Source organism: Musa acuminata, chromosome BXJ2-8 (assembly GCF_036884655.1).
Source record: "Musa acuminata AAA Group cultivar baxijiao chromosome BXJ2-8, Cavendish_Baxijiao_AAA, whole genome shotgun sequence".
Taxonomy (NCBI): Eukaryota; Viridiplantae; Streptophyta; class Magnoliopsida; order Zingiberales; family Musaceae; genus Musa; species Musa acuminata.
In genome coordinates this window covers 32,452,264-32,524,352 of record NC_088345.1, presented here as the reverse complement: position 1 = coordinate 32,524,352, position 72,089 = coordinate 32,452,264, and the positions used below count along the sequence as shown (strand labels likewise).

The 72,089-nt window shown below is 37.7% G+C and overlaps 1 protein-coding gene across 3 annotated transcripts; it reads right to left on the bottom strand.

The window, feature by feature from the left end:
• Positions 1-39,525: 39,525 nt before the first annotated feature.
• LOC135619377 (serine/threonine-protein phosphatase PP2A-1 catalytic subunit) lies at positions 39,526-48,429 on the bottom strand. Of its 3 annotated transcripts, XM_065121327.1 has the most exons (7): positions 47,870-48,425; positions 44,877-44,991; positions 43,164-43,272; positions 43,001-43,078; positions 41,134-41,325; positions 40,145-40,363; positions 39,526-40,061 (listed from the first exon to the last, which is right to left on the bottom strand). In XM_065121327.1, exons 1-6 carry the CDS (start codon positions 48,120-48,122, stop codon positions 40,190-40,192), a joined length of 921 nt encoding a protein of 306 aa, XP_064977399.1. In that variant the 5' UTR covers positions 48,123-48,425; the 3' UTR covers positions 39,526-40,061; positions 40,145-40,189. The 3 variants fall into 3 exon arrangements, with proteins under 3 accessions (XP_064977399.1, XP_064977398.1, XP_064977400.1); XM_065121326.1 differs by having other exon boundaries at positions 39,526-40,363; XM_065121328.1 differs by lacking the exon at positions 43,001-43,078 and having other exon boundaries at positions 39,526-40,363; positions 47,870-48,429.
• Between the last annotated feature and the right edge of the window lie 23,660 nt (positions 48,430-72,089).

Below are 72,089 nucleotides of genomic sequence, written 5' to 3'. Positions count from 1 at the left end.
TCTTAGGAGATCAAATAATAAAAGATATTCAAATAAAATTGTAAGTCATGAATTTCGAAAAAGATATTCTCTTTAGTAAATCACAAAAGGAAACATAGGAGAAAAAGATTTCAATCTTATGATTCATATAGAAAATCTCCTCTTTAGTAAAATGCCAAGAAAAATCATAGGAGTACAAAGAAGAGATCTTGATTAAAAAAAATCTGAAGTAATTCCAAGAAATCAAGATAAAACTCATTCAAATTCAAATCGTCAAATCAAAATCATTTTCAAGAGATTAAAAAAAAAAGATAGCTTCATTAGTCTCTCCTTTCTGAAAAGTCGATAAAGTAGAGAAATTTTGCAAGAAGAAAGCTTTCTTCTTTTGGTATTTCAATTCATAAGATTGATTTCGTAGAAGCATGCCCTTTTCAAAAAAAATCATGTATCTTTTTTTTTTAAACCAAAAAGCCACTTTCATTATAGTAAAAATCGATAATTCATAAATCGCAAGAATCATCATACATAATTTCGAAAGATAAACTCATTAAGCATGATATTGCTTCAAATCAAACATGATTTCATTAATCATAGAGCATCTTCAATCAAAATTGAGAAACAATATGATTAATCTTGTTAAGTGTACAAGCATTAGATTTATATTTAACATTTTATTGCATTATTGCATCATTAAAACATCAAGCATGATTTTATAAGACATTTTTAATCAAAATCATTTTGTTTGTTTATCATAAAATAAATAATTTTCATGATCATTTTCAAAATTACTAGAAAGATAAGCATAATCCTAATTTTTTAGCATTTTCATTATATTATTGAACATATAATTTTTAAGAAAAATAATCATACTAAATTAAAAATAATTCATGAAAAGCATTATGTAATTTCGAAATAAGGCAAAGGGGTTTTAGTTACCTCATTGTCGAAAGTCGTTAAGGCGTAGTTTTCCACCTTGCCTTTGTTGGTTGGCTCCTTGTCTTCGGATGCACTCGTTTCATCCTGAGGTACTTCCCTCTTCTTGCATTCATAGCAAATAGTTACGTTCTTTTTGTTCTTTAATTTTTATTTTATGAACTTTTTAAATTTCATAGTGATGAGTTCAAGTTTACCATCACTTGAGCTTATGCTCGAGTGGTTTTCAATTGTTCTAAGTCTAAAATCCTTCCTATTCTTTGGAAGGTGGTTCTCAAGTTCGTTTTGTGTATTGTGCGCTATTTCATATGTCATTAATGAACCAAAAAGTTCTTCAAGTGAAAAATTATTAAGATCTTTTGCCTCTTGTATTACAGTTACTTCTGGATCCCAACTCTTATTAAGATAACGTAAAATTTTGTTTATAAGTTCAAAATCCAAAATACTTCTACCAAGTGCTTTTAAACCATTGATGACATCCATAAAATGGTTGTACATGTCTCCAATGGTTTCACTTGGTTTCATATAAAATAATTCGAAGTCATGCATTAAAAGATTAATCTTCGAAACTTTTACTCTACTAGTGCATTCATGTGTGGTTTCAAGAATGTGCCAAATATCGAAAGTCGTTTCGCAAACATAGAAATCCGATTAAACTTGTTTTTGTCTAAGGTGCAAAATAGAGCGTTCATAGCCCTAGCATTTAAGGAAAACATTTTTCTTCTCCAAATCATTTCATTCTTTTATTAGAGTAGAAGACCTTCAAAAACCATTTTCAATAATATTCCATAAATTTAAATCCAACGAAAGTAGGAAAACTCTCATTCGAGTTTTCCAATATATGTAGTCCGTCCCATTGAACAAGGGAGGACGAATGAGAGAGTGACCCTCTTGAAAGCTGAAAAGAGTCATTTCTCTTGGGTGTTAAACCAAATGAGAAATCATAAAACTCTGATACCAACTGTTAGGAACGAGTCGACACTAAGAGGGGGGGGGGGAATTAGTATAGTAGTAAAAACGTCAGTTCTAAAAAATTCTTTGTACGTTGAAAACCAATTACGGAAGATGTTACTATTAGGATCAAGAGCGCACTAAGAGGGGGGGGGGGGGGGAGTGGAGGTGAATTAGTATAGTGGAAAACTTTTGCTATTTCAAAAAACCTTGTTTTGATTAAAGCTGATTCAATGAGAATGATCTCAACTCAATTCGTTTCGGAAGAAATTTGAGCTTGAAGTCTTAAGCGAAAATGCAAATGAAGACTAAGTGATTTATAGCAATGTAAATCACATAAATGAAAAGACATAGATTTCGTAAAGTCTTCGTAGAAAACCAATCTCGGAAGATGTTTCACGTCAAAGTGAATGTAGATGTATTTAAAGCATAGTAAGGAGGAGAGGCAGTTTGCTATAAAGGAAAGATGCTCAAAATAAATGCAAACCGAGATTTTAGAGTGGTTTGGTCAACGTGACCTACATCCACTATCGGCTTCCTCCTCCGACGATATCATTGGCGTCTACTAGAGGCCTTCCTTCAATAGGCGAAGGCTAACTACACTTTTACAGCTTTTCTCCTTTTGACAGGCTTAGGAAACAACCCTTACAAGTTTTCACTCATCTCTTGGATGATCTCAACACTTAGAAAGAAGGAGAAGAACTCTAGCTTTTACAATAATTTAAGGCCTCAAAGACTCAAGATAATGTTAAGATTTCGGTGCCCTTGCATACAGGAAAGGGTGGGGTATTTATAAACCCCAATGAGTTCAAAAATGGAGCATAAAAGTATCTATTCCTGGATTTCCGAGGTCTTGGTAGTACCGTCGCCATTACTAGGTGGTACTGCCACCTATCATCGGGCACTGGGCAGTACTACCGCTCAGTCTGGGTGGTACTACTGCCTGACAGTGCTCGAAGACCGAGCTCAAGCAGTACCATCGCCTAAAAGGGGCGGTACCACTATTGGTAACAAAAACTACAAGCGGTACCACCGCCTGATAGGGGCGGTACTATCGCCCAGAAATCTTGGGAGACTGAGTCTCCCAGGCGGTGCCATTGCCGGCCCTAGCGTTGCCACCGTCGACCAAGATTTCAAGGATCGAATGGGCTGTTCCATTCGACCCAATTTGGGTCTATTAAGGGTCCAATTGGCTCCTGATTAAGTTAGTGGGATCACCTTCCAATCCTAACTTAATCTACACTCTAACTACGACAATTAAGACATCATTACTACAATTCGTGTTCCGGTGCATCAATCGCTTCTTCCGGCGAGCTTCCGACGAACTTCCGGCAAACATCCAATGAACCCTCGGCGATACTCCGGTGGACTCTCGGCAAGCTCCTGGACTTCACGATGATCTTCTTGGCGAGTTTCGACGAGCTTCTATGACAAGCTCTTGGACTTCCGACGAACGCCCGGACTTCCGACGAACTCTCGGACTCCCAACGTGATCTTGATCTTGACTTCGGTATAACACCTGCTGCATGTCTTACTGTCATCGTAGTTAATCATGCATACTTTTCCCAATATATAGATTAGATAAACAAATGACAATTGACTTCATCATCAAAATATGAGATTCAACAATCTCCCCTTTTTTGATGATGACAATCAATTGATGACGGAGTTAACCTTAACTCCCTATATCTATATGCCATACTTGAGAAAAGTCACCCATCATGATTCCTATCATGAAGTAATTTTCTGAAATCAATACACCCATCATGATTCCTATCATGATGTAACTTTCTGAAAATGATGTCAAGGCATGATATCCATTTTCAAGTCTTATTTTTCAAATATAAAGGATAGCAATCATAGCAATTCATTCTATGACAAGATATCAATTTGTAATATTTCAAATTAAGCTCTAGATATCTTATCATAATACAAACATTTCAAGTGTAAAATTGCATACATTTATCATCAATTTACCACATATTTCTCCCCCTTTATCATCAACAAAAAGGAGAACGATTCAATAATATATGCAAGTGTGGTAAAAATTCATGTCATTTTTCAACTTGTAAATAAATTCATACAAATTATTTTTCAAGTATTCATGACATGATATCATTCATTAACTTCTTTCCTTTTACTTATCATCAAAACTTTGCATGAAAAAGGAAAGAAGGAAGGTAAAAACCATTGAGAACCAACTTTAAATGATGTTAAAACTGAATGAAAGAGTTTCATTAACTCATGCTCATTTTTCACGGGATCAAGATATACATGTGAAATTAAATCCTTGCAAGTGTTCATCTAAAAAAAAATCTTCCTTCATCAAGAAGGAATTCATGTGAAAGAGTCATTACATCAAATCCATTTCTCAATAAAAAATTTACAAGAGATAAATTTATTAGAGATATATTTGTCAATTAATTTCATGTATAAAAAATGATTAAGTGATGGAGCATGGATATAAAATAGCTTTAATATGGCATAGGCTTATAAAAGCTCCATTCAAGAAATACATTAAGTCCGAAAGAGAAATACAACAAAATCATGCATTCGGACATGTTTTGTCATAGCTTTTCAATCACAATCATGAAGATAAACATGATATTGCATGATCATAGAAACTTTTTACAAACTTTCTAATGTGAACATGTTATTGAAGCACACAATCAAGTAAAATTCTCATCATAAAATTATAAGCACAGAATTTAAATGAGTGATCAAAGAATCAAGAAAGTCCGAAAATGAAATTAAACAAATTCATGCACTTGGACAAATCAACATTCCTAATTCTCTTCTAATAAAATCAAATTATTCTTCACTTAAAGGCTTTGTAAAAATATCAGCTAATTGATGTTTAGTATCAATAAACTCTAGGATTACATCATGATTAGTGACATAATCTCATATAAAGTGATGCCTAATATCAATATGTTTCGTTCTAGAGTGTTGAATGAGATTCTTTGTTAAACATATTACACTTGTGTTATCACATTTTATGGGGATATTTTTAAGATGAATCTTATAATCCTATAAAATATTTTTCATCCACATAACTTGTGCACAGCATACAATAGTTGCAATGTACTTGTTAGGACCCTTTTTCTGAGCTTTTGAATGATGTTTATTGAGTCTGTTTAGTCCAGTTGTTTATTGAGTCGGTTTGGTTCGGTTAGAGTCAAGTAGAGGTTTATTTAATATTTATTTATTATTAGAGTTCAAGTCCTGATTGACTCTGGGTGGAACTCTATAAATAGGGATATAACTGCTTCTTTTCAGTAATCTATGAAAAATACTATTCTGTCTTTTGACAAGCCCTAGGAGGCCGATCCCCTCGAAGCGATCAAGGAGGGTCGATTCCCTCGAAGCGATCAAGGAGGCTGATCCCCTCAAAGTGATCATCCACTTTCTTTTCTTCTTTTTTACGATAAGACTTTAGGGTCTTATCATTTGGTATCAAAGCGACGATAAGACTTTAGAGTCTTATCATTTGGTATTAGAGCGACGATAAGACTTTAGGGTCCCACTCCGTCGCAGCCCTGTTCCTCTTCTCTATCGCCGCTACAGGGCAACTCCTTCTCCACCGCTGCCGCTGCTTCCCGGCCCTCAACAGTAGAGATCCCTCCACGCAGCGACCACAGCAAGCATCGTTGCCTCCCACGCAATGAACGCAGCTACATCCCCGCATCCTCGCAGCAACCCTTCATTCCAATAGTGCTACCACCGATTGCATCACAACAACAACATAGAGTAGGGCAGTGATTTATGCCCTACTCTTGACACAAAAAACAGAAGTTGAGATTAAACATCAACGTAGTCGCCTTCCAACCCCGGTGCTCTCACCCCACGCAGCGATAGAAACAGGGCAGCTACTCTTCCTCCAATGCAGCGACTGCAGCACTGCCCTTGGCGTCCACCTCCTCGACAACTTCGCATCGACAGTGTTGATACCCTTGACCGACACTAAAAACAGAAGTTAAGATTACAGATTTGTAGTCTTACGCAATGACCACTAATAACTCGGCGAAAGCACAAATAGAAGCATTGGAAATCAAAATTGAGAACCGACTGTAAGAAACACTTAATGATTTCAAAAAGAGCCTATTAGAGAGCCTTAGCAAATTTCAACAAAATGGGGGCTCAAGTTCTGCGTTGCATAGATCTAAAAATATAGGAAAAGGGCCCCAAGATTGTGATACAAATTACTCACACATGAAGATGGAATTTCCGAGATGGAAAGATGGAGATCCGACCAATTGGATCTCTAAGGCAGAAATTTTTTTCCATTTTCACATAACCCTAGAAGAATCCAAGGTAGAAGTGGCCTCAATCCAGCTCAAGGGAGATGCACTCCAGTGGTACGATTGGTATGAAACTTTTCACAGAGTTCCTTCGTGGAAGCAGTTCAAAAGAGGGCTTCTTGTTCACTTTGGCCCATCCGAATATGAGAATATTGATTGCCAGCTCGCCAAAATTCGTCAGACTTCTACAGTGTTAGAATATCAGAGTAGGTTTGAAAGATTATCAAATCAAGCTAGAGATTGGTCGTTGGACCGACAACTTCTGGATATATTTATTGAAGGGCTTATTCTAGAGATCCGGTGTGAAGTTAAGGCTCATCAACCCTGCACTATGATAGCTGCGATCTCATTTGCAAATCTATATGAGAAAAAAATTAGCAAGGAAAGATCAGCAAAGGGTTTGTACTATGATGAAAAATGGAGTATGGAGCACCGATGTAAACAAGGGCAACTTCTGATGCTTGAACCAATTGGAGAGGAGCTGAAAGCTAAGAATGTGGACTCCGATCATGAAGGTATAAATTCTAATGAAGACGTTGAACCTACAATACATACAATGCATACATTAGCCGACTACTCTAACCCGCAAACTATGGAAGTTGCCAAAACTCTAGAACATCAACCTATTATAGTTTTGATTGATACTAGTAGCACTAATAATTTTATGGACAATGAGATTGTTGACCGATTGGCCCACCACATTGAAGACTATGACAGATTCGAAGTAAAGATCGTTGATGGATGGATTTTCATTTGTGATAGCAAATGTTCAAAGATAAAATTGATTATACAGGGCTAAAAGTTTCATGCAGCGATTATTACACTGAAAGACCGACCTGTTGCTTACACTATCAAAAAGTGGAGACCATACTTACTTGATCAACGGGTAGTGATGCATTGCAGATAGTCTATAGCTAAAGTACTGAAAGAGAAGCTCCCCGAGATTGATGCTGCTTAGCCTTGAGGACAAGGCTGATTTGAAGAGGGAGGAACTGTTAGAACCCTTTTTCTGAGCTTTTGAATAATGTTTATTGAGTCTGTTTAGTCTAGTTGTTTATTGAGTCGGTTTGGTTCAATTAGAGTCAAGTAGAGGTTTATTTAATATTTATTTATTATTAGAGTTCAAGTCCTGATTGACTCTAGGTGGAACTCTATAAATAGGGATGTAACTGCTTCTTTTCAGTAATCTATGAAAAATACTATTATGTCTTTTGACAAGCCCTAGGAGGTCGATCCCCTTGAAGCGATCAAGGAGGGCCGATCCCCTCGAAGCGATCAAGGAGGGTCGATCCCCTCGAAGCGATCAAGGAGGCCGATCCCCTCGAAGTGATCATCCCCTTTCTTTTCTTCTTTTTAACGATAAGACTTTAGGGTCTTATCATTTGGTATCAGAGAGACGATAAGACTTTAGGGTCTTATCAGTACTTAGCTTCGATTGTAGATAGTGCAACCGAGTTTTATTTCTTGGATAACCAAGAAACAAGTGCATGTCCCAAAAATTGACATGTTCCTAATGTGCTTTTTCTATCTAGTCTACATCCAGCAAAATCCGCATAGCATAAGCAATTAGCATGAAATTCTTAGACTTTGGATACCATAATCCTAGATTTGTGGTACCTTTAAGATATATAAGTATTCTTTTAACTGCTTTAAGATGAGATATCTTAGGATTAGATTAAAACCTAGCACATAGTCCTACACTAAACATAATATTCGGTCTAGTTGCAGTGAGGTAAAGTAAACTTCCTATCATACCCCTATAAATTTTTTGATTAAAGCTTTCTCTACTTTCATCAATTTCTAACTTAGTGGAGGTGATCATGGGAGTGTTGATAGCTTTTGAGCTATCCATATTAAATCTTTTTAGCAAATCTAAAGCGTATTTTGTTTGGCTAAGAAAGTTGTCATTACTTAGTTGTTTGATTTGTAAGCCTAAAAAGGAGGTTAATTCTCTCATCAAACTCATCTTAAATTCAAGATTCATACTTTTAGCAAATGATTCATAAAGAGATTCATTCATGAAACTGAAAATAATATCATCAACATAAATTTGAATAATAAGAAAATTATTTTCAAAGTTTTTGATAAACAATGTAGTATCGACCTTGCCTTTAAAGAAATTATTTTCAATAAAAAATGAACTAAGTCTCTCGTACCAAGCCCTTGGGGCTTGTTTTATACCATAGAGAGCTTTAGTCAATTTAAACACATGACTAGGGAAACTATTATTCTCAAATCCGGGAGGTTGTTCAACATAAACTTCTTCAGAAATAAAGCTATTAAGAAAAGTACTTTTAATATCCATTTGAAATAATTTAAAATTATTACTACTAGCATAGTCAAGGAGCATCCTTATGGCTTCTAATCGAGCCATAGGAGCGAAAGTTTCTTCATAATCGATACCTTCTTCTTGGTTGAAACCTTTGGCCACTAATCTAGCCTTGTTTCTAACCACAATACCATATTCATCTTACTTGTTTCTAAAGACCCATTTAGTACCAATAACTAAATGGTCATTTGGCCTAGAAACAAGCTTCCACATCTTATTTCTCTTAAATTGATTTAACTTATCTTGTATTACGATAATCCATGAATCATCTTTCATGGCTTCGTCAATACATTTTGATTCAAGTTGGGAGAGAAAAGCAACGTTTGGCACAAAAATTTTTAAGAGAAGAACGTGTTTAAACACCTTTAGATGTGTCTCCTATGATTAGCTCCTTAGGATGATCATCTACATACTTCCAATCCTTGGGTAAAGATGTTTCGGAAGTGGATGCATCCAAGTTGCTAGTTGGAGAAGGGGTTTCATTTAAATTCAAAGTATCAAAATTAACATCATCATCAAAATTATTTTTCTTAATTTCGAAAACCTCATTAAAAACAACATGAATGGATTCTTCTATAATCAAGATTCTTGTTAGGATCGGAGCGGCACTAAGAGGGGGGGGGGGGGGGTGAATTAGTGCAGTGGATTAAAACTTCGGTTTTGATAAATCTTTCGTACAATGAAAAGCAATATCAATGGAAACCGATTTTAGAAGCTTGATAACTTAGAAACGTATGGAAGCGTAGTAACTAAGTAGAGAAGTTTGCAGTATGTAAATGGCAAGAGTAGGATGCAAACCAGATAACGCAGTAGTTTTTAAAGTGGTTCGGTCAAAATGACCTACATCCACTTGTGAAGCCTTCTTCGAAGAGGCTTCCAACTTCCACTAGCAAATTTCTTGTAGGGGAAGGACTAATACCCCTCTTACAACCTTTACAAGTGGTTCATACTCTTACAATTCTTTTCAACAAGATGGGAGGAGGTGAACACTTAAGCAATATGAAAAACAAGGCTTGCAAAGACTATTCTAAGGCTCTTAACTCAAACTATTGCTTTTCAAAAGGTTGTAATCTCAGCTGAGATTTGAGGGGTATTTATAGGCCTCAAGAGGATTCAAATTTGGGCTCCAAAATTTGAATTCTCTTTAGTTCCCGATGCTAGCGGTGCCACCGCTTGTCAGTGTCTGACAGACAGTGGACTGGCGGTGCCATCGCCCAGTCAAGCGGTGCCACCGCCCAGCTCTCGGGTGCTGGGCGGTGCCACCGCCTAAGCCAATTCAGCTCACTAGTTGGGCTCCAAACTTAGCCCAAACCAGTCCGAACTTGGGCCCAATTGGCCCCTACTTAGGTTATAGGATTAACACCTAATCCTAATCCTAATTAATGTGCTAACTACAAATTTAAAGACATTATCTAAGCTATTACAAAGTCCGTAAGTCAAGACTTCTTCCGGCGAGCTTCCGGCGAACTTCCGATGGTTTTCCGATAAACTCTCGGAAACCATTCTGCGGACTCCCGGCAAGCTCCTAGACTTCACGATTTGATCTTGACGAGTTCCAACGAGCTTCTTCGGCAAGCTCCGTGAACTTCCAACGAACCTTCCAGCGAGCTTCCGAAAAACCCTTCGGCAAGCTCCCTACTCATTCTCGGCTAGTTCTGGCAGCATTCCCGACGAACCTTCGGACTTCCGTCAAACTCTCGAACTCGCAATGAATCCTTCATGCTTGACTCCGATACTTTGTTTTGCTTTATGTCTTCATCGTTATCGTAGTTAATCCTGCACACATAAGCTAAAACTCTACTTCGATCTAGACAATTATTACAACGCAAATTGACATTCTATTGCCCGGCACGTCATTGGTTGGCGCTTCGTCCGATTCTTCAGAGCATCGTTGTCTCTTGCAGCTTGTTGCCCAATCGGCGGTTGACCTCCATAACCCCGATATCCTTGGCGCAATTTCGCTCTCCTTGGCCCGATGCCCGACGTCCGAAGCCTTCTGCCGTCCAATATCTTGTTGTGATCTCCTCCGGTGCAACGTCAATTCCTCCTGCGTTAACTGTCTAATCCTGATCGAGTAGACCTGCATCACTCAAAATATCGTTTAAATTATAAACACATATCAAGTGGTTTCATCATCAAAATACGAGATTCAACAATCTCCCCCTTTTTTATGATGACAACCACTTGATGATGGAGTTAACTTTAACTCCCGGAGTTTAAACAAACTCCCCCTATCAATATACCATATTGATAGAACCTTGAATTCAAACTGAATTCAAGTCATTGCAATATTCATCATGAATACTTGCAACACATCATCATGAACATATGCATAAACTTATGTATCTCATGTCATGTCATCAACAAAAAGGAGAAGTACCACAATCAAGTGTTTGTTATATGGGTTCAACTCATTGCATGAAAAACATAATATTAATTTTTTATCATCATGCAATCTAGCAATTTTATAACATTTTAGAACTTGCAAGCTAGCAATTTAGAGATGTTCAAGAAAGCAACTCTTGCTTCTTGAAATATGCAAGTTTTATAAGCTAGCAAATTCAAATATATGCAAGTTGGCATATTTGCTTTTCTTGAGATAGGCACGATAGCACATTTTTGTATTTTCTTGATGTTTCAAGCTAGCAATTCTCGGTGATGTTCAAGATAGCAATTTCTTCTCTTTTGAGAAGTGCAATTTTTACTTTTTTCTTGAATTGTGTAAGCTAGCTATCTCCCCCTTAGTTATTGTCAAAAGGAAGGGAAGACCCTTTATGTCAATTTCTAAATCATGACAAAGGTGAGTAATCATTCTTATTTAAAAATTCCATAATTGAGATAAACCTTGAATTCAAATTAAGGCAATATTAATCATGATTCACATCATATGTAATACATCACATAAAAAGCATAAGTATTGCGTGCATCATTTTAGCAATAAATCGTAGCATTTCATCAGATGACAAGATATCAGCAAGTAAAATTACAATGCAAGTTCTTGATATCTTAATATGATGCAAACATGGCATATGGCAATCATAGCATTTCCATTATCAATTTACCATATATTTCGATGCAAGCTTTTTTTGATATCTTAACATAATTCAAATTCAAATATGACACTTATAGCATTAATTCATATATTTATCATTCAAATATGGCACTCATAGTATCAATTCATATATTTCTCCCCCTTTGTCATTTCCGAAAAGAAGGGAGAAATCAATGGCCAAAAGATTTTAATCATTATACAAGCCAACTTATAAAATCATGTCATGATATCAAGAAAATTCAAGAAGGACATGATTCATTCAATAAATCCTTTTAATAGAGCAAAAGAATTATACAACCAATATATCAATATCATAGATCAAGTCATGATTCATGATTAATCATAAAGCAAATTAATTTTCAGTCATCTCATAAGGCTTTTAAAGAATTTTTGAAACATAGGAGAATGATTAATTTAAGCATGCAATGTTTCAATCAAATTCAAGTCATGAATACCAATACTTTCATATTGTGAGTATCAATTCATGAATACCAAAAGATATTGTTTATGATTCCAATTTTGCAAGATCAAGATTATGATTTAAATAAAACTTATTCAAATCAAATCGGTAACTTGAAACTCATAATCAAGTCATCAAAATCAATTTCGAGATTCACAAAATATCATGAAATCATTAATCTCGATCAGATGGGAAAAGCATTTTTTAAGTGATTCATTTTCATCTAAGCATGTCTTAGTCTTTATATGCCAAATCAATATAAGCATGAAAGTTTAAGACGTAAAGGTAAAATCTTATAAGACAACTCATTTATAAAATATTCATCATGTTTATTTTCATGAGATTCACAAGATTAGTAAAATAAATTCATTAATCTCAATAGGATAGAAAATTATTTTCATTTCATACAATTGATTTCATGTGAGGGTATTCAAGTCTTTTTGTGAAAACAAGTATCATAATTTAAAATTGAAACATAAGTTTCGTCATGAAGCCGTTAAGACCAAACACATCATGATATCACGTCTATCATCAAAAGACTATCAAGAAATTCATACATAGATGTACATGCACTATGTCATCTTAATATGTCATGAGAATGTCATCTTAATTCATCATAAAAACAATTAGACCAAAAGCATATTAATCTAAAATGAGAGGTTCAAATCAACATTTACTTCAAAAACTCATGCATGACGTATACATATGTATGGATTAATCCTAAGCATTATCACATATCATATTATCATCCCTAATATTGCATCATTTAACATTTCAAAACATAACATGCATGAAACCTTTGCAATATACTTTTCATGATCAAATTTTTTAATTTTTCAAAGATGCTACAAAGAAAAACATGATATGATTTTTGAAAAACAATTTTTTTATTTCCTATTCCTACTATCTAAATTAAACACTCATGAAGGGCTTTAAGTAATTTCAAAATAATTCAAGAGAGTTGAGTTACTCACCTTGTAGTCGAAGCCCGTCAAAGCCCAATTCGCCGTTTCGCCTTTGGAAGTTTTTGATTCATCCTTGGTTGCCTTCCTCTTCTTTGGCCTCTTCCTCCATTCAAGTTCATTGTTTATTTTAGATTTTTGTTTAATAAACTTATTAAGATTTAGTGTTCGAAATTCAAGTTCAACATTGTCCTCATCACTTGAGTCATTGCTCAAGTGGTATTCATTTGTCCGGAGTTCCAAATCCTTCCTGTTCATTGGAAGGAGATTTTGTTCATCATGTTCATCATGTGTATTGTGAACCATTTCATATGTCATCAATGAACCAATTAGTTCTTCAAGTGGAAAAATATTTAAATCTTTTGTTTCTTGTATTGCGGTTATTTTAGGATCCCACCTTTTTGGAAGGGATATTAAGATCTTACTCACGAGATCAAAATTCGAAAAAGATTTACTAAGAACACTTAGATTATTGACGACATCCGTGAAACGGGTGTACATGTTGCTTATAGTCTCGCTTGGTTGCATTCGAAAAAGCTCAAAATCATGCAATAAAATATTAACTTTCGAGTCTTTGACTCTACTAGTTCCCTCGTGTGTGATTTCAAGTGTTCGCCAAATATCAAAAGCCATTTCACACGTTGAAATCCGATTGAACTCAGTTTTGTCCAAAGCGCAAAATAAGGCATTCATAGCCTTTGCGTTTAAAGAAAAATACTTCTTCTCCAAATCCGACCATTCGTTCATCGGTTTAGAGGGAAGTTGAAAACTGTTTTCAATGATATTCCATAAATCCAAATTCATAGAAATAAAAAAAACTCTCATTCGAGTTTTTCAATAAGTGTAGTCCAATCCGTTAAACAACGGTGGACGAAAAACCGATAAGCCCTCTTGAAAGCCATGAAGAGCCATTTCTCTCGGGTGTAAATCCGAAATGAGAAATACCGGGCTCTGATACCAATTGTTAGGATCGGAGCGGCACTAAGAGGGGGGGGTGAATTAGTGCAGCGGATTAAAACTTCGGTTTTGATAAATCTTTCGTACGATGAAAAGCAATATCAATGGAAACCGATTTTAGAAGCTTGATAACTTAGAAACATATGGAAGCGTAGTAACTAAGTAAAGAAGTTTGCAGTATGTAAATGGCAAGAGTAGGAAGCAAACCAGATAACGCAGTAGTTTTTAAAGTGGTTCGGTCAAAATGACCTACATCCACTTGTGAAGCCTTCTTCGAAGAGGCTTCCAACTTTCGCTAGCAAATTTCTTGTAGGGTAAGGACTAATACCCCTCTTACAACCTTTACAAGTGGTTCACACTCTTACAGTTCTTTTCAACAAGATGGGAGGAGGTGAACACTTAAGCAATATGAAAAACAAGGCTTGCAAAGACTATTCTAAGGCTCTTAACTCAAACTATTGCTTTTCAAAAGGTTGTAATCTCAGTTGAGATTTGAGGGGTATTTATAGGCCTCAAGAGGATTCAAATTTGGGCTCCAAAATTTGAATTCTCTTTAGTTCCCGATGCTGGCGGTGCCACCGCCTATCAGTGTCTGACACTAACAGTGGACTGGCGGTGCCACCGCCTAGGCCAATTCAGCTCACTGGTTGGGCTCCAAACTTGGCCCAAACCAGTCTGAACTTGGGCCCAATTGGCCCCTACTTGGGTTATAGGATTAACACGTAATCCTAACCCTAATTAATGTGCTAACTACAAATTTAAAGACATTATCTAAGCTATTACAAAGTCCGTAAGTCAAGACTTCTTTCGGCGAGCTTCCGGCGAACTTCCGATGGTTTTCCGATAAACTCTCGGAAACCATTCTGCGGACTCCCGGCAAGCTCCTAGACTTCACGATTTGATCTTGACGAGTTCCAACGAGCTTCTTCAGCAAGCTCCGATCTTTCTTGGCGAGCTCCGCGAACTTCCAATGAACCTTCCAGCGAGCTTCCGAAAAACCCTTCGGCAAGCTCCCTACTCATTCTCGGCTAGTTCCGGCAGCATTCCCGATGAACCTTCGGACTTCCATCGAACTCTCGAACTCGCAATGAATCCTTCGTGCTTGACTCTGACACTTTGTTTTGCTTTATGTCTTCATCGTTATCGTAGTTAATCCTGCACACATAAGCTAAAACTCTACTCCGATCTAGACAATTATTACAACGCAAATTGACATTTTGTTGCCCGGCACGTCATTGGTTGGCGCTTCGTCCGATTCTTCGGTGCATCGTTGTCTCTTGTGGCTTGTTGCCCAATCGGCGGTTGACCTCCGCAACCCCGATATCCTTGGCGCAATTTCACTCTCCTTGGCCCGATGCCCGACGTCTGAAGCCTTCTGCCGTCCAATATCTTGATGTGATCTCCTCCGGCGCAACGTCAATTCCTCCTGCGTTAACTGTCTAATCCTGATCGAGTAGACCTGCATCACTCAAAATACAGTTTAAATGATAAACATATATCAAGTGGTTTCATCATCAAAATACGAGATTCAACAATTCTTTTATTAAAGATACGAAATGCTTTAGAAATCGAAGAATAGCCAAGAAAAATTTCTTTATCGGATTTAACATCAAATTTTCCTAAGGCATCTTTTTCTTTCAAGATAAAACACTTACACTAAAAAATTTAAAATATGAAACATTGGGTTTTTTGTTGTTCCACAACTCGTAAGGAGTTTTGGTGAGTAAGGGTCTTACTAGAACTCTATTCATAACATAGTATATTATGTTTACCCCTAATGAGTTCAAAAATAAAGCCTAAAAGTGTTCATTCCCGGATTTCTGGGGTCCTGGCGGTACCACCACCATTACTGGGTGGTACTACCACCTGTCATCGGGCACTGGGCAGTAGTACCGCTTAGTCTGGGCGGTAGTATAGCTTGACAGCGCTCGAAGACTGAGCTCAGGCGGTACCATCGCTTGACAGGGGTAGTACCACCGTTGGCAGCAATAACTACCGGCGGTACCACCTCCTGACAGGGGTGATACTACCACCCAGAAATCCTGGGAGATCAAGTCTCCCATGCGATGCCACCACCGGCCCTAGCGATGCCACCGCCAGCCAGGATTTTATGGACCGAATGGGCTATTCCATTCGGCCTAATTTGGGTTTGTTAAGGGCCTAGTTGGTCCCTGATTAAGTTAGTGGGATCATCTCCCAATCCTAACTTAATCGACACTTTAACTACAACAATTAAGACATTATTACTGCAATTCGTGTTTCGGTGCGTCAATCATTTCTTCCGGCGAGTTTCCGGTGAACATCCGATGAACCCTCAGCGATGCTTCGGCAGACTCCCGGCAAGCTCCTGGACTTCTTGGCTGGTTCTCGTAGAACTTCCGACGAATGTTCGGACTTCCGACGAACTCTCGGACTCCCAATATGATCTTGATCTTGACTCTAGCATAACACCTACTGCATGTCTTATTGCCATCGTAGTTAATCCTACACACTTTTCTCAGCATATAGATTAGATAAACAAATGACAATTAACTTTATCATCAAAATCCGAGATTCAATAATTAACTTGAAAGTGTATTCGTAAAGATATTGAAAGCAGTAAGCAAGTAAGGAGGTTTGCAATTAGATAAATTGCACAAAAGAAAAGGCAAACTAGATTTTTATAGTGGTTCGGTCATCATGACCTACATCCACTCTACCGATTCCTCTTCTGTCGAGGCCACCGGCATCCACTATCGATCTTTCTTTAATAGGTGAAGATCAACCTCCTTATTACACCCTCTTCTCCTTTTCACAGGTTTAGGAGATAACCTTTACAAGCACACACTCCTCTCTAAACAAAATTCTAAGTTTAAGCTAGAGGAGGGGATTTCTCAAGGGATTTCTATAGCGTTTTCTCACTTTTAAACTCTTTGTGCTTGTATTAGTTAACTAGCGATGAGAGTGATATTTATAGGCTTCAAGTTGATTCAAACTTGAAGCTTAAAAAGGTCTCATCCCAGGTTTCCTGGGTACTAGCGGTACCACCATCGTTCTTGGGCAGTACTACCATTGTTGGATTTGCCATTGGGTGGTACCATTGCCTGATAGGGGCGGTACCACCGTTGGTAGCATTCATTATCGGTGGTACCACTACCTAATCTGGGCAGTACCACCATCCAGAAATTCTGGGATGCTGTCTCCCAACCGGTGCCACCGCTAATTGGGCTTTCAGTATCCTGGTTGGGCCTTGAATCTGGCCCAAACCAACCTAACTTCAGGCCCAGTTGGCCCCTAACAGAGTTGATGGGATTACCCTCCAAATCACACTCTAATTATGTGCTAACTACGAAATTTAAGGCATACACTAAGCTAAATAAGTATAGTTTCTTCCGGTGAGCTTCCGGCGAACTTCCGACGATCTCTTGGTAATGTTTCGGTGGACTCCCGGCAAGCTCTTGGACATCATGACGATTTTCTTGGTGAGTTTTGATGAGCTACTTTGGCAAGCTCTAGGACTTCTCGGTCAATTCTGGCAGAATTTTTGATGAACGTCCGAACTTCCGACGAACTCTCGAACTCCCAACGAAATCATGTTCTTGACTCTGAGACTTCATTTTGCTTTATGCCTTGCTATCGTAGTTAATCTTGCACACATAAAACACACTTTGATCTAGACAATTATTACTAAGCATGAATCATGTTATCCGACATATCATTGGTCCATCGATGCTTCGTCCGAATCTTCGGCGCATCGTCCTCTCTTGCGGCCTATTGCCCAATCGCCAATTGACCTCCGCAACTCTGATATCCGTGGCGTAATATCCGCTCTTTTTGGCCCGATGCCCGAATCCATGGACCGAAGCCTTCTACCGATATGTCGACCAATCTTTCGGTGCGACATCTAATCTTCTGACATGTTTTCCTCCAGCCCAACATGATTCTTCCTATTTTAATTGTCTCTCCCTAATCGAAGCATCTTGCATCACTCAAAACATAGATCAAATCATAAACACTTATCAATTGGTTTCTGTTGAATCTCGTATTTTGATGATGAAACCAATTGATAATTATGTTTATGTTTAACTGTATTTTGAGTGATGTAGGTCTACTCGATCAGGATTAGACAATTAAGGCAGGACGAATTGACGTTGTGCCGGAGGAGATCACGTTAGGACATTGGATGGCAGAAGGCTTCGGACGTCGGGCATCGGGCCAAGAGCGGAATTGCGCCAAGGATATCGGCGTTGCGGAGGTCAACCGCTGATTGGGCAACAAGCCGCAAGAGAGGACGATGCGCCGAAGAATCGGACGAAGTGCCAACCAATGACGTGCCGGGCAACAGAATGTCAATTCGCTTTATAATAATTATCTATATCGGAGTAGAGTTTTTGCTTGTGTGTGCAGGATTAACTACGATAACGACGAAGACATAAAGCAAAACAAAGTGTTGGAGTCAAGCACGAAGGATTTTTTGTGAGTTCGAGAGTTCGACGGAAGTCCGAAGGTTCGTCGGGAATGCTGCCGGAACTAGCCAAGAATAAGTAGGGAGCTTGCCGAAGGGTTTTTCGGAAGCTCGCCAGAATGTTCGTTGGAAGTTCGCGGAGCTCGCCGAGAAAGATCAGAGCTTGCCGAAGAAGCTCATCGGAACTCGCCAAGATCAAATCGTGAAGTCTAGGAGCTTGCCGGGAGTCCGCAGAATGGTTTCCGAGAGTTTATCGGAAGACCGCCGGAAGTTCGCCGGAAGCTCGCCGGAAGAAGTCTTGACTTACGAACTTTGTAATAGCTTAGAAAATATCTTGAAATTCATAGTTAGCACGTTAATTAGGGTTAGAATTAGGTGTTAATCCTATAACCCAAGTAGGGGCCAATTGGGCCCGAGTTCGGACTGGTTTGGGCCAAGTTTGGAGCCCAACCAGTGAGCTGATTTGGCCTAGGCGGTGGCACCGCTTTGGTTGGGCGGTGACACCTTCTGGGCTGGGCGGTTGCACCGCCCAGCACCCGAGCGCTTAGCGGTGGCACCGCCAGCATCGGGAACATAAGAGAATTCAAAATTTTGGAGCCCAAATTTGAATCATCTTGAGGCCTATAAATACCCCTCAAGTCTCAGCTGAGAAGACAACTTTTTGAGCTGCAAGTGATTGAGAGAAAAGTCTTAGAAGAGTCTTTGCCTTTCTTGTTTTCAATTTGCTAGTGTTCACCTCCTTCTTTCTTGCTGAAAATCTGTAAGAGAGTGAACCGCTTGTAAAAGTTGTAAGAGGGGTATTTACCCTTCCCTTTCAAGAGATTTGCTAGTGGAAGGTGGGAGCCTCATCGAAGACGGGCCTCGCAAGTGGATGTAGGTCACTTGACCGAACCACTTTAAAAACGACATAATCTCTGGTTTGCATTTCATTACTGCTATTTACATTACTGCAAACCCTCTTACTTGCTTTATTTCCTCATTACATTTACTGCACAACTTTGCGAATACACTTTCAAGTTAAGCACTTCTGATTCCAATTTTTATCGTAGGAAAGATTTATCGAAACCAACGTTTTAAGCCGCTGCGCTAATTCACCCCCCCCCCTCTTAGTGCCGCTCTGATCCTAACAATTAGTATCAGAGCCCGGTATTTCTCATTTCGGATTTACACCCGAGAGAAATGACTCTTCATAGCTTTCAAGAGGGCTTATCGGTTTTTCGTCCACCGTTGTTTAACGGATTGGACTACACTTATTGGAAAACTCGAATGAGAGTTTTCTTGATTTCTATGAATTTAGATTTATGGAATATCATTGAAAACAGTTTTCAACTTCCCTCTAAACCGATGAACGAATGGTTGGATTTGGAGAAGAAATATTTTTCTTTAAACGTAAAGGCTATGAATGCCTTATTTTGCGCTTTGGACAAAAATGAGTTCAATCGGATTTCTACGTGCGAAACGGCTTTCGATATTTGGCGAACACTTGAAATCACGCACGAGGGAACTAGTAGAGTCAAAGACTCGAAAGTTAACATTTTATTGCATGATTTTGAGCTTTTTCAAATGCAACCAAGCAAGACTATAGGCGACATGTACACCCGTTTCACGGATGTCGTCAATAATCTAAGAGTTCTTGGTAAATCTTTTTCGAATTTTGATCTCATAAGCAAGATCTTAAAATCCCTTCCAAAAAGGTGGGATTCTAAAATAACCGCAATACAAGAAACAAAAGATTTAAATATTTTTCCACTTGAAGAACTAATTGGTTTGTTGATGACATATGAAATGGTGCACAATGCACATGATAAACAAAATCACCTTCCAAAGAACAGGAAGGATTTGGAACTCCGGACAAATGGATACCACTTGAGCAATGACTCAAGTGATGAGGACAATGATGAACTTGAATTTCGAACACTAAATCTTAATAAGTTTATTAAACAAAAATCTAAAATAAAAAATGAACTTGAATGGAGGAAGCGGCCAAAGAAGAGGAAGGCAACCAAGGATGAATCAAGAACTTCCAAAGGTGAAACGGCGAATTGGGCTTTGACGGGCTTCGACGGGCTTCGACTACAAGGTAAGTAACTCAACTCTCTTGAATTATTTTGAAATTACTTGATGTTTTCCATGATGCATTTTCTCTTTTCTTTTGAATAATTATTTTTCTTGAAAATTGTATGTTTTATGTTAATAGAATAAAATGTTAGATTTAAATAATCATATATATGTGCTTGAGAAGCAAGAATGTGTATTTTGATTATTTCCATATTAACCTTCAATGATGATGCATGGTTTTTATATGGAAGGCTTGATGATTTTTTTTTAAACATTGTTTTTGGTTTTCAAACATGATGTATGTTTTTGACATAAGAACAAAACTTGAGCATGCTAATATAAAGTCAATCACATAAATTAAAACTAAAGAAGTTTTAGTTATCTATAAGAATTATTCAAAATTATGTTCAATGAAACCATTGCATAATGATGTAATGAAAATATTAAACATTTTGAAACCATGTTTTAGTGTCATGCATAATGATCATGCTTAATAAATTTTGAAATTATGCATATGAATCTTGTGATTTATGGATTATTGATTTTTACCATAATGAAAATGCCTTATTAATCTTTGTTGTAATAAATCTTACACTTTCGGTTTTAAACATTATACATGTTTTTATTTGGTATAAGTGAAATAAAATCATATGAATTGAAACAACTAAAAAGAGGAAAATATTTTTTCCTTGAAAATTTATTTTTCTCTATCCTATTGATCTTAATGTTTATTATGATAAATCTATGTATACCATTTTGAATCTCTTGAAAGTAATGTTGATATTTTGATGATTTTGATGATTTAAATTTGAAATGAGTTTTATCAAAATCATGATATTGATTTCTTGGAATAACATGAGATTACCTTTGTTGATCATTTTGATTCATGAAATTTTGGATTCATGACTTGGTCTTACATTTGTTTATGAGATGGTTGAAATCTTTATACGTTTGAATTCTTCCCTTCTCCTTTCAATTTATGCATGTTATATGTTAAAGATTTAAAACCATGTTTTGGTATCATGCATATCTAAGAAATATTGATGTGACAAATTGAATAAGTTGAAAATGAATGATGATTTTTCTCTTGAATATAACTTGTGATATTTTTTATATAAATCATCATTTTGATTTCTCGACATTCGATATATGAGATTTTATTATAAATCAAAATATCTCATTAATCGATCTTCTACGATTTTACTTGATATTCTCTTGAGAGGAGATTTTCTAAATGAATCATGATTTTTCCTTATGAGTTCTTGGAGTTATTACATGATTTTTCTTTTAAAACAAGATCTCTTCTTTGTACTCCTATGATTTTTCTTGATATTTTATTTAAAGAAGATATTTACTATATGAATCATGTCTTTTGGTATTCAAATGATTTTATCCTTCATCACATGATTTCTTTGTATTTATGGCTTGCATGGCTTGAAATGTTTTGGTATAATGTATGCAATGATGAAATATTCATAAAGTTAAAATGATGTATGCAATACTTATGATAATGATGTACATGATGTATTTATTGCATATGATGTGTATCATGAATGCTTTAAATGATGAATGTTTGGTATCATGATCAACATGTTGATAAATGCTTAAAAATTTTAATGTTTGAGTATCATGTATGATATGCTTATTAATGATGATTGATTTATTTTTTGGTACCGTGCATGAAAAATAAGGTTATTGAAATTGTGTATGTTTTAATTTGAATATATAATGATGCACAAATAAGAATGATACTTACCTTTATCATAATATGAAAATTGATATAAGGGTCTTCCCTTCTTTTTGACAATGACAAAGGGGAGCAAGAATTTCTAGCGTGGACATCATGAAAAGAGGCAAACTAACTAGCTTGCACAATTCAAGATGAAAGCAAAAATTGCACTTCTCAAAAGAGAAGATGCAAATGTAACATTTGCCAAATTGTTTGCTTGCCTCATGTAAAACATTATCTCTTGCTAGTTTGGAATTTTTGCTAGCTTGTATGTTGCAAAACTTGATCACTTTTTCAAACATTTTGCTAGCTTACACTTTGCAAAGAAAGCAAAAATGACACTTCTAGAAGAAAGAACTTGTTATTTTGAACATCACAAGCTTGCTTATCTTAAGAAACAAAAATTACAAAAGTGCTATCTTGCCTATCTCAAGAATCAAAACTTGCAACTTGCACATTGCAATAGGAAGCAAGAATTATGAGCTTACACAAGAAAGCTATCTTGCATTTGCTTTCGAAATTTTTGCTAGCTTGTATATTGTAAAACTTACATATTGTAAAAATTGCTAGCTTGTAGTCTAAAGAGAAGCAAAAAGTTGCTATCTCAAAAGAAGCAAATGTGCTATCTTGCTTATCTTAAGAGGCAAAAATGCTAACTTGCACATCTAGCAAAACTTGACAAATTTGCATATTTCAAAAAGCAAGAGTTGCTTTCTTCAACATCTCAAATATTGCTATCTTGCATGATGTAGAACTTGCTATCTTGAACATTACCAAAAGTGCTATCTTGTATGCTGTAAAACTTGCATATCTAAAACTTGATAGCTTGAATGTCCTAAGCATGATGCATTACTTGCTAAATTTTCTAACTTCAAAACTGCATAATGATAAACTTATATTACAAACACAAAGAATAGTTGTACTTCTCCTTTTTGTTGATGACAAAGGGGGAGAAGTATGTTGATGACATGATATGCATAAGTCTATGCATGAGTTCATAATAACGTGTTGCAAGTATTCATGATGAATATTGCAATGACTTGAATTCAGTTTGAATTCAAGGTTCTATCAATATGGCATATTGATAGGGGGAGTTTGTTTAAACTCCGGGAGTCAAGTTTAACTCCGTCATCAATTGGTTGTCATCATCAAAAAGGGGGAGATTGTTGAATCTCGTATTTTGATGATGAAACCAATTGATAATTATGTTTATGATTAACTGTATTTTGAGTGATGTAGGTCTACTAGATCAGGATTAGACAATTAAGGCAAGACGAATTGACGTTGCGCCGGAGGAGATCACGTTAGGATATTGGATGGCAGAAGGCTTCGGACGTCGGGCATCGGACCAAGAGCGGAATTGCGCCAAGGATATCGGCGTTGCGGAGGTCAACCACTGATTGGGCAACAAGCCGCAAGAGAGGATGATACGCTGAAGAATCGGACGAAGCGCCAACCAATGACGTGCCGGGCAACAGAATGTCAATTCGCTTTATAATAATTGTCTAGATCAGAGTAGAGTTTTTGCTTGTGTGTGCAGGATTAACTACGATAACGACGAAGACATAAAGCAAAACAAAGTGTCGGAGTCAAGCACGAAGGATTCATTGCGAGTTCGAGAGTTCGACGAAAGTCCGAAGGTTCGTCGGGAATGCTGCTGGAACTAGCCAAGAATGAGTAGGGAGCTTGCCGGAAGGTTCGTTGGAAGTTCGCGGAGCTTGCCGAGAAAGATCGGAGCTTGCCAAAGAAGCTCATCGGAACTCGCCAAGATCAAATCGTGAAGTCTAAGAGCTTGCCAGGAGTCCGCAGAATGGTTTCCGAGAGTTTATCGGAAGACCGCCGGAAGTTCGTCGGAAGCTCGCCGGAAGAAGTCTTGACTTACGAACTTTGTAATAGCTTAGAAAATGTCTTTAAATTCGTAGTTAGCATGTTAATTAGGGTTAGAATTAGGTGTTAATCCTATAACCCAAGTAGGGGCCAATTGGGCCCGAGTTCAGACTGGTTTGGGTCAAGTTTGGAGCCCAACCAGTGAGCTGATTTGGCCTAGGCGGTGGCACCGCCTAGGCTGGACGGTGGCACTGCCCAGCACCCAAGAGCTGGGCGGTGGCACCGCCAGCATCGAGAACATAAGAGAATTCAAATTTTTGGAGCCCAAATTTGAATCCTCTTGAGGCCTATAAATACCCCTCAAGTCTCAACTGAGAAGACAACTTTTTGAGCAGCAAGTGATTGAAAGAAAAGTCTTAGAAGAGTCTTTGCCTTTCTTGTTTTCAATTTGCTAGTGTTCACCTCCTTCTTTCTTGCTGAAAATCTGAAAGAGAGTGAACCGCTTGTAAAAGTTGTAAGAGGGGTATTTACCCTTCCCTTTCAAGAGATTTGCTAGTGGAAGGTGGGAGCCTCATCGAAGAGGGGCCTCGCAAGTGGATGTAGGTCACTTGACCAAACCACTTTAAAAACGGCGTAATCTCTGGTTTACATTTCTAGAAAATGGCAAAATTAGTAGGAGTGAAAAATCTTGAAGGATTAATTTTGATATTGAGGAGATACATGTTCATTCTTGTTTATCATCTCATATTCAGGAGATTGTTGTTCCTCAAATCATTGAAGGAATTGATAAGGGTGAACAACAAAATAATATTGATGAACCCTCATATAATGTTCATGTCATCGCTAATGACCTTATAAAACAACTACAACCAATAGGTTTGAGAAGATCTCAAAGGGAAAGGAGACATGTTATTTCTGATTATTATGTGGTATATTTACAAGAATCAAATTATGATGTAAGGATGCAAAGAGACCCCTTATTATTTTCATAGGTCATGGAAAGTAATGATTTTGAAAAATAGTATGATGCCATGAAAAAGAGTTCAAAACAATGGACCAGAGTTATATTTGGGAATTTGTTGAATTATCCAATAATTATAAAAGAGTTAGTTGTAAATGGGTCTTTAAGATAAAATATAACTTAACCGTTAATATCGAATGATATAAAGCCAGACTTGTGGCCAAATGTTTTTCTAAAAAAGAAAGCATTGACTATAATGAGACATTTTATCTAGTTTCTAAAATGGACTCGTTGAGGATCATCATAACATTAGTAGCTCATTATGATCTTGAGTTGCATCAGATGGATGTAAAAATAGCATTTCTGAATGAGGATCTATACGAGACAATCTATATAGAATAACATGAAGGTTTTACAAAAACTAGAAAGGAAAGTTAGGCTTGTAAAATAAAAAATCTATTTATAGCCTTGAATAAGCTTCCAAACAATGGTATATAAAGTTTCATGACATCATTACTTCCTTCATATTTAAGGAAAATACTATTGATCAATGTATATACCTAAAAGTTAGTGGGAATAAGTTTATTATATTAGTCTTATATTTGGATGATATTTTACTTATTAGTAGTGATCTTAGTTTATTGCATGAAACCAAGATATTTTTCAATAAGAACTTTAAGATGATTAATATGAATGAGATAGCTTATGTTATTAGCATTGAGATATTCATAAATAGATCTTAAGGATTATAAGGACTGTCTCAAAAATGATATATTGATCAAATTTTAGAGAGATTTAATATGCAACTTTGTTTAGCCAATGATACACCAATTACTAGAGGTGAAAAATTCAATCAAAACTAGTGTCCAAAAAATGACTTAGAAAGGAATCAAATAAAGGATATTTTTTTATGCATGCGTAGTTAAAAATCTATTATATGCTCAAACCTATAAAAGACCATATATCAATTTTGTAATTATAATGTTGAGTAGATATCAGAGCAACCTAGGAATAAAATATTAGAAAGTTACAAAGAAAGTAATGAGATATCTATCGGAGATGAAAGTTTATATGCTCACATACAGGAGATCAGATCAGCTTGAAGTGATGGGCCATTCAGATATTGGTTTTGTAAATTGCCTCAATAGTAGAAAGTTCACCTTAGGATTTACATTCATGTTAGACAGAGAGATAATTTTTTTTAAAAGTATAATGTAATCGTTTATTGCATCATCAACAATGAAAATTAAATTTATAGTATACTTTTAGGCCACAAATCAAATTTTATAGTTAGAAAATTTTATCTCAAGACTTGGTATGGTCAACTCAATTGCCAAGCCACTGAAGATATTTTGTGATAACACCACAGTAGTTTTCTTCTCTAAGATTGGTAAGTACTCTAGTGGTTCCAAGTATATCGATATAAAGTATTCGATGGTTAGAGAAATAGCCCAGAAACAATCAGTATTAATTAAGAACCTAAGCACCACCATGATAATTATTGATCAATTTACTAATATTTTATAATCTAAAATATTTAAAAAAATATTTTTAGAATGAGATTTGTGAGTAAGTCATAAAAGACATGGTGATGCATATTTAAATGGATGCTATTATTGATATTTTTTCTTACTTGATTAAAATTATTTATTTCTACTATTGTCACATCCTGAATTTATAAAAAGAATAATAAATCAGTATTTTATTATCCATAATTTATATAATAAACTCTCTCCTTTTCTTTTCATTCATTTTTGAATTCAAATCCTTGTTTTTACAATAGTAAATATTCTATTAACTAGAAAAAAATAACAACATCTACTTGATAAGGTCATAAGTCTCTTCCACCCAAGCTTCAGATTTATTACACGGTAGTAAATTACTTTGAAAATAAATATAAAATAAAAATATATCACCAACCACATATGCTGGTAGGAACCCCAGAAAAATCATAAAGTTAATCTTCAATATTTATGAAATAAACAAGTATCAATAATTTATTAAGAAAATATATCTATTCATCATAAAACTTATGCATCAGAAAAATGATGATAATTTCTTATATAATAAACAAAATTATGCATCAGCCACATGCAACACATATATAATAACAAAGGCATACATCACCCGATGGTGCACTCTCCCAACAGCGAATGGAGAAGCATATTCCATGGGATGGATTCCTCCCAATAACGGATGGAGATAATCCATATCGCACTCCCAACAGCAGATGAAGTGGTATCCCTCACCTGCCCAAGTAGGGATATGTTCCTCCCAACAGTTGATGGAGGAACCATCTATTCATCACATCTGACGACCCGCTAATCCCCGAAGGGAATCGTCATACCTACTCTTAGCAAGGATATATAAACATCCATGATCATTCATTTACACTCATCCAATGACTCATGCATACATCAAGAAATCAATATGATTAAATATTATGAGAGACCATACAAATCTGCTAGACTATATTCATTGGTGGCTCCGCACTATGATGGGTCCGTAGCTCCTTTCACATGTTGCACTTCCAATGTGAACTACTAGTCTAGTCACATCTACTACATGATACTCATCATATCAATATCATAAACATAAGAAAATAGAAAACCAATAATTATTTTCAAATGACATCTTCAATTGAAAACCAATAAAACCTTTAAATTCATCAAATCATCAAAGAATGAAATATCAATATCTCAATAGTCCTCAATCAACCAAAACTCTAATTGAAATAGCTCAATTAACTTAAACCAAACTCAATTTGATTATGATATAACAGAACCAACATCAAATCTTTATAGAACTTGTCTAGAATCACCCTAGACTGGTTCAATTTAGATTTGATTAATCTCGATTAGGTCAAATAAGTTTGAACTAGTCAAGTTAGTGTGGAATCACCCTAAACCAGCTTTAACTGATCAAACTTGTTTGATTTAGTCAATTAATGAGCTCGAACCAATAAAGAGAGAGGAAATTGGACTATGTCGTATAGTGCTAACCCAAACCGAACTAACCCACCTGAGTCTTGGACGAGTCATATACACTGCATATACCTATTCCATATACACTATATATACCTGTTCCAAGTACTAAGTTGAGTTGAGGTACGACATGTTATATAAAAGGAGCGACTATATGTCTAATGCCATCGTGTAGCTGAGCAGGCTTAACTTCATGAACTAGGCTAAGCCTCACATATAAGTTGGGCTGAGCTTTGTCATTAAACTAGGCTTTGGTTGGCTCGGGAGTTGGTCCTAGACACGAGTTGGGGTTGTATTTAACCACATGGATTGGGTTGTACCTACCACATGAGCTAGCCGATGCCTAGCCACATAGTTGGGTCGTACCTTACCATATGAGTTGGGTCATACATGGCTACATGGACTAGATTGTACCTAGCCACATGAGCTGGCCCATACCTAGCCACATGGTTGGGTCGTACCTTGCTATATGGGCTGGATTCTACCCGGCCACATAGTTGGGTTATGCCAAGTCACATGTGCTAGATTGTACTTGGTCACATGAGCTAGGTCGTACATGACCACATAGGTTGAGTCGATTCGATCTGATCGATCAACTTGACTCAAGTCAGACCCCAATTAGACTCCTCTTATTAAATTAGATTTCAACATTTAAAATTATTAATGAATGACTCAAATTCATTAATTAAAACTTTAAATTCATGATCTTAAATTTAAAACTAATTACATTATAGAAATTCATACATAATTCTTGAAACATAGATATATCTAATTAAATAAATTAGAACTACTATGTTAATCAAAAATAAGAATTTTAATAATTAAATCAATATTAAAATTCACTTAAGCTCAAGAGATCGAGATAAATCAAATAATCATTATAACATCACAAATCAATTATAAGTATTTACTACTCATGAAATTTTGAAAGTAAAACATCATTATGCATCATAAAATAATAATAATCTCAATATCAAGATTTCAAAATATAAATCAAAGCTAATTGAAAAAGAAAGAATCCTACCTCTCTTCGATTATCCCTTCCTCGATATCATTTCCTCAGGAAGTCATCTCCTAAATCCCCCCATTGTTAGGCTTAGTAGAGAATGAGGAAGAAGTAGCCCCTTTATATAGGAGAAGATGAGATCTCCCCGAAAGGTAAGTAATGTTGAATATCGGATTTTGATGATGAAGTCAATTATCATTTGTTATCTAATACATATGTTGAGATAAGTATGCAGGATTAACTATGATAAAAGTAAGACATGCAACAGGAGTTGTGCCAGAGTCAAGACAATGATCACGTTGGGAGTTCGAGAGTTCGACGGAAGTTCGAACAATCGTCGGAGGTTCTGCAGGAACAAATCCGAAAAGTCCATGAGCTTGCCAAAGAAGCTCATCGGAACTCCCCAAGTGGATCGTCGCAAGTCCAGGAGTTTGCCGGAAGTCCGCAGGAGCATCACCGAGGGTTCATCGGATGATCGACGGAAGTTCGCCGAAAGTTCGCCGAAAGAAGCGATTGACGCACCGGAGCAAGTTACAGTAAATGTCTTAGGGAATGTCGTAGTTAGCACAATGATTAAGTTGGAAATGGGAGGTGATCCCATTAACTTAATCTTGGGGCAATTGGGCCCCTGAAAAACCCAAATTAGGCCGAATGGATCAACCCATTCGGACCCTGATTTTTGCCAAGCGGTTGAACTGCCCAACGCAAGAGGTTGCACCGCCTGGGCTCAGTCTCCGAGTGAGACTGGGAGGTGCAACCGCTCCAGCCATGCGGTGGCACCGCCTGGGCTCAGTCTCCGAGCGAGACTGGGCGGTGCAACCTCCCTTGACAGGAGGTGGCACCGCCTAGGCTCGGTCTACGAGCACTGGCTAAGCGGTGCAACCGCCTCAGTCAGGAGGTTGCACCGCCTAAGCTCAGTCTTCGAGCTCTGGCAGGAGGTGCAACCGCCCCTGACAAGAGGTGGCATCGCCCAGAGGCTCAGTCTTCGAGCTCTGCTAGGCGGTGCAACCGCTTCAGTCAAGAGGTGCAATTGCCTAATCCCGGAATTCCGGGAATTGACAGTTTTGAGCTCCAAATTTGAACTGGGTTAGGGCCTATAAATACCCCACCCATTCAACACTGAAAGGGCACAGAATACACTCCGAAATCTTGATCTTGTTCTGTGATTTTTAGAGCTCAAAATTATTGTAAAGGCCAAAAGTCCTTCTCCCTCTTTTCTTCCAAGTTCTGAGCTATAAAGAGAGGAGAGGAGAGAAAATTGTATAAGGGTTGTATCCTAAGCCCATCAAAAGGAGTGAAACTGTAAAAGGGTGGTTGGCCTTCGCCTATTGAAGGAAGGCCTCTAGTTGACGTCGGTGACCTCGTCGGTGGAGGAAGCCAAAAGTGGAGTAGGTCAAGATTGACCGAAACACTCTAAATCTCGGTTTGCATTTACTTTGAGCATTTTATCTTTACTACAAACCTCCTCTAAAGCTTACTGCTTTCTGCGCATATACGATCGGGTTTCAGCTTTGCACTTTCTGAATCAACGTTTAGACGTAAATCTATTTTTTCGTACGATCATCATATTTCAGTTTGCATTTACGTTTTGATTTCTATCTTAACTACAAACTGCCTTAATATCCTTGCTTAAGCTGCATCTCGCATAATCAAGTGATTTACGAATCAGCATTTAGACGTAAATCAGTTTCTTCGTACGGACGTCATATTTCAGTTTGCGCTCGTATTCTGGTTTTCATCATAACTGAAACTGCCTTCATAGATTGACTTTAACGTCATCTCGCTTAATCTTAAGTTAAAGTAATCTTAGAATCGACTTTCACACCGAAATCATTTTTGTCGTTCGAACGTTTTTAACATCGAAAGATTTCCGCTGCACTAATTCACCCCCCCCCCTTTTAGTGCTCTTGATCCTAACAATTGGTATCAGAGCGGGGTTAACTCTCAAACGGATTAAAACCCAAGAGAGATGGCATATGCCAGAAACCAAGAGGGCCACTCTATTACACGTCCACCCATGTTCAATGGGGCGAACTACACCTATTGGAAGACCCGAATGAGGATCTTTTTGATTTCTATGGATTTTGAACTTTGGAATCTTTTCGAAAATGGATTTTCGAAGTCTTCTCTTCCAATGATCGATTGGAATGAATTGGAGAAGAAGGCTTTCGCTCTTAATGCAAAGGCTATGAATGCCTTATTTTGTTCACTTGATGAAAACGAGTTCAACCATGTTTCAGTTTGTGAAACTGCATTTGATATTTGGCACACACTCGAAGTGACTCACGAAGGCACAAGTAGAGTGAAAGAGTCAAAAATCAACCTTTTGTTACACTCTTTCGAACTTTTCCGGATGAAACCGAGAGAGACTATTGGCGACATGTTTACCAGTTTCACGGATGTCGTCAACGGTCTAAAAGGACTCGAACAAAGTTTTTCGGATTTTAAGCTCGTAAATAAGATTCTAAGATCCCTTCCTAAGAGTTGGAATCCTAAAGTCACTGCTATTCAAGAGGCGAAAGATCTAAACTAACTTCCCTCTTGAAGAACTAATCGGGTCATTAATGACCTACGAGATGACTTGCAAAGCTCATGAAGAGTAAGAAGACATCCTTCCAAAGAACAAGAAGGATATGACACTTAAAATTTCAGAAGACCACTTGAGAGAAAACTCAAGTGATGAGGACTATGACGATGACTTGGCACTTCTAACAAGAAAATTTAAAAAATTCATTAAAAGAAACAAGTTTAAGAATGAAACAAAAAATAAATTTGAACCCAAGAAGGACCAAGTTATTTGCTATGAGTGCAAGAAGTCGGGACACTACAAGAGTGATTGTCCCCAAGTCAAGAAGAGAACATCAAAGAAGAAGGCGCTCAAAGCAACATGGGATGACTCGAGCGCGTCCGAAGAAGAGGATTCCAACACCGAGCAAGTTGCTCATTACGCCTTAATGGCCATCGGAGAAGAGGTAACGAATTTAATAGATGCTGATTTATCATTTGATGAATTATTAAATGCCTTCCATGACTTATTTGATGAATGCAAGAGTATTAGTAGAAAATATAAATTGATTAAAAAGGAGCATGATAGTCTTACTTGTAATTTTGATAAGTTAAAAACTGAATATCATGATAGTTTAAGTTCATACACAAAATGCCATGATCTAGAAACTCTCCAAAAGGAAAACTTGCTACTTAAGGACACCTTGAAGAAATTCGAGGTTGGTAGCAAGTCATTGAACATGATCCTTGCAAACAAGGGTCACGTTCCCAAAAGAAGTGGAATCGGATTTGTGAGAAGTCCTCAGCAAAATCTAACCATCTTCATAAAAGGCCCCATCTTACATGTTCGACACCAAAGCAAATGCAAATTTTGTTGCAAACTTGGACACAAAACGCATAATTGTCCATTCAAGAAAATTAGTCCGAACAAATTAATTTGGGTTCCTAAAGGAACCATGATAAATTCTATGCAACATGATAAACAATGTAGATCTATTTTTGAGGCACCCAAAAGAAAATGGGTACCTAAAAATCATCTTTTCCTATAAAGACATAAAAAAATTATAAGCTGGAGCAAGAAATAATATCCTACTCCTTGGATTCTCGATATTCATGACCCGATATCCAAATAGAACTCGCAATGCTCTCTAGCCTAAATAACATATGAAGATTAGAAATTTAAAATCACAAATGCGATTTAGATTCGACCCTATTTGATTTCTCAGAATTGGAAACCCATGATTCTCAATTCACATATCCTCTGGATTTTCGAACCCATCGATTTCATCCGTTCGTAACTTTCGAATCCAACTCTATATCATGAACTGACTAAGTTTGTCATGAACTTGCAAGGCTTACCAACTTGAACAAACTATCACAAACATATGTACGACATTGACAGTATGCACGTCAAAAGATCTATCTTGATCGTGCAAAAGTTCTTATTTTAAAATGAAAACTCTTACGTAATTACATAAGTAAAGTTGATTGCTCTGAATGAAAAGTCTTCTCAAGTCAAAAACTCTCAAATCAGATCACACTACGGTCAGAACAAGTGCTCACCACCTGCAGGCGGTGGCACCGCCCCAGCTGGAGGTAGCACCTCCGGCTGTCACGTGTTGCAAGCGGTTGCACCGCCCCAGCCAGAGGTGCAACCGCCCGCAACTCTGCCCCTTTTTAACCCGAGCTAGGGCCGGCAGTGGAACCGACCCCAACTCACTCCTTTCCCCTCTTTACTCTTCCAAAGCTTCTCCACCTCCATTTCTCCCCTCATAGCATACCAAATACCCGTCATTTCAAAGCAAAAGATCAACAATCTTTCCCCCTCTTGAAGATCTCACTAAGGTATTCTCTAAGAAGCCCTTAAATTCTGTTTTTGATTCATTTACTCTTGCTCATTACTATCCTCCTAAACAGTAGTTATGGGGTCTAGAAGATCCTCAAGGGACAAAGGGAAGAGGAGATTAGTGGAAGATTTTGATCTTACCCTTTTCGATTCAAAATATCATGCTGAAAAGTTTTCATCTTTCGAACTTAGAAGTGTCAATAAGGGAAAACATGTTGATTTAAATGAACTAAGAGACTTAGAGACAATCCAATAGTTTGCAAACTTAGATCTACTCCTTATTTTACAAAATTAATGAACCCATCTATCTAAGACTTGTTAGATTGTTTTACAACAACATACAAGTAGATGAAGAAGAAAGAATGTCTACCTATCTCTTAGGACAACACATCTCCATTACGGATAAATTCATTTGCGACATGATAGGCATTCCCATAAAAAGTAGAGGACTTTACTTTAGAGGATCATGGGATGATGAAACTGTTGGGACAACATATGTTGAAGCCTTAAGAACTATTTTCGCCAATCCCAACTTAACATTTGTTCCTAAAAGTTGTGAACATCTACTGCCACTAAACACTAAGGTACTTCATCATATCCTAACTAGCATCATTCTCCCTAAACAATACCATCATGATGAAGTAAGCCAATTAGAATTAGGAACTATGTATTTGATCATGAAAGAACATGACATCTGTCTTGGCTACCTTATCTAGCAAAACATGTTAGAACTATCTAAGAAAGACATGATGCTTCCATATGGTGGTATAATCACTGGAATACTAAAAGCCTACGATATTCTAATACCACCGGAAGAAGAAGTAATAAAAGTAGATAGGTTTAGCATAATAAATAAAAATCTACTTCACCAATTAAGATGTGTTTATAGAAACGGTAACTGGGTTAGAATGCCTAGAAGAACCGATCCCCCTCAACCTGAACCAGAACCAGAAACACCAGTCTTTAGGGGTACTCAATCTCCTCCGATCTGTCCCTTTGAGGAAACGCATTCATTTAAGCCAGCTCATACATCATCTGTCGATGATATTGGGATTCGGATGGACCGATTTGAACAAAGATAAGAACGGCTTGAACATCGATAAGATCAAATCCTATCTGAGCTGCAGCAAATTCATCGACAATTTGACTCTTTATTTAGGTATTTTAATTTTTCACCTCCTGAATGAGCTTGTATGTGTATTGTAAACTCTTTATGTTACTCACTATGATCACAATGCCTTGTGCCTTGATCCTTAATCTGGTTACCTGATGTATTTATTTGTGAGCGGAGTTACAAACATCACTCATTATTTAATCTCGTTACTCACTGTCTGATTTTACATCGAAACTAAATGTTTTTTTTGAAAACCTTGTGTCTTGATTTCCATGATAAATATGATTTGTGAAAATGATATATCAATGTAGTTGATGCGTCATGTTATATTAAATATCAACTAGTTGATATTTTTATAAAACCTCCAAGTGAAGAACAATTTGATTTCATAAGAAGAGAATTAGGAATGTTGATGTGCCCGAGTACATAAACTAGTTATAATTATCCTTCGGACTTTATTGAATGATCAAATCACTTGATTGCCATTACATGCCAAAATAACATGTTGGAAATTATGTGCTGAATACAAAAATTTCCATAACAATAAGCATGTTTTGTCTTCATGATTGTATTTGAAAATCTGTAGCATAGTCTTGTCCGAATGCATAAAAGTGTTCATTTCATGTGTGAATTCGCTTAACAATTGGTATCCTAAAAATCGGATTTTCTCATACACTTATATGTGAAAAATATTTTTCTGAAATGGATTTGATGAAATGATTCCTTCTTATGAATTCCATCTTGAAATATGAATGATAGTGCTTTTACTTGCAAAGATTTGCTTCACATACATATCTTGATACCTGAACCATGATTTAATCTCTCATCGATTTTAACTTCACTTAGTGTAAACTCACAAATAGCTGGTATCACAAATGGCCTTCCTCCTTCATGCAAAAAGATTATAACAAATAAAAAGGAAAAATTATTCAAAGTGATCTACATATCATGCTTGTATAATTGATTTCCTATCACTTACTATTGAAAAATAACATGAACCGAGTAAAGGCATGAATAATTATCACATTGAAGCTTAAAATTTGCTTATATTATTCTCCTGGTATCACAATTACCATGCTTTTTTGTTGATGACAAAGGGGGAGAAATATATGAGTATTAATGCAATGCTTGCATCACCAAGAGATGCCATGATTGCTATAATTTGCATTATGCCTTGTTTGCATCATGTCAAGATATCAAACAAAAAACTTGCATCGTAATTTTACGTATTGATATCTTACCATGTGATGAAATGCAATAATTGCTAAAACATCATTTGAAATGTGTGCATCATGTAATGATATCAAAATCTTACTTCGTAGTTTTACATGTTGATATCTTACAATATGATGAATTGCTACTATTACCATCATTCAAACTTGAAATGTAAAATTTGAAAATGAATGTCAAGCCTTAACATCATCTTCGGAGAGATACATCATGATGGGAATCATGATGGGAGTATTGATAAGTTTAAATGATTTTAACTTATCAATATGTCTCATGAATTCAAAGGTTTTGAATTCAAGAAAGACTTATCTCAAGTATGGCATATAGACAGGGAGAGTTAAGGTTAACTCCATTATCAATTGATTGTAATCATCAAAAAGGGGGAGATTGTTGAATCTCGAATTTTGATGATGAAGTCAATTGTCATTTGTTATCTAATCCATATGTTGAGATAAGTGTGTAGGATTAACTATGATAAAAGTAATACATACAGCAGGAGTTGCGCCGGAGTCAAGACAATGATCACGTTGGGAGTTCGAGAGTTCGACGGAAGTTCGGACAGTCGTCGGAGGTTCTGTAGGAACAAATCCGAGAAGTCCATGAGCTTGCCAAAGAAGCTTGTCGGAACTCGCCAAGTGGATCGTCGCAAGTCCAGGAGTTTGCCGGAAGTCCGCAGGAGCATCACCGAGGGTTCATCGGATGATCGACGGAAGTTCGCCGGAAGCTCACCGGAAGAAGCGATTGACGCACCGAAGCAAGTTGCAGTAAATGTCTTAGGGAATGTCGTAGTTAGCACAATGATTAAGTTGGAAATGAGAGGTGATCCCATTAACTTAATCTTGGGGAAATTGGGCCCCTGAAAAACCCAAATTGGGCCGAATGGATCAACCCATTCGGACCCTAATTTCTCCCAAGCGGTTGAACCGCCTAAGGCAGGAGGTTGCACCGCCTGGGCTCAGTCTCCGAGCGAGACTGGGAGGTGCAACCGCTCCAGCCAGGTGGTGGCACCGCCTGGGCTCAGTCTCCGAGCGAGACTGGGCGGTGCAACCTCCCTTGATAAGAGGTGGCACCGCTTTGGCTCGATCTCCGAGCACTGGCTGAGCGGTGCAACCGCCTCAGTCAGGAGGTTGCATCGCCTGAGCTCGGTCTTCGAGCTCTGGCAGGAGGTGCAACCGCCCTTGACAAGAGGTGGCACCGCCCAGAGGCTCAGTCTTCGAGCTCTGCTAGGCGGTGCAACCGCTCCAGTCAGGAGGTGCAACCGCCTGATCCTGGAATTCCGGGAATTGATAGTTTTAAGCTCCAAATTTGAACTGGGTTGGGGCCTATAAATACCCCACCCATTCAGCACTGAAAGGGCACAGAATACACTTCGAAATCTTGATCTTGTTCTGTGATTTTTAGAGCTCAAAATTGTTGTAAAGGCCAAAAGTCCTTCTCCCTCTTTTCTTCCAAGTTCTAAGCTGTAAAGAGAGGAGAGGAGAGAAAATTCTGTAAGGGTTTTCTTCTAAGCCCGTCAAAAGGAGTGAAACTGTAAAAGGGTGGTTGGCCTTCGTCTATTGAAGGAAGGCCTCTAGTTGACGTCGGTGACCTCATCGGTGGAGGAAGCCAAAAGTGGAGTAGGTCAAGATTGACCGAACCACTCTAAATCTCGGTTTGCATTTACTTTGAGCATTTTATCTTTACTGCAAACCTCCTCTAAAGCTTACTGCTTTCTGCGCATATACGATCGAGTTTCAACTTTGCACTTTCCGAATCAACGTTTAGACGTAAATCTGTTTTTTCGTACGATCATCATATTTTAATTTGCGTTTACGTTTTGATTTCTATCTTAACTGCAAACTGCCTTAATATCCTTGCTTAAGCTGCATCTCGCCTAATCAAATGATTTACGAATCAACATTTAGACGTAAATCAGTTTCTTCGTACGAACGTCATATTTCAGTTTGCGCTCGTATTCTGGTTTTCATCATAACTGTAAACTGCCTTCATAGATTGACTTTAACGTCATCTCGCTTGATCTTAAGTTAAAGTAATCTTATAATCGGCTTTCACACCGAAATCGTTTTTATCGTTCGAACGTTTTTATCGTCGAAAGATTTTCGCTGCACTAATTCACCCCCCCCCTCCCCTCTTAGTGCTCTTGATCGAAAGATTTTCACACACAAAGAAAGTAATATAATATTCATATCTTATTGTTCACACGCAAAAATAGAATATAAACTATTTACTTCCTAAATATCAAATCACTCGTTAGGAAATTGAATCTAACTTATCCATGTGATTAAGGAAACTAAATTTAATTATTTTCTTAATTATAGTACATAGAAGTTAGTAATAAAGCAATACATCATTTATAGTAATTAATTTATGTTAAGGGAGAAATTATTGGTAATTATAACTATCCTATTTATATTTATGTTTATGCATATTATAGTTGAATGTAATAACATGATTATCTTAAAGAGATAAATTACAAGAGTTATTATGAATTATATTAAGAAAGACTAATAATGTTTTGATATATAAAAGAGAATATGACATTAAGAATATACAATCGTTATGACTCGTATTGATAGTTTGACTTAATGTAGTATTATACTTATTGGACTTATTGGCTTACTTTAAAATTCATAGTTATGTTCAAAAATATTTTTTAAAATTTTTAGAATCCAATTAGATAAAATTATTTTCAAATAAATTTTATTTTATTTATCTTAATTTTAAATTTCTTTTATATCTTACCCATTAATGGGTCAAGTAGGAGAATGCTATATTATGTAGCCTAATCTAATTGATAAGATATATTATAGATTTGATTGGGTTCTGATGAAAGTTATAGCTAATAGAAAGGAAGTCCATATTATAGTATAGTTCCTTAGGAGATATCGTTGAGAGGAACTATTCTAATTATTTATCCTAAATCATTTGCTTTCTATATATAAATAGGATCTCCTAGGAATTAGACACATGACATGTGATAGACACGGGCACAAATACAAGACATGGATACGTGATAATCATTGAGAGATTACGGTTCTTCTCTTATCCTCCCTTGTCCCTAATCCATTAATCTAAGTGGTCCTGTAAAAGGATAGGAAGAGAGTTGAAGGAGAGTATAGTTCTCCTTACAGATCGACATTACTATGATTTTCGAATCCAAAGATGGTGCCACTATAGATCAAACAAGGTTCTTTCCAGATGATATCGAAAGATACATGTTGTAAATCTGATTTATTATTATTTAATTTTAATTCTAATATTTAAAATTTTTTCACGTAACATATAGCATATTATGATTTTTATGCTTATATACAATGAGCTCCCTCTTAAAGGATCATAAGCAACGACGATAGAGAAGGCGAAGGGAGGAGGTGGTAACGGCAATGACAATGGTGAGGAGGGACGACACCACTCACGATGGGAGCATTGGGCAGAGGCTACAAGTGGCGTTGCTTGCGATGGGTGACGAAAATGGGTGATGCTACTCACGATGCATGACCCGTGGCCAAACCAATTAGGCACAGGTACCATCAGGTAAAAGCACAATACTAAAAGTTTGTAAAATACTCAATATTATTTCTCCCTTACTACATAATCGATATAGTTTATTGGATAATAAATATACTACTAAAAAGAACAAGTAATTCCATGCAAAATTAGAAGAAAGGGAGTAGCAAAGCATGGCATCTTTACGAGCTCGATTGCTAATAGCTTCAGCTCATGTGGGTCATGGGTTTGGTTACTTAACCAAAGTTTAGCCTGGTATGCAACTGAACTGAATTATGCAACTGAACCGAATGCCACACCAATCCAACCCATGATTTAGTTAGTTAACCAAAGTTTATCCTGGTAAATAATAAATTCGACTCTGTGAAGGATGACACGATTCACACCAGATGACAGAGAGAGCATTTTTGTACGTCTCGTTTCATGATAACATCAATCATCCCAACTCTTGATGGAACTTAGTGTTAACAGAGAACAAGACTGTCTTGCTCCAACTCAGATGAGGTCTTTTGTGAGAAAACAACAATATTTAACAGAAAAGGACGCCTACCAAAGCCACAACCAATTCATATTGTAAGATTCACAGACAAGTCACCTGAAGAAAGCCCTAATATGCACCCAGCTGTTCATGGAAAATTGGATGCTGTCATCCAGAGAACCCCGAGCAAGCACAAGGAATCTTAGGAGACCTCCACTGACTCGAGTACTCAGACAACCTCAGTTGTTCATGACAACCTCAGTTGCCATGAACAATGGTTAGGGTAAGAAACACCAATGATCAACTGCAGAACTTATAGTTGAACAGCAGCAGGCAGTCACATTCGCATCTTCCAATTTGAACAGAGAATGTGTATAAAACATGATAATCTTGCTTCTTATTGCTGCTTCTGCATTCACTTCCTTGCAACCAGCAGCACCACCAGTCGCTACAGCTTCCAAACAAAAATGTTAAATATGGGGGTATCTCCAACCACCAGAAGCTCATTTCAATGACTTTCACACATCATACATGAAGGTAGACACTTCGTTTTGAGCCAACCAAGTGTTCCCGAGACTACAAGAAGTAGTCGGGAGTTTTGCGAGTAGTATCGGGCTCAATTTGTCGTGGTGCTGGATCAAACTGAAGGAAGTTCTGATCCATGTTCTCCCCAATCTCTAATATAGCTGCCATGTTACCACACCGGTAACAGTAGTTTGGCGCGCTAAACACGGTAACAACATTTCTGTCCTGCACTCATGACAACGTGCGCAAAATATGCATAACAAGTTAGGGCCTCTAAAAATGCTGCATAATGAAACAAAATTTGCTGGAGTCCACTTGGCCCTAGAAGGAATTCAAGCAATATATAATGTGCTCTACTCCAGTTAATCTTTGACAAAACTGATTAAGACATTCTGATAAATTGACTTCAGAATAACACAAATATGATCAACAAATTCTGCATGCATAATCTCAAGACCTTTCCTTTACAATGATGCAACAAACTTAATTTGACAGGCAGAATCCAAGATACAACACTGTGAGACAGAAGTGTCATCCATGGAAAATGTGCAGAGGTAACGATTGAATGAATTGGGCTACCCTAGTTTAAATAAAGAGAACATAACCAAAGTTGCCACACATGCTACAGAATTATCATTAATGGGAAATATGCCGAGGGAACAACTAAATCTGGTTAGCCTAGTATAAATACCATGAACACAATGCTAAACAAAGAGAACGGGGAAAACCAGATAGAAAAATTATCCAGTAAATTTAAAGAATAATTTTTTTTTTGGTATTCTCTTCATTTTCTCAAACATCCAACATTTTCTTTTGACTCTCTTGCCTTCGTTCCCCATATAACTATTTAATCACCCACTGGTAATCTATCAATCACAAGTTATTCCTGCTGTCATCCTAGAAGCAGCAATCTTTAAGAAATGCACCTTGCGACAAAATATTTGGTATAAAAACCCTACAAAGTGACCAGATATTTAACCAACATTTCAACCCACCTGGCACCAATTAAAACCTTCCATAACAAGTTGATGGGCTCTTGCAATCAGAGTTAGGCCATTATTATGATTAAACTGTTGCGCAATGTCTTGTCCAAATGTGTATCCTGCTCCCCTTGGTGATATTCCCCATCCGCATCGATCATCAGGATCAGACCAGAGAAGATCACACATAGGACCTTCATGTGGAACCTATAGGCCAAATAAGAATTTAAGTTATTTCATATGGTAACTAAGTAAACCAACTTAGATGTTAAAAAGACACCGCAAAACATAACAAATACTTATAAATAGAAAAGTATTATGGAAACGGGTAACTAGTACATTTGTCGACTCAGAGCTGAGAATTTCCAGTTTCATGTGAACATAACCTAAAAGAAAATAGACAAACCTCAACTTCAAAACAAAGGATGGGGTTAAGTTGTTGAAATGTTTCTAATGGACAATTTATGATGGTCACTCTGCAATTCAAAGCTAAATATACAAGCTATTTACAACAAAACTTATCATGTTGATGTGCCAGAGCTTATCTCAATCAGTGTTTTCAAAAGTGCTAGGCGCTCGCCTAGGTGCCCACCCGATGTTCCAGAATATTAAAAATTTAAAAATATATATTATGATTGATAAATATGATAAAAAAAATAAAAATAACACAGAAAATTGAAATCATATAAAATGCCAAATTACATTGTCCATCTTCTAATAACAAAAATATTAAAACAATTAAGTTTAACATCAAATTCAATGAAATGTGCTACACAGGGTTCTACTGATAGAGACAAGTTGATTGAAATGAGAAAGAATGGACTGAGAAAAAAGTGCACCATAGTTCTAACTCAAATTCAATGAAATGTGCTAACCAATTCTAGCTCTTAATAGAGTAAAAGTGCACCACCTCAATATGGTGCAACAAGCTGATCAAAAATGAAAAAGAATGGATTGAGAAAAAAAAGTAACCGGCAGCTATGGAGGAAGGTGGGGGAAGAAGAAGGCGGCGAACTAAGCTGCGGAGGAAGGCGGCAGCAGTGGATGTAGGGTTTTGCTTTCCTGTTTGTCTAACTGGGTCAAGCCAGGGGGGAATGGTTGGTTATTTTAGGGTACACTAGTTGGTTCGATTGAACCAACTTGTTTATTCAATTGAACCATGCTTGAACCTCGATCCAATTTAGCTCAGGCACTCGTCCAAGGCATTCGGCAGCTAGGCACAAGTGAGCGCCCGAGTGGTGATTCATTGAAATGCCTCACCTCAACATTTTGCGAGGTGCTCGGGCCTTATCTCACCTCTCTCGAGTGCCTTTTGAAGACAATGATCTCAATAGTCTCATCCTTCAACTTATTGACACTAATACTGTGTGTCCTAGAATTAAACCAAGCGTCCACAAAATCAATGTAATGATGAGGACTGAAACAACTCTTGAATTAGGTACCAGTTGCACCACCACAAATGTATCCATATTCTTAGTTCCAAATCATTCCACTGGACTAGTCATGAGAGAATTTACTTGTTAGAGAATGGTCAGGTTGATTTGAAAGGACTGGGTTTGTACATACTCCCATCTGACTGATCCAGTTCAGCACATGTCTGTTTGAATCAGTTGGAAGAATTTTTTTTACTTGCCGGGGTAAGACTGAATACATTGACTATTCCTAGACTCCACATTGGCACTGGCAGGAGCCTTATGCACTAAGCTAACCTTAAGCAGTGCTCTGCACTGCCCTTCTTACAATCTAGAAAAAAGGCTCACTGGTTATGATTATTACTACTGTTTTCTATTGATAGTTTTAGTTAGTTGACAAAATCTGATCCATTAGTTGCTATACAACATAGAGAAAGTAGAAGAATCAATGATAGAATCTAGACACATACCTCCTGTATACGATTCAGAGCACGAATATTATCTAATGTATCCAATGATGGGGATAGACCACCATGCAAACAGAATATCTACAATCAGAAAACAATGACATCTTTTGAGAATTTGAAAGTGGCTAAATTAGTAAGTGCAGAGTAAAGGAGCAGGAAATAAGACCTGACTCTCGATAAGAGCTGTAAGAGGCAGATAATCAAAAAGGTCAGTAAAATACTTCCACACATTGGCATTCCCATACTTCCTCAAACACTCATCATAAAAGCCATACCTGAAACCACAATCCAAGATGAACATGTAATAAAGTTTAGATATCATGAAATATCGAGGAATTTATCCCACTACTGTAGCTATTAAACATCAAACAAATTTCCCATAACTTACATAGTAAAACATTTCTGTTTTTGCATTATATATTTCTACTTGCTGAGTTGAAATAGAAGGATCTGATAAAGGTGTCATCAAAGGCATAACATTCATAAGCACAAGTAATATACTTCAAACATTTGTACTTGCCAAATCAAGGTTTTCTTTCTCCACTGACAAACTATGTAATAAGCAATGCTCTTTTAACAAGAAAAGTTTGTCTTAATCCACATTTGCTATAAATCTTACAAAAGTCAGTCATGGATAATCAATAAAATTCAAATGACTAATGGCTGTTAGATTAACATCCAAAAACTATTGCCCTGTGCTAAATTAGACGAAGATCTTCAATTTTGTTGACTATTCACAAACTAGGTAACCTCTGTCTTCCTCTCATCTATGAAACTCTGCAGTCTTGTGTCATCTCTTAGCTATTGAACTTCGTACTTTCATGTATGCCATGTAGTAAAGTGACAGACACTAAAGGTCACTAAGGATGCTCTGGAGGTAAAGGTTTAGGTAAGAGAGGAAGAGAGATGTTCAAGCTGATCCTAGATAACTAGCATCAGGTATCATACTTCCATGACAAAGAAGCTGTCTTAACTGAGGAATAAGACAAGAAATAAGGGGGAGTAAAAAGAGAAGGGAGGAGCACTAAGAAACAAAAAGAGAAGTAGAACAAGAGGTATGAGACAAAACAATATCAGTATATAAAAATGGTGTTCCCAGTGCATTAGGCTCCTGCTAATGCAAGTTTGGAGCATTGTTGTCTTATGCAGTCTTACTGCTACAAGCATAGAGAAAATTTCCATTATTTAAATTCTAATCTCGCAGATTGCAGGAGAGCAATCTTATCTTGATACCAATTACCAAAGCTCACCCTCTAGTTATGTACAACATCATGTATCCCAAGAAAATGTCAGTATATCTAGAAGATAAATCATGTAAAACTTTTAGATTTGCTACAACCAGATTGGCACCTATCAGATAACAATTAGCCATGCCTTTCCGACTAAATCTAGGGATCAGTTAAAATTATAGCAAAAAAGAGAAATTCATTATCAGACCCTTAATGCAAATAACTATCAAAATTAAATTAAGAGAAATTCGTGGTTAGCCCCTTACTGCAGATAAAGCTCGACATAGATAGAATCTACATCTCCTATTTTGATAAAAACTAAATAGCATCATGTGGCTAACAACAGCCAGTATCATACTGAGTACTCTACATTACACATTCGTGCAAGACTTTGGGTTATATAAGGACTCTCTTAGGATAAGAATAATAGATTGAACTAAACCTTATGGTTGTTCTAGCAAAATTGAATCACTAGCTCACCAGCCAACGGTTTATTTGAACTAATATATAAATTAACATGCCGGACAAAGAAAATAATCACAAGAGGACCTACATATTCTGTCTATATTCTAATGCCACCAGTTTCATCATAAGATTTCACTCTTGAAAAGCATACAATCATAAGTGTACTAGCTAAAGGAGCCACTTACACTTGAGTTATTTGCCGGCTCTCATGATTTCCTCTAAGGATGGTAATTCTGTCTCTATAACGAACTTTCAAGGCTACCAAAAGTGTGACCGTCTCAACAGAGTAATAGCCACGATCTGCATCAAACATAGTAGTTAATAAAAAGATAAGACCTTTTGGACATCTAATGACAAACCCAAAACAAGTGCAGCAAGTCCAGACCAACTGTTGTAATTTGGACAACAGCAGATAAATGCAAAACAAAAATGCTCATCAGTTATAATTTAGCAACATAAACCAAGAATGTCTCACTATGTAGTCATAATAACATTGTATTGAAAAAAGATGATGAAAAGGAAAGGAGTTCAGGTATAGGCATGTCAGCATGCTGACAGAAGCAAAATATATAACCAACGCTAAAATTCTGGTTAGGAAAAAAGCAACCATGTAAATCATCTTATAGAAGACAAACATTTATAACCACAAATTTCAAATAAATGTTTTTATATGTCACAAAAATATTGATGTCAACCTTCTTTCTAAATTATAAATGACAAGAAAGCTAATCTATTACATTATCTTACTACTGAAGTCGTGAATGGAACTTTCTACAACAACCAAAAAAAGGAATATAATAATGCACTCATGCATAGTTCTGAATAACTCAACAAATTTATTAGCAAATTTGATTATTTGGATCCAAATGTCCTTTAAGCTTTTCTACTTTGTCATGCTTCTCACAACCATGAGATTTACTTGGCTGAATGCTTGTGATTATACTGTCTATTTGTCATGGCTCTACCATGTAGACGTCCAATAGAGAATGGACATACCGGTTTTGAAGTGAAAAAAGGTCCAACATATACTCAAAGCAGGAAATTGAATGTCAATGTACAGTTATACACTAAATTATGTGATTTTTCATTACTTCATGTAGCTGTAGGTAAAATAAAAAACCAGAACCAGAAGAACCAATCTTGAGACAGCTACCTAGGGTTTTTATTTATTCAATTAAAGTCTTTTATCAGTAATTATTAATACATATCACAATGTTAAATTTTGTTAACTGTCTCACAGCTTCCATACAGATGTTCTTAGACCTCCTTCTCCGTCTTTGGACTTCCAAGATATTCATGCTCCTTCTCATATTAGAAACTCATATTTTCATTGCACACAGGACTGCAAATGAACTGTGAGGATTTCAAGTTTCGATGATTAATGCTATAATCCGATTGTTGACAAACCAAGGAGATTAAAGTTGAAATAACTTGATCATGAAAAAATTGAGTTTAAGCTCAAAGTCAGCATGCTAATACACATGTCTAACAAGCTGTGATCAAACACCTGCAACTAAGATATGCGCAAGACAAGTTGAACTCATTTTGACAGCCAACTAAAAACCACAAATCTCAAAGCCCAAATCCAATAGTTGCAAAACACTAGCAACTAGCAGGCTCTCCCATTCTCACTCACATTTCTGTTCCTATTTTTCATGTTCACCAAACACGTTTAGATCAACCATGCTCATTCGAGTTTTGGCATCCTTCTGTAGAGATTATTTCTGTAACCAAAAAAGATTTGCAGCCTATTGTTAAAACCTTCTCTGAGATATCAAGAGGACGAAATGCACAACAACTCCCTAGTTCACTTTCATTACAGATATTTCATCTCCCTCAAAATAGAATCTGACATGACTAGAAATCCTTCTACAATTTTTTTTTCTTAACATGTTTGCCATATAATCTATTTTATTATTTCTATACAGATGGAATCAGGCCTCATATAGGAAAATTCATCTCGAGTTACAGGTTACTGTGGACATCTACTATAATTCTCCCCCATATTGCAAAAAAGTCTGATTGTCAGTTAAACAAAATAAGTTTAATAAAGCCATATATTTCATTTGTCAACCACTGCCATTAAGCCATATGCTTGAAAGTTTTGTCCATCAATGTCAAGATTAATATATATAACTTGCAAAAGTCAAACTATGAGGTAACATGACCATTGAATAGTTGGTAAGTCCACCTAGTCAAGCTTCAAGTGTGTCAAAGAAAAAATTGCATACTATTAACAATGAATATAAACCATTATGATGTCAGGTAGATCAATTTTTCCAGAAGCATTCTGACACTCTCATATAGTTCTTCCATGTCAGTAACATGATCAGACCTTAGAAAACCAAATCTTGTGATAATCCCTGAGCCAGATAACTTAACACTTGACATAGTTAGCCGGCAAAATGAACAGAGAAAAGAAAACTTTTCAAACATAAACCAAATTAACTAGATAAGGAGTTGCCAATCCCAAATAGTCAGAAAATTATGGTTTGTTCTTGTTGTTGAGACTTAGACAATGAGCTAAAGTTGACATACTCATTCAGGCATAATATTTCAAGTAACTACATTAAACCAACTTCTTGATATATGACACAATATATTTTTTTGACTTTGTTTAATAACAATGTCGAACCAATTTCATATTATATCGCACAATCTTTCTAATAACTTTGTTTTTGTTTGGACTTGCAGAGAAAGTTAGTGTGAAATATACCTAGAGTTGGTGTTAAAAATCCAATACGTTATAGAATTAGTAAAGAAACGGGCAGCTATTCACCTTTTGACTATGATATTGCAAAATATCATATTTTAAGCATATGGTAGAAAGGTCCGGTGAGTGATAGATAAAATCGTAACACATTTGACAAATGACGTGTCTCCGATATATTAACTGCTGACAAAAAAAAAAAGAAACCATATTTTGTGCGCACATACAAGTCCAAAAAATTGTCACTCAACCAACTAAAGTCTGCTCCCCTTTCATGGGCAGAACACAACCACAACTCGCTTCTATATGTGTTAACCATCTACTTGTAAGCAGAAGGAAACTGCAAGGAAGAGAACAGTTGTGAACTTATGGAAAATTGAGATCACAACCAAAATCAGATCAATTGCAAGTAACACGAATGGAGCAAGGAATGCATTCTTTTGCTAGTTCTTCCCTTAAAAGACTGACCTACATAGTCCCCCATAAAGAGGTAATTGGTATCGGGCGCCTCCCCACCGATCCGGAAGAGCTCGACGAGATCGTAGAACTGCCCATGGATATCACCACAGACCGTGACGGGGCACCTCACCGGCTGCACGTTCCACTCCTCGACGAGGACAGCCCGCGCCTGGTCACAGAGGGCCCTCACCTCCGCCTCCGGCAGGAACTTGCATTCTCTGAGCTGCTCGATCTGGCGGTCCAGGTCCGCGTACGACGGCATCTTCCAGCCCCCCACCTCCGGCCCGTCCGATCTGCGGTTGACGGGAGCCGATCTCGGAGGCCGGAATTCGAAAGGAGAAGCGGCCGCGACGTGCCCCAGCAGAAGAGGATCAGGCGGATCGAAGCTTCAATGGGAAGAATAAAAGGTAAGGGTTAGGGTTTGGAAAGGAGGAAGAGAGGGAGGAGAGAGAGAGAGAGAGAGAGAGAGAGAGAGAGGAGGAGGAGGAGTCGATCCGGAGAGCCTCACAGGCTTAGTTCCGTTCTTTTATTCTCTCTTATTTATTCTACTTCTATCTTTTTTTCCTTTCATTTTTTCTTTCATGCGGGCTGATGATGTGGTGCAGCTCATACATCTGGAGCAAGACAAGGAACATTTTTATCATCCACACGCCACGTAGCTCGATCATCGAGAACAAAGTCTGGTTAAATAGACTATTTAAATATTTTTAAATTTGATAAATAGAAACATTGCTCGTAAAATAAAATTTAATATAAAAATTAAAATAAATAACTTTCAGAGTTTTTATTTTTTGCTATGTCGATGAGTCATTATATGCATCATGTTGCCACAGCGTATCGATAGTGAATTTGATAAGACGCTAGGGTTATATCATAGAAGAAAGAGAAGAAATGAGGATGATCATTTCGAGCGGATCGACCTTCTTGATTACTTTAAGGGGATCGACTTCCTAAAGTTTTCGAAAGACTAGAATTATATTTATTTGCTTATTGAAAAGAAATATATATTTCTATTTATAGAGTTCTATCCAGAGTTCACTATGAATTAGACTCTTAATATTAAATAAATCCTATCCGACTTGGACAAAACAAACTCGATAAAACATTATTCAAAAGCTAAAAAAATAAAGGGATCCTAACAATTCCACCCCCTTCAAATCAGCTTTTCCTCAGCAACATCAAACTTGAGGATTTTCTCTTTCAATACTTCAGTTACAAGGTATCTACGGTGTATCATAACCTATTGATCAAGTAAGTATGATCTTCACTTCTTGATAGTGTAAGCAATAAGTCAAACTTTCGGTGTATTAGTCATTGTAGTCTTTTGGAGAACTCGCTCCATCTGATGGCTAGTGACAATTGTGATCTTACTTCAACGTTTTCCTTTTAGGATCACCTCCATTCCATTAATAAAAAACTTTATAATTAGTTTAGAAAAATTCCAAGAAACATCACCCAAGGTTGATAGTTATTCAATTCTAAGCACCACTTCGAAGTCTTCCAAGGATAGCAAAAAGAAGTCTACAAGTAACACTTGGCCCTATATAACCAATTTTATCTTCGAACATTTGCTACCACAAGTTAAAATTCATCTATAAGTGACTTTTACTTCAAATTTGTCATAGCCTTCAATGTGATAGGCCAATCGATCAGCAACCTTACTATCCATAAAATTGTTAGTGCTACTAGTATCAATTAAAACTATAACATGTTGATGTTCCAAAGTTTCTCCAACTTTCATAGTTTGCAGGTTAGAATAGTCGGTTAATGCATGCACTATATATATGATAGGTCCAACATCTTCACTAGAATCTATACTTTCATGATCGAATTCCACATTGTTAGCTTCTAATTCCTCCCCAATTGGTTCAATCATCAGAAGTTTTCCTTGCTTACATCAGTGCTCCCTACTCCACTTTTCATCACAGTGCTTGCACAAACCCTTCATTGATTTTGAGTTCTTCTCGAGTTAGTCTTTGGGTTTTAGGATTTCAGTTGGGAATAGATGGGGCAGGTGGCTTGTTGATCATTTGTTTGTTATCACTTTTGTTTCTATAATTTTCTCTACTGATTTTTTCCTCGTGTAAACGTTCAAATGAAATTGCAGCTATCATAGTGCGGGGTTAGCGAGCTATGACTTCACACCGGATATCTGGATTAAGTCCTTTAGTAAATGCTCCCATAAGTTATCATTCGAATCAGTCTTTGGCTTGATTTGACAATCATTTAAATCTGTTAGGAAAAGAGTCGACACTAAGAGGGGCGGGGGGTGAATTAGTGCAGCGGTAAAATTACATCGGTTCAAAAAACCTTCATATGATAAAAACCGATTTTGACATAAACCGTTTCGGAGAGAGGTTAACTTGAAAACGTTTTCGTAAAGATAGCTTCAAAGCATACGAAAGATGCATAATAGATGTAAAGTAAGTTAAGAAGTTTGCAATAAAGTAAATTGCTCAAATATAGAAATGAAAACCAGAGAAGAATACACCAATTTTATAGTGGTTCGGTCATCGTGACCTACACCCACTCCATCAATTCCTCTTCCGTCGATGCCACCGGCATCCACTATCGATCTTCCTTTATAGGCAAAGATCAACCTCCTTCTTACAGCTCTTTCTCCTTTTACCGAGCTTAGGAGATAACCCTTACACCCCCACTCACTTCTCTCTCAAACTATTCTAACACTTAGAACTTTAAGAGGAGTTTTACATAAGATTATAGTAGAGTTTCTTTCCTTTTTACTCTCAATACTTGTGTATATTAACTAAGGATGAGAGAGGTATTTATAGGCCTCAAGTTGATTCAAACTTGGAGCCTAAAAATATCTCATCCTAGGTTTCCTAGGTTCAGGCAATACCATCACTTGTGCTGGGCGGTACTACTGCTAGTGTTAGTCTGACACTAACACTACACTGGGCGGTACCACCGCCTAGTTTGGCGGTACCACCACCTGGCACTAGACCACTGGGTGGTACCACCACCTGGCACCTTGCTAAGGGCAGTACCACCACTTGACACAATCTCGAAGACTATGCCACGACGATGCCACTTCTTGGGTCATTGTTTGGGGCATTTATTAGGCCAAACACAGTCCTTACATGGGCCCAACTGGCCCATAATTGGGTTGGCCCAATTCCAATCCCAATTATGTGCTAACTATAAAAGAATTTTACTAAGCTAAACAAGTCCGTAAGTTTAGTTTCTTCCGACGAGCTTCCGGCGATCTTCCGGTGAACTTTCGACGATCTCTCGACAATGTTCTAGTGGACTCCCAACAAGCTCTTGGACTTCACAACAATCTTCTTGGCGAGTTCCGACAAGCTTCTTCTGGCAAGCTCTTAGACTTCTCGGCTAGTTCTTGCAGAATTTCCAACGAACGTCTGGACTTCCGACGAACTCTCGAACTCCCAATGAAATCGTATCCTTGACTCTAGGACTCCATTTTGCTTTATGCTTTGCTATCGTAGTTAATCCTGCATATGTAAAAACATACTTCGATCTAGACAATTAATACTAAGCATGAATCATATTGTCTAGCATATCGTTGGTCAATCGACGATTCGTCCGATTCTTCGGTGCATCGTCCTCTCTTGTGGCCTATTGCCCAATCGGCCAATTGACTCTGCAACTCTCATATCTTTGGCGCAATATCCGCTCTTCTTGGCTCGATGCCCGAATCCATGGCCCGAAGCCTTCAGTCAATACGTCGACCGATCCTCTAGCTCGACGTCCAATCTTCTGATATGTTCCACTGGCCTAACATGATTCTTCCTACTTTAATTGTCTCATCCTGATCGAAACATCCTACGTCACTAAAAATACAGATCAAATCATAAATATTTATCAATTGATTTTATCATCAAAATACGAGATTCAACAATCTCCCCCTTTTTTATGATGACAACCAATTGATGATGGAGTTAACCTGAACTCCCCCTATCAATATGCCATATTGATAGAACCTTGAATTCAAACTGAATCCAAGTCATTGCAAATTTCATCTTGAATATTTACAACACGTCATCATGCATAACATAATCATACTTCTCGCCCTTTATCATCAACAAAAAGGAGAAGTGTAACTTTTAAATATTTGAAAATACAAGTTCAACTCATTGCATGATAAACATAATCTCCATTTTTATCATCATACAAGCTAGCAAAAATTCAGCAAGTGCTACATCATATTAGAACATGCAAGCTATCTTTAGATATACAAGATAGTAAGATAGCATGTTCTACAACATACAAGCTAGCAAAATTTTTCATCATTTTAGAAAGTGTAAGTTAGTGTCGTGAGAAACAACTTTGAGCCATGGCCTCGGGGTCGACGCGGCTCGGTTCGGGTCCAGACGACATGGATCTCCCTAGGACGTTCCTCGAGCCCGCTGAGATGGTCGGGTGCGGTGTCCGATCGAGACGGTGTAGCCGTCTCCTCTGGGCAGGCACTCCTTGCCTACGCGTCCGGAGGGGACCTTCGGCTTCGCACCTGCACGAAGGTCGGGCCGAGGTGCTCGGCCCGACCCCTCTAACGATCAAGTTAGCAGATGTGGAGGGGGTTTCAGATGAAGAAGTGTTTTTGTGTGTCTGTCCCTCCCCCTCTTTCTGATGAACGAGAGGGCATTTATAGGGAAGCTTACTGCTTCTTGAGCTACCCGCTTGCAGGGGGTAGGCTGGTAGCGTCTGACTTTGTGTTGGCATGGCATGAAGAATTGAGCTTTGCTAGGATGTTAATGCGCCTCGATCGGCGTTTCGATCTGCATTGACCAGGTGCTATTGCGTGAGGCGTCATCTGACGTCAGCCGAGTCTTATCATAATTACTATCCTCATCATATTCACCCCCGGAAAGAAGCTATGCGTCGATCGTTGTAATGGGAGTCCGAAGCATGGGTTCAGCTTTCAGGTGGGCTGGCCGCGCAGACGCGGTCTTGGGGAGCATGGAGCCGAGGAGCATGAGGCAAGCGGGTTGTCCATGCAGGCGTGTCTTGGGTCATGGGGTCGAGGAGCCAAGGAGCACGACGCAGGCGGGCTGGCCGCGTAGGTGTGTCTTGGGGAGCATGGAGCCGAGGAGCACGACGTAGGCGGGCTGGCCGCGCAGGCGTGTCTCGGGTCATGGGGCCGAGGAGCACGGCACAGGCGGGCTAGCCGCGCAGGTGTGTCTTGGGGAGCATGGATCCAAGGAGCCGAGGAGCACGACGCAGGCGGGCTGGCCGTGCAGGCATGTCTCGGGTCATGAGGCCGAGGAGCTGAGGAGCATGACGCAGGTGGGCTGGCCACCCAAGCGTGTCTCAAGTCATGAGGCCGAGGAGCCGAGGAGCAGGACGTAGGCAGGCTAGCCGTGCTGGCGTGTATCGGGTCATGGGGCCGAGGAGCCGAGGAGCACGACGCAGGCGGGCTGCCCGCGTAGGCATGTCTCGGGTCATAGGGCTGAGGAGCCGAGGAGCACGACGCAGGCGGGCTGGCCGCGTAGGTGTGTCTCGGGGAGCATGGGGCCGAGGAGCCGAGGAGCATGATGCAGGCGGGCTGACCACGCAGGTGTGTCTCGGGGTGCATGGAGCCGAGGAGCACGACCTAGGCGGGCTGGCCGTGCAGGTGTGTCTCGGGGCATGGAGCCGAAGAGCATAACGCAAGCGGGCTGGCCGTGCAGGTGTGGTCTCGGGCATCATGCGGCCGAGTAGCATGACGTAGGTGGGTAGACCGTGCAGGCGTGGTCTCTCTAGCCTCATGCGGCCGAGTAGCATGACGCAGGCGGGTAGACCGCGCAGGCATGGTCTCGGGCAATAGGCCGCCCTGAGGGGGGCTCGGCAGTCTACGACCGAGGGATATGGCAAAGGCCGAAGGACACGACTCAAGCGGGCAAGCTGTCCTAAGGCAAAACTCAGGCAGTCTACGGCCGAGGGACACTGTAACATCCCCCATTTAAAAAAAAAAAATTTAGTAAATGCTTGTTTGTAAATATGAGGATTATTTAATAATTTTTTTATTAAATAATATTATATTAAAGTTTATGGCTAAGGACCTAAGAGTAAATATTAAATGTTTGAGATGATTTATAGAATATTCAGAATTGAGTAAATAAAAATAAAATAAAATAAAATGGAGGACATGTATCATTAACAAGGATGAGCCACAAAGCATTTATTCTAAAGTTGACACCTAAACCCCCATGCATGCTTGCCACCTCACTATTTTAGCATGAGCCAAACCTAAGTAATTTAAGGCACCATTAAGAAGAAAGTTTTCAGCCAACGTTAGTTTGAGGAGAAGAAGAAGAAGAGGAAACTTTGTTTGAGGTTTTGCATCAATTCCCTATATTTGGGAATCAAACTCATCTAAGGCAAGTGTTCTAACCTCTTCCTATAGAATTCCTAATCTCTGTTTTCCTTTTAATTCTTCATAATTCAAAAGATTTCAGCTTAGTACCAAACCGTTCTTTCCTTTTGATACAAAGCCATGAATCTGAAAATTTTTCGGTAATCTGACTTCTATACATTGTTTTGGATCTAACTTTTAGCACTAAACTATGATTTAGGCAAAACCTAATCCATTTGAAAGTAGACTCAAATATCTTTATTTTGACACTAAGATTGAACGATTTGGAGTTTAAATGCCCCCCTAGGCCGCCCTGAGGGGGGCTCGGCAGTCTACGACCGAGGGATATGGCAAAGGCCGAAGGACACGACTCAAGCGGGCAAGCTGCCCTAAGGCAAAACTCAGGCAGTCTACGGCCGAGGGACACTGTAACATCCCCCATTTAAAAAAAAAAAATTTAGTAAATGCTTGTTTGTAAATATGAGGATTATTTAATAATTTTTTTATTAAATAATATTATATTAAAGTTTATGGCTAAGGACCTAAGAGTAAATATTAAATGTTTGAGATGATTTATAGAATATTCAGAATTGAGTAAATAAAAATAAAATAAAATAAAATGGAGGACATGTATCATTAACAAGGATGAGCCACAAAGCATTTATTCTAATGTTGACACCTAAACCCCCATGCATGCTTGCCACCTCACTACTTTAGCATGAGCCAAACCTAAGTAATTTAAGGCACCGTTAAGAAGAAAGTTTTCAGCCAACGTTAGTTTGAGGAGAAGAAGAAGAAGAGAAGAAGAAGAAGAAGAAGAAGAAGAAGGAGAAGAAGAAGAAGAGGAAACATTGTTTGAGGTTTTGCATCAACTCCCTATATTTGGGAATCAAACTCATCTAAGGCAAGTGTTCTAACCTCTTCCTATAGAATTCCTAATCTCTGTTTTCCTTTTAATTCTTCATAATTCAAAAGATTTCAGCTTAGTACCAAACCGTTCTTTCCTTTTGATACAAAGCCATGAATCTGAAAATTTTTCGGTAATCTGACTTCTATACATTGTTTTGGATCTAACTTTTAGTACTAAACTCTGATTTAGGCAAAACCTAATCCATTTGAAAGTAGACTCAAATATATTTATTTTGACACTAAGATTGAATGATTTGGAGTTTAAATGCCTACTAAGACTTCTGTTTCAATTAACCCTACAGATTCTGCAAAATAGGGACTGAAATTTCTGACCTTCTGTTACTAAATTGCTCATAACTCTCTAGAGAAAATTCTGAATTATACAAAGCTTAGTTCTTTGGAAACTAGATTCGCATATCTTTCTTTTGACACATAGTTGGAAATTTTGAAGTATGTTTTCCTTCTAAAACATCTGTTTAAATTGATTATATCAAGTCTACAAAACAGGGATGATCAATTCTGACCTTCCTTTACTCTATTTGTTGTAACTTCCTGTCAAAAACTCAAAAAATTATAAATCTGATTTCATCGGAAAATAGATTGATACAGATTTCCAAAGACACCTATTTTTAGTGATTTGGAGCATATTTTGTCACTCAAACAATTCAGAAAATATACCATTCAAATTCTATCATTATTGAAAACTTTGTTGGGTTTTGCCTATTCAATTTTCATCCTATTGGAAATATGATTTCTACTAAATTCTTCTTCAATTGAGCTTTATATTAGTCCTACGAAGTTCTTGTATTGTTCATCCTGAAATTATTGTATAACTAAAATTTACTATGTAATGCTTTGTTTGCATTTCCTTGTTTGATAAAGGCACATGCATATCTTCGTTGTTCCGCATGTGTTTCTGATATGTGTCAATGTTATTGTTCATACTACCCTTTTGTACTCTGGTGTCTTGTGGGATATTGTGAACCTTTGCCAGAAATGGTAAAGGGAGTTATGCTTAGAGCCCGCGATTGCTCTACCGGCCCCATTGACTTCACTCAAACGTGGGTGGATGGAGCTCCCAGATGTGGGAGACTTATGCTTGGTGGTCATCCAGAAATGGACATTATGTATGTGGTCCCACAGCGCCATCTATGTTTATTGATATGATATCCAAAGCTTTGTTTATGAGTTCATATTATGCTTTGGATAAAAATGTAATGCATACTACATCAAAAATGACATACAAGCTTGTGTTTATTATTCGGTTCACTTGTTATACTTTGAAATGTTTCGTTTGTCATTATTATGCCCCCAAATACTCTTATGCCTTTGATATGCACCTAAATGCTTCATGTGTCATTTGATACATGCCTAAATGCTTCTTTTGCCAATGAAATGCTCCAATTTCCCTTCTCCTATTGTTATGTCTAATGCTTGTTTTTGAATGAGGTAAACCTTTGTGATTTTATATCAAATGAGATGATTTCAAATAAACACTTGTATTTTTACTTTTGTATCTTGATACTAAGCCTGCTTGAACTTCTCCTATCGCCATGGATATGTTAGACACTTGCTGAGCTCTTTATGCTCACCCCATTGCTATATAAATTTTTCAGGGCAGCTTGTCACGCACTGAAAAGATAGAATTGGGTTAAAGCAGTGAAAGGCTAGAAGATTTTTGAGCTAATCTTTGTTGGATGATAGGTTTTTGTTGTATAGTAGACTTTACTTCTGATGTAATGTTAAGGATCTGTTGATACTTATGTGTTGTAAAAGTTTGAAGGACCACTCATGTGTTTGGAATGATAAGTTTAAGTTGTATAAGGATAAGAACTCATGGTAAATAATTATCTTTTTATGATTGCATATACTTCTACGATTATGGATTTATGTTGTGGTTGATGTTTAGCTAAGTTGCCTTTAGATTTCTCGAATCTTTGAGTGAAGTGGATTATGATTTATGTATCGTATAGGTTTATGAATTGTGAATATTGATTTTGAATGATTTTTAGTATCCTCAAATTGTTAGATTGGATCCTGGATTGAATTGATGATGAATTATAATATTATTGATTTTAGACAGGGTCACACCTCTTGAATGTGATAATTCGGGGGGGCATGACAGACGGCTCAGGCGGGCAGGCCATGTTGAGGTGGACTCGGCAAACTTCGGTCGAGCTGGGTAGATTCAGAAGGATTTAGGCCGGGGCTAACCGCGAGCCGGGAGGTAGTCAGGTTAGATACTGAACTTTCGCTCGAAAGAGATTGAGGCATGGCCTAAATTTCTTTTCACGAGGACTACATCAGATAGCCGTCGCGGGTGCTTGACCCTTTCTATGGAGCCCACTGCCGAAAGTCATCCCGTCTCCTTACGGTCACCTAGGCCTCCGCCGCGATGTACTGGTTAGCCCGCTGGAGCATCTCTGGCACCGTAGTGGGGGGTCGCTCCACGAGGGACCAGAGGAATCTGGAAGGTCGCAGGCCTATTATAAACGCCTGCACCAACAAAGAAGGGTGAGTGTCCGGCAAACCCCGGTTTTGCGTGGCAAAGCGATCCACAAAATGTGAGAGGGGCTCGTCCTCCCTTTGTTTGAGTCCGAGGAGCAGTGCCGCGGAGGGCCTTGGCCGTGCATAGACTACGAAGTGGAGCTCGAATTCATTGGCGAGCTGGTCGAAGGAAGTAATCATTCCGGTCTTCAAGTCGCCATACCACGCGTGGGCCGGCCCTCTTAGAGTGGTAGGAAATGCTCTGCACATCAGGGCATCAAAGGTTCCGTATAGTGCCATTTGGGCATTAAAAGCGGCTACATGGTCTGCCGGGTCGGTGGAACCATCGTAAGCGTCCAGAGAGGGGAGTTGGAAGTTCGGGGGGACTGTCAGATCCCGTATCTCGGGCGTGAAGGGAGATCCTTGGTGTGCGTCTTCCCCGAGCTCTCCCTTGGACATGCGAACCTCTTTTTGCACCTCGTCGAGTCGCTGGCTGACGAAGCGCAACTGGGCCCATAGGGAGTCCGAAGAGAGTGCCTCGGGTTCCGGGCGGCCGCTCGGGTTTGCCATCACTAGATCCCCGAGTGGGGTCGGTCGGACCCGAGGCGAAGTGGGGGGCTTCGGAAGCGTCATGTGGGCCCGAATGGGCGCCTTGCGTTGTCGTAGTGGTTCGATCGCAGGCGGGTGCGCCGGATGAGAAATGAGCGGGATAATGGTTTGGACCATTTCCATCAGGGCTCGGACTTGAAGAACGAGGTCCTGAAAGGCCTCGGACGACACGGGCGTTGAGTCGGCTGGGGCGCCGTCGAGCGGCGGCAAGCCCGGGTCGTTGAATATTCACCAATATCGTTTGGAGGTCGTGGCGGGGTGTTCGTCACGATGGTCTTCGTGCGGGGGAGGTTCCCCTGAGGCTTCAGTCGGGTGTGACCTCTCAGCCGTGGGCTCATCTGTGCCACTCGGGTGGTCACCCGACATTCCGGGCCCTCCTTCTAGCGCCAATCTGTCGTGAGAAATAACTTTGAGCCGTGGCCTCGGGGCCAACGTGGCTCGGTTCGGGTCCGGACGACGGGGATCTCCCTGGGGCGTTCCTCGAGCCCGCTGAGGTGGTCGGGTGCGGTGTCCGATCGGGACGGTGTAGCCATCTCCTCCGGGCAGGAACTCCTCGCTTGCGCGTCCGGAGGGGATCTTCGGCTTCGCACCTGCATGAAGGTCGAGCCGAGGTGCTCGGCCCGACCCCTCCAACGATCAAGTTAGCAGATGTGGAGGGGGTTTCAGATGAAGAAGTGTTTTTGTGTGTATGTCCCTCCCCCTCTTTCTGATGAACGAGGGAGTATTTATAGGGAAGCTTACTGCTTCCTGAGCTGCCCGGTTGCAGGGGGCAGGCTGGTAGCGTCTGACTTTGTGTTGGCGTGGCGTGAAGAATTGAGCTTTTGTAGGATGTTAATGCGCCTCGGTCGGCATTCCGGTCTGCATTGACCAGGTGCTGTTGCGTGAGGCGTCATCTGACGACAGCCGAGTCTTATCATAATTACTATCCTCATCGTTAGCAATTTTATATCACTTTACAACATGCATAATCATCAAATCATCATTAATTTTAAAGATGTGCATGATTGTAAATTTTGTAAGTTAGCATGTTTTGCTTCTTGAGATAGGCATGATAGTACTTTTTCTTCTCTTGACATTGCAAGCTAGCAATTCTTAGTGATGTTTAAGATAACAATTTCTACATCACGCAAGCTTAGAAATTTTTTTTACATCATTAAAAAAAAAAATAAGCTAGCAATATTGAGATGTTCAAGAAAACAACTTTTGCTTCTTGAAATATACAAGTTAGCAATCTTTACTTCTCTTTTGAGATTAGCAAGCTAGCATGTCTTTGCATCTTCTTGACTTGTACAAGCTAGCTATCTCTCCCTTTGTCCTTGTCAAAAAGAAGGGACGAATATAATTTTATAATTCTTTTCCCTTTATAGTAATTTTTAAATCATGATAAAGGTAAAGTATTAATCTTATTTGTGTATCATTATATTTTTAAATTAAAACATACATAATTTCAAAACCTTACATTTGTATCCTTACTTCATGCATGACACAAATAAATCAATCACTATAGACATATCATACATGATATTCAAGCATTCATGATACACCATTTTGACAACAAATCATAGCATTTCAAATCATGATGGTATATAAATATCAAATTATATTACATTCTATCATGCATGATCATAACTTCTCATTTGTTTGCATCAACATAAATTCATGAGTATTTCATGCATAATTTCATATCATCATAAAAAATATCAAGAGATTTTTAGTGCTGAGATATACAAATAATGAAGACAAATTGTGAATATCAAGAGACATATTATTATTCTTTTTGGATAACTCAAATGGCAAAAAGAAAGAATCATAGTAGACAATCTTGATTTATAAAAATAATTTTTGAGTTATAAATCATGAGAAATTAAGATCATGATTTCATAAAATCCATTAAATTTAAATAATTTTCATAATCCATGAGATTCACAAAAGCATAATATACATGGATTCATTAATGAAAAATCAAAATCAATTTCATGGTTTAAAAATTCATAACATAGGAATTGAGAAATTTTTAAGAAATGTATTCCCCTTTTATTTCATACAAGCATGCCTTTGCTAAATAAAAACATTCATCATCGTTTTAAAACCAAAAAATTAAATTTCATCACGACAAGGATCAACAAGCCATAAATCATAAAAATCATCATGTATAATTTTGAAATATAAACTCATTAAGCATGATATCAAATCTCTTAACATTTTCATTAAGACATTAAGTATGGCTTCATTGAACATAATGTTGAATGATTCTTAAAGATATCTATTCTTCTTTAGTTTCAATTTGTATGATTGACTTTATATTAGCAAGGCCAAATATTTGTTCTTATATCAAAACCATGCATCATGTTTAAAATCGAAAAACAAGGACAAGATTCATCATAAAAATCATCAAGCCTTCCATACAAAAGCTATTATGTATAACTTCAAAATCTCATGCATAGAATAAAGTCATCAAGCATTGTACCAAAACTTTTATTAAAAACAACAAGCATGATTTCATTGAGCGTTTTCAATCAAAGTCGGAAATCAATATGGAAATCAATATAATACAGATTATTATTTCTTTAGACAAAAGATTTGATTTATCTTTTTATGTGATTGATTTTATATGTATGCTTAAAATGTTTATATGAAAGCCATCCAACAAAACTCGAAAACAATACAAAATCATCACAATACACATAATTGTTTATACCATACAAGAAATTAATCACTAGATTTAATTTTAACATTTTGTTCGTTTATCATAAAATATATAATTTTCATGATCATTTTTTAAATTACTAGAATGATAAGCATGATCCTAAATTTTTAGTTTTTTTATTATATTATTAAACATACAATTTATAAAAAATAATTAAACTAAATTAAAAATAACTCATTGAAAGTATCATGTAATTTCAAAATAAATTAAGGGAGTTTCATTTACCTCGTCGTCAAAAGCTGTTAAGATGTAGTTTGCCACCTCGTTTTTACTGATTTTCTCCTCATATTCGAAGGAGCTTAATTCATCCCAAAGTGCTTCCCTCTTCTTACATTTATAGCAAGTAGTTGCGTTCTTTTTGTTCTTTAATTTTTGTTTCACGAACTTTTTAAATTTCATAGTGGGGAATTCAAGTTCACCATCATTTGAGCTTATGCTCGAGTGGTCTTCGATTGTTCTAAGTCCGAAATCCTTTTTGTTCTTTAGAAGGTAGTTCTCAAGCTCTTCATGAGCATTGCAAGCCATTTCATATGTCAATAATGAACCGAAAAGTTCTTCAAGTGAAAAAATATTGAGATCTTTTACTTTTTGTATTGCTGTTATTTTAGAATCCAAATTTTTAGAAAGTGAGCGTAAAACTTTATTCACAAGTTCAAGATTCGAAAAACATTTGCCAAGAGCTTTTAAACCATTGACGACATCTATAAAACAGGTGTATATATCAATAATGGTTTCGCTAGGCTTCATTCGAAAAAGTTTAAAATTGTGCAATAAAAGATTGACTTTAGACTCTTTAACTCTATTCATGCCTTCATGCGTGATTTCGAGAATATGTCAAATATCGAAAGTCGTTTCGCATAAAAAAATCCGATTGAATTCATTTTTATCTAAGGCACAAAATAGATCATTCATAGCTCTAGCATTTAAAGAAAACGTCTTCTTCTCCAAATCATTCCAATGGTTTATTGGAAGAGAAGACATTCAAAAATCATTTTCCATAATACTCCATAAATTTAAATCCAAAGAAAGTAGGAAAACTCTCATTTGAGTTTTCCAATATGTGTAGTCCGTCCTATTGAACAAGGGAGGATGAATGAGAGAGTGACCCTCTTGAAAGCCGAAAAGAGTCATTTCTCTTGGGTGTTAAATCAAATGAGAAATACGAGGTTCTGATACCAACTATTAGGAAAAGAATTGGCACTAAGAGGGGTGAATTAGTGTAGTAGTAAAATTATATCGGTTCAAAAAACCTTCGTACGATAAAAACTGATTTCGACGAAAACCATTTTGGAGAGAGGTTAACTTGAAAGCGTTTTCATAAAGATAGCTTGCAAGCGTACAGAAGATGCATAGTATATGTAAAGCAAGTTAACAACTTTGTAGTAAAGTAAATTACTCAAATATAGAAATGCAAACCAGAGAAGAACACTTCGATTTTATAGTGGTTCGATCGTCGTGACTTACATCCACTCCACTGATTCCTCTTCCATCGAGGCCACCAGCATCCACTATCGATCTTCCTTTATAGGCGAAGATCAACCTCCTTCTTACAATTTTTTCTTCTTTTACCGAGTTTAGGAGATAACCCTTACACCCCCACTCACTCCCCTCTCAAACTATTCTAACACTTAGAACTTTGAGAGGAGTTTCATGCAAGATTAGAGTAGAGTTTCTTTTCTTTTTACTCTCAATACTTGTGTATATTAACCAAGGATGAGAGGGGTATTTATAGGCCTCAAGTTGATTCAAACTTGGAGCCTAAATACATCTCATCCTGGGTTTCCTAGGTTCGAGCGGTACCATCGCTTGTGCTGGGCGGTACTACCGCCAGTGTCAGTCTAACACCGACACTACACTAGATGGTACCATCACCTAGCACTAGGCCACTAGGTGGTACCATCGCCTAGACTAGCGGTACCACCGCCTGGCACCTTGCCAGGGGTGGTACCACCGCTCAGACAAGCGGTACCACAACTTGACACAATCTCAAAGACTATGTCACGACGGTGCCACTTCTTGGGTCACTATTTGGGCATTTCATTGGGCCCAACACAGTCCTTACATGGGCCCAATTGGCTCATAATTGGGATGGCCCAATTTCAATCTCAAGTACATGCTAACTACGAAATCTAAGACATTTACTAAGCTAAACAAGTTCGTAAGTCTAGTTTCTTCTAGTGAGCTTCCGACGATCTTCCGGCGAATTTCCGACGATCTCTTGGTAATGTTCCAGTGGACTCCCGACAAACTCCTGGACTTTACAACAATCTTCTTAGTGATTTCCGACGAGCTTCTTCCTACAAGCTCCTGGACTTTTTGGCTGGTTCCTATAGAACTTCCGACGAACGTTTGGACTTCCGACAAACTCTCGAACTCCTAATGAAATCATGTCCTTGACTCCGGGACTCCATTTTGCTTTATACTTTGCTATTGTAGTTAATCCTGCACATGTAAAAATACACTTTGATCTATATAATTAATACTATGCATGAATCATGTTATCCAGTATGTCATTGGTCCATCGACGCTTCGTCCGATTCTTTGGCGCATCGTCCTCTCTTGCGGCCTATTTCCCAATCAGCTAGTTGACTCTACAACTCCAATATCATTGGGGCAATATCCACTCTTCTTGGCCCGATACTCGAATATATGGCCCGAAGCTTTTTATCGATACATCGACCGATCCTCCGGCTCGACGTCCAATCTTCTGACATGTTCCACCGGCCCAACATGATTCTTTCTGCTTTAATTATCTCATCCTGATCAAAGCATCCTACGTCACTAAAAATGTAGATCAAATCATAAATACTTATCAATTGGTTTCATCATCAAAATACGAGATTCAACAAAATCTACTATGATATTCTAGCACTGTAGAAATTTGATGAATTTTAGCGAACTACCTATTAACATTCTCATATTCAGATGGTCCAAAGTGAACAAGAAGCCCTCTTTTGAATTGCTCCCACGAGTGGAGCCCATGATAGGTTTGTTGAATCTCAAATTTTAATAATAAAATTAATTGATAAATTATTTGATTTAATCCATGTGTTGAGTTAAGTGTGCAGGATTAACTATGATAGTAGTAAGGCGTAAAGCAAATGATGGGCTAGAGTCAAAAACTCGGACAATATACCAGGAGCTCACCGAGAGTTCATCGTGAGATCACCGGAAGCATATTGGAAGACTCACCGAAAGCTCATTGGGAGATCACCGGAAGCACATCGGAAGACTAGCCTAGAGTTGGTCAGGAGTTCGTTGGAAGCTCACTGAGAAATTCGCCGGAGGATCACCGAGTGAAAAATCGACGTACCGGACCATGCTTGCCTTAATCGTAGTTAGAACAATAATTAGAGTTGATTTGGTAGGTAATCCCATCAACTCTGTTAAGGGCTAACTGGGCTCAGAGCTAGGATGGTTTGGGCTGAATACAAGGTCCAACTAGGTTGGTTGTTAGACTCTGACTAACGGTGGCACCGCCTGGAAGACCCAATCTCCTAGGTGGTCTGAGCGGTGGTACTATTGGCAGTTAATGCTGCCAGTGGTGGTACCACCCCTGTCAGGCGATGGTATCGCCAGAGCTCAATCTCCGAGCTCTATCAAGCGGTGGTACCGCCCAGTATCAAGTGATAGGCGGTGGTACCACCCAGTAATGGCGGTGGTACTGCTAGTACCTCGAAAATCCAGGATGAGACACTTTTTGGCTCTATTTTTGAAAGCCATTGGGGCCTACAAATACCCTACCCTTTTCATCATGAAAAGGCACCGAAGTGTGATTATAATCTTGAGTTATTAGGGTGTAAAAGTGTTGTAAACAAGTGCTAGAGTCCTTCTCCTCCCTTTCTAAGTTTTGAGATCATTCAAGAGAGGTACGAGACTTGTAAGGGTTCTCTCCTAAACCTGACAAAAGGAGAAGGAGCTGTAAAAGGTGATTGGTCTTTACCTATTGAAGGAAGGCCTTTAGTGGACGTCGGTGACCTTAATGGAGAAGGAATCCGAAAGTGGATGTAGGTCACATTGACCGAACCACTCTAAATTCTTGTTTGCATTTCGTTTTGAGAAATTTGCTTTAACTACAAATCATTTCATAGCAAACTACTTCTCCTCTTCATCTTGCTTTCACTACACTTACGCGCTCTTATGTTTCAAGTTGCTATCTTTCCGAATCGATTTCCATCGAACATACGAAATATTTTATGAAATCGAAGAATTTTTCGCTGCACTAATTCACCCTCCCCCCCTCTTAGTGCCGATCTTGATCCTAACAAGGTTTCGTACCAATTATATAATTGGATTACATCTCCCTCTAGTTGGATTGAAGTAATTTCCACCTTGGATTCTTTTAGAGTTACGTAAAAAAAAAAAATTTGCACTAGAGATCTAATTGGTCATATCTCCATCTTCCCATCTTGGAAATTTTATTTTCATGCGTGGATAGCTTGTGCCATATTCTTAGTTCTTTTTCTCTGTGTCTCCAAATCGATTCAATGTAAGACTTGAACTTTTATCTTATTGGACTGAAATTGGCACTAAGAGGAGGAGGAGGGGGGGGGTGGGTTTTTTTAAATTAGTGCTTTCAATAAAACTGTCAGTTTGAAAAACTTTCATTCGATCAAATCATATCGAAAATATGTTTAACTTGAAAATGTTCATAAGCATAGTAAGTAAGTAAACAGGTAAATCAGTTAGCAATATATATGAAAAGCATGAAGGAAATACGAACCGATTTTATAGTGGTTCGGTCGTCATGACCTACATCCACCTCCAATTCTTTTTCACTCAAGGCCACCAACTTTCACTACCAATTTTCTTTCCAATGGGTGAAGATCAACTACTCTTACAACTCTTTCTTCTTTTCATAAGTTTTGGAGACAACCTCTACAAGCCTCTCTCTTTTAGACCTTACTCCTCCCTTAGAAACCTTCTAACTCTAGGAGGAAGAGACTCACTAACTTTAGAGAGATTACAACACCTTTTTTTTTAAGTATACTTTCTCCATTTTTCTACTCAATTTTGTACTCTTCCAAGCAGAAATAACTAGGGTATTTATAGACCACAAATGACTTCAAAAATGAAGTCAGAAAAGTATTGAATCTCGAATTTTGATGATGAAACCAATTGATATTGTTTATGATTTAATCCGTATTTTGAGTGATGCAAGATGCTTCGATCTGGGAGAGACAATTAAAGCAAGAAGAATCATATTGGATCAGAGAAAAACATGTCAGAAGATTGGACGTCGAGCCAAAGGATCGGTCGACGTATTGACAGAAGGCTTCGGGCCATGAGTTCGAGCATCGGGCCAAGAAGAGTGGATATTGCACCAAGGAAATCGAAGTTGCGGAGGTCAACTGACCGATTGGGCAATAGGCCATAAGAGAGGGCGATGCGTCGAACAATCGGAGGTGGCGTCGATGAACCAATGACATGTTGGACAACATTAGATTAGCTTAGTATTAATTATCTAGATCAAAGTAGATTTTATTTGTACAAGATTAACTACCATAGTGATCAATGCATAAAGCAAAATGAAGTCCCAAAGTTAAGGATGCGATTTCGTTAGGAGTTCGAGAGTTCGTTGAAAGTTTGGACGTTCATCGGAAGTTCTGTCGGAATTGACCGAGAAGACCAGAAGCTTATCGAAGAAGCTCATTGGAACTCACCAAAAAGATCATCGTGAAGTCTAGGAGCTTATCGGGAGTCTGCTGGAACATTGGCGAGAGATTGTCGGAAGTTCATCGGAAGATTGCTGGAAGCTCGTCGGAAGAAACCTAGACTTACGAACTTGTTTTGCTTAGTAATTGTCTTAGATTTCGTAGTTAGCACGTAATTGAGATTAGAATTGGGCCAATCCAATTAGGGGCTAGTTGAGCCCATGTATGGACTATGTTGGGCCCAATGAAAGGCCCAAACATTGACCCAATAGGTGGTACCGTCGTGGCACAGTCTCCGAGATTGTGTCAGGCGGTGGTACCGCTAGTCTAGGCGGTGGTCCCGCCCAGTGGTAGTGTTAGGCGATAGTATCGCCAGTCTGGGTGGTGGTACCACCCAGACATAGTCTTCCAAGCGGTGATACTGCCCAGTGTTAGTGTTGCAAGCGGTGGTACCACCAAGACCAGAGAAACCCGAGATGAGACATTTTTAGGCTCCAAGTTTAAATAAACTTGAAGTCTATAAATACCCCTCTCATCCCTGGTTAAACTACACAAGAATTTAGAGTAAAAAAGAAAGAAATGCTACTATAATCTTGTATGAACTCTTCTCCTTCTTCTAAGTGTTAGAATAGTTTGAGAGAGAAGTAAGTGGGGATGTAAGGGTTATCTCCTAAACTCGGTAAAAGAAGAAAGAGCTGTAAAAGGTGGTTAGTCTTCGCCTATTGAAGGAAGACCGATAGTGGATGCTGGTAGCCTCGATGGAGGAGGAATCGGGAGTGGACGTAGGTCACAACGACCGAACCACTATAAACTCGGTTTGCATTTACTTTGAGCAATTTGCTTTTATAGCAAACTGCCTCTCCTCCTTACTGTGCTTTTATTACACCTACGCTTGTATACGCTTTCAAGTTAACATCTTCTGAGATTGGTTTTAATCGTACAAAAGAGATTTTTCGAAACCGAAGGTTTTACCGCTACACTAATTCACCCCCCCTCTTAGTGCTGACTTATTCCTAACAAAAAGGTCTCATCCCAGGTTTCCCAGGTCTTGATGGTACCACCGCTTGCAACACTAATAGTAGGTGGTACCACCGCCCAGTCTAGTGGTACCACTGCTTGACACTAGGTGGTACCACCACCTAGTCTGACGGTACCACCGCTTGATAGCTTGAAAAAGTTTGCTCTTGACTTTTCTAGGTCATAGGCAGTTCTACCTATCCTTGGGTCACTGAATGGACTTTCCACTAGGACCAAAATAGTCCTAACTCAGGCCTAATGGGCCTCTAATTGAGTTGGCATGGTTATACTCGAAACTAACTCAATTACGACCTAACTACGACTAATTAAAATAATTGATTACAAGACTAGAATTCTATGTTGTCCGACATGTTATTGGTTCATCTAGCACTTCGTCTGATCCTTCGGCTCATCGTCCTCTCTTTTGGTGTATTGCCCAATTGGCATGTTGACCTCTCGCAACTTTCGATCTTCTTGGTGCAATGTCTGATCCTTCAACTCGATGCCTGAACTCATGGCATAAAGTCCTACCGGCATGTCGATCGATCCTCTGACCGACATCTAATCTTCTGACATGTTCACTCCAACTCAATGTTCGATTCTTTATATTTTAATCGATGCTTTTCTTGATCGAAGTTAGTCCTGCGTCACTCAAAATGCAGATTAGATCATAAACTCATTAATTGATTTCATCATCAAAATTCGAGATTCAATAATCTCCCAATTTTTTATGATAACAACCAATCGATGATAGAGTTTAAACTAAACTCTCCCTATCAACATGCCATAATTTTAATCATGAATTATATAAAATACATCATATCATTACTTACCTCATAAGTTTAAGTATTGCATCCAAACCATGAAACATAATAAAATTTCATTATACCATGCATGATCATCATCATACCTTTTCCCCCTTTATCATCAATAAAAATGAGAAGTGCAACTAGCAAGTTTTTGAAATATGCAAGCTAGTAGGATAGCAAGTTTTGTATATGCAAGCTTGCAAGTTTTAGATATGTGCAAGTTTAGCAATTTTTTGCTTCTTAAGATGGGCAAGATAGCACTTTTGCTTATCTTGAGATTGCAAGTTAGCAATTCTGACTTCTCTTGTAAGATAAGTTTGCAAGTTTTGCTTCTTGAGATAGACAAGATAGTAATTTTTGCTTCCCTTTGCAATATGCAAGCTAACAATTTTTCTTTTCTTTTCGATGTATAAGCTAGCAAGACTTTCTCCCCCTTTGTTATTGTCAAAGAGAATGGAAGAATACAATAATATAATTTTTCTCCCTTTTTTACATCAATGATTTAGTCATATCATGAGATATATAAATCGTAAATATAAGGCAATTGTATATAATAAAATTCAAGTCATAAACATCAAGAAGTTAAGTGACATATTATGGTTAATTTGAATACATCTCTTCTTTAGTTAAAGAAAAAATCTTGATTTATAGAAAACTCAATTCATAAAAATTGAGACATCAAGATCATGAATCAAAAAATGTATAAGAAAATTTTATGCATTTGGGAGATTTAACATGCCTAAGTTTAACATTCAAGCTAGCAACTATGGTTCTCTTGAGATGCTAGCAATTTTCTTTCTTCCTTTATCATTGCAAATAAGAAAGAAGAAGAGGGGAGGTATAAAAATTTACATCAATGATCATCACATGAAAGATATCAAAGATCATAAAAGATCAATACAAAAGATCATCAATATTTTGTATTATAAAGAAAAACTTCAAAACATAAGAGATCAATTTGATGATTAATACAAAGGAGTCATACTCAAGTTGAGAAATTAAGATTATAATTTGTATAAATCTCCTGTTAAATAAAAACATCATAGATAATTTCAAGAATATTAAAAAATCAAGATAAGGATCATGATTAAAAGAAATCTCCTTTTTAGTGAATAGCAAAAGGAAGAATCATAATAAACGACTTTGATTCAAATGGAAAACATAAATCATTGAAAACTGAGAAATAAAGATAAAATTCATGATTCATTTGGATAAGTATTCTCTTTAATAAAATGCAAGAGTCATATGGGAATAAAGAGTAGGGGATCTTGATTTATATAAAGAAAATCTCAAGTTATAATTTTGAGAATTCAAGATCATGATATAGATAAAACTCATTCAAATTCAAATCGTCAAATCATCAAATTATCAAAATCACTTTTAAGAGATTCAAAATGACATAAATAGATTGATTAATCTCTTATTCAAAACATGATAAGATTTTAGGGATAGAGACATTTCCAAGAATAATGCATTCCTTTTTTTTTTTATGTTTTTCAATTTATGTGATTTATTTCATACAAGTATGCCTTTGTCTTTTATACCAAACAAAAACATGCATCATTGTTTAAAATTAAAAAACAAGATTTATCACAAGAGTCATCAAGGTCAATAAACTGTAAATCACAAAAATCATCATTATTTCAAATCATCATGCATCATTAAATTATCAAATATGATTTCATTAAACATAAATTATTTCAATCAAAATTATTTTATTCGTTGTAGTAATGCATTTTTCTTCTTAAGTGAATCTAATTCTTCATACTTAGTGTTAGGAGTTAACATGCAATTATCATGTTCAATTTTTTTAATTTTTTAAAATTACTAGAAATAGAAGCATGATCCCCTTCTTTTTTTTACATTTTATACACTAATTTAAAAATAACTCATGAAATGCATTAAGTAATTTCATAATAAAGTAAAGGGGTTTTGGTTGAGTCACTTACCTCATTGTTGAACGCCACCACAGCATAGTTTGTCATCTCGCTTTTGTTGGTTTGCTCATCATCTTTGGATGTACTCGATTCATCCCATGTCACCTTGAATGCTTTCTTATTCTTTGGTATCTTCTTCGATTTATAGTAAGTTATGTCATTTTTAAGTCCATTTTTAGAATTAGTCTTTTTCATGAACTTTTAAAATTTTTTTGTCAAAAGTTCTATGTCATCATCACTTGAGCTTTCGCTCGAGTGGTCTTCTATTGTTCAAAGTACCAAATCCTTCCTGCTCTTTGGAAGGTAATTCTCATGTTCATTGTGTTTAATACAAGTCATTTCATAGGTCATTAAAGACTTGATAAGTTCCTTAAGTGGAAAATTGTTTAGGTCCTTTGCTTCTTGTATTGTCATTACTTTTGGATCAGAACTTTTTAGAAGGGATCTTAGAATCTTGTCTACAAGTTCAAGATTAGAAAAATATTTACCAAGAGCTTTCAAACTATTGATGGTATCCATAATACAAGTGTACATGTCAATAATAGTTTCGCTTAGTTCCATTCGAAATAATTCAAAACTATGCATCAAAAGATTGACTTTAGACTCATTAACTCTACTTATGCCTTCATGTGTGATTTTGACTGTATGCCAAATATCATACATAGTTTCGCATATAAAAACTCGATTAAATTCATTTTTATCTAGAGCACAAAACAAAGCGTTCGTTGCTTTAGCATTCAAAGAAAAAGTTTTCTTCTCCAAATCATTCCATTCGGTCATTGGATTAGAAAGCTTTTAAAAATCACTTTCGATAATATCCAATAAATTCAAATCTTTTGAAAGCAAGAAAACTCTCATTCGAGTTTTTTAATAAATGTAGTCCATCCTTTTGAACATAGGAGGATAAATGATAGATTCACCGTCTAGATTGCTAAAAAAAGTGATTTCTCTTAGGTGTTAAACTAAATGAGAAAAAAGTTAACTCTGATACAAATTGTTAAGACCGAAATCAACACTAAGAGGGAGGGAGGGTTGAATTAATGCTTTCAATAAAATTGTCGGTTTGAACTTTTGTTCGATAAAGCCGTATCAAAAAGATGTTTAACTTGAAAACGTTTATAAGCATAGTGAGTAAGTAAACAAGTAAATCAGTTAGTAATATAAATGAAAACATAAAGGAAATGCAAATCGATTTTATAGTAGTTCGGTCGTCGTGACCTACGTCCACTCCCGATTTCTCTTCACTCGAGGCCACCGACTTTCACTACCGATATTCTTTCCAATAAGCGAAGATCAACTACCCTTACAACTCTTTCTCCTTTTCACAAGTTTAGGAGACAACCTTTACAAGCCTCTATCTTTAGATCTCACTCCTCCCTTGGAAACCTTTTAACTCTAGGAGGAAGATACTTACTAACTTTAGAGAGATCACAACACCTTTTTTTTGAAGTTTACTTTCCCCCTTTTTCTACTCAATTTCATGCTATTCCAAGCAGAAATAACTAGGGTATTTATAGACCCCAAATGACTTCAAGAATAGAGCCAAAAAAGGTCTCATCCCGGGTTTCCCAAGTCCTAGTGGTACCACCGCTTGTGCTGGGTAGTACCACCGCCTATAGGATTGACACTAGGTGGTACCACTACCTAGTCTAGTGGTATCACTACCTGACATTTGGTGGTACCACCACCCAGTCTAGTGGTAATACCGCTTGATAGCCTAGAAAAGTGTGCTCTTGACTTTTTTAGGTCATGGGCAGTTCCACCTATCTTTAGGTCACTGAATG

Bases quoted from the DNA above. Each gene is read 5' to 3' on its own strand.
- LOC135619377 (XM_065121326.1), bottom strand. From the start codon at position 48,122: ATGCCGTCGTACGCGGACCTGGACCGCCAGATCGAGCAGCTCAGAGAA. The intron at 43,079-43,163 runs GTCTTATTTCCT...TTCTGATTGTAG, and splicing joins CAGCTCTTATCGAGAGTCAG to ATATTCTGTTTGCATGGTGG. The intron at 40,364-41,133 runs GTGGGTTGAAAT...TCATGAGTGCAG, and splicing joins AAGGTTTTAATTGGTGCCAG to GACAGAAATGTTGTTACCGT.